This window comes from Thalia democratica, unplaced genomic scaffold (assembly GCF_965202585.1).
Source record: "Thalia democratica unplaced genomic scaffold, ktThaDemo2.hap1.1 HAP1_SCAFFOLD_204, whole genome shotgun sequence".
Classification (NCBI taxonomy): Eukaryota; Metazoa; Chordata; class Thaliacea; order Salpida; family Salpidae; genus Thalia; species Thalia democratica.
In genome coordinates, this window is record NW_028139327.1 from 6,068 (window position 1) to 78,156 (window position 72,089).

General features: G+C 25.2%; 2 protein-coding genes and 1 pseudogene across 3 annotated transcripts in view; 1 reads left to right on the top strand and 2 right to left on the bottom strand.

Annotated features, from left to right (window-relative positions):
- Nucleotides 1–3,006: 3,006 nt before the first annotated feature.
- LOC145845938 (lamin-B3-like) lies at nucleotides 3,007–16,137 on the top strand (annotated as a pseudogene).
- A 10,591-nt stretch (nucleotides 16,138–26,728) lies between these two features.
- LOC145845937 (uncharacterized) lies at nucleotides 26,729–38,043 on the bottom strand. The gene is made up of 8 exons (XM_082952912.1): nucleotides 37,982–38,043; nucleotides 33,879–33,999; nucleotides 32,644–32,761; nucleotides 31,156–31,233; nucleotides 30,727–30,835; nucleotides 30,509–30,569; nucleotides 29,756–29,839; nucleotides 26,729–27,605 (listed from the first exon to the last, which is right to left on the bottom strand). The coding sequence occupies exons 2-6, from the start codon at nucleotides 33,984–33,986 to the stop codon at nucleotides 30,512–30,514; spliced, it is 471 nt and encodes a 156-aa protein (XP_082809038.1). The 5' UTR covers nucleotides 33,987–33,999; nucleotides 37,982–38,043; the 3' UTR covers nucleotides 26,729–27,605; nucleotides 29,756–29,839; nucleotides 30,509–30,511.
- Nucleotides 38,044–64,338: 26,295 nt separating this feature from the next.
- The window catches only part of LOC145845936 (cysteine-rich motor neuron 1 protein-like), an 18,080-nt gene continuing 10,329 nt past the window's right edge, over nucleotides 64,339–72,089 (bottom strand). Inside the window, exons 9-15 of one of the 2 annotated variants that reach the window (XM_082952911.1) lie at nucleotides 71,815–72,001; nucleotides 70,667–70,788; nucleotides 69,061–69,276; nucleotides 67,969–68,181; nucleotides 67,530–67,695; nucleotides 66,430–67,099; nucleotides 64,339–65,680 (exon numbers count right to left, since the gene is read on the bottom strand). In XM_082952911.1, coding sequence (XP_082809037.1) covers nucleotides 65,609–65,680; nucleotides 66,430–67,099; nucleotides 67,530–67,695; nucleotides 67,969–68,181; nucleotides 69,061–69,276; nucleotides 70,667–70,788; nucleotides 71,815–72,001 — 1,646 coding nt within the window. In that variant the 3' untranslated portion in view covers nucleotides 64,339–65,608. Of the gene's footprint in view, nucleotides 65,681–66,429; nucleotides 67,100–67,529; nucleotides 67,696–67,968; nucleotides 68,182–69,060; nucleotides 69,280–70,666; nucleotides 70,789–71,814; nucleotides 72,002–72,089 lie in introns of both variants that reach the window. The other variant, XM_082952910.1, reaches the window with a different exon arrangement.

The following is a 72,089-nucleotide window of genomic DNA, read 5'->3' on the forward strand; positions in this document are numbered from 1 at the left end:
ACAAAAATCTTTAGTTTTAAAATTTTTACTGTATCTCAGACTGGTTTTTATGGTTGAAATTCTTTTAATTTTTTGATAAGTAATTATTCTAATTCTAGCTAGATCTATAAGTCATTTTAGTATTGTATTTTTGATATTCAAGCCTAATTAAGAGATTTTTTTTGTCATAAACTTAAGCTAGTTTTTGTTTACTTTAGCTTTTTTGCTTCAAAAAAAAGGCAACTCTTTAAAGTATTTTTTGTCATTAGATTTCTATTCTTGTATTTTATATCTCAGATAAGCTAAGCAATTTAGGCAATGAGTACTATTCACTAAAGGTAATTTTTAGTTTTGTACAAAAATGCTTATGTTTAGTTTCTATTGTGTCAACATTTGTGAAATAAAATCATAATTATTTTGTTAATTTTTTTCAGAATCATTTTGCATGTGTGTGGGTTTGTTATAACCATAACTAGTGTTAAATTATTCATAAATTTCTGAAAATAAATTACTATACTTGAAATATTTTTTATTGAAATTTTCTTCAAAGACTTTTCTTTTCACTCAGTAATTTTTTTAAAAAACCAATACTTATTTTCTTAATCATGTATTCAAATTTTTAATTTTAAAATCTAAAATTTAGTCCTTTAGCAACCAGTAAAACTTTAAAACTATATTTTAGCCTTATATAAAAAAAATTTCAATTAATTTCTATTTAATAAACTTAAAGTTTTGTTTATTTTTCTGAAATATGTTAAATTTTTTTGTTCAAGTTTTGGTTTTAAGCCAATTTGTTTTTTGAATTTTTTAACTCTTGTTCAATGTTTTTTTTTGAAAAATGAGTTTTCATAAAATCATAATTGAAAGAAAAAATAAAGTTATAAAGTAAAAAAAAATCAAAAACTTTTGAATACTTTTGATAAATCAATGCATTTAATACTTAAATATTTTTAAAAATATGCTGTTTTAATTAGTTGCTAACGGTTTAGATTTTAAATGTTTTTGGAAAAGTTTCAACTGCAATTTTAAAGGTTGACTTTTTAAACAAATAGACTTACAAAAATAACTGAGTTAAAAGAAGAGAAGTCTTCAAATAATTTTATACAAAATAAAAGTTGAGTAATTTGCTTCAGAAGTTTAATGGGTTTTTTCAACCCTACTGTATTGCACATTTTAAACAAAAAAAAATCTAAACTAAATTTTAAAATTAGTTACATTTTGCAAAGTTGCAACACACTCATGATATTTTGAAATTCTAGAAAATCTCAAGGAGACTCAAGATATAGTTTTTGATCATTCAAGGCAGAAGTTTTTGATTTGAAGAGAGGCAACTCTAAGAAATTTATATATTTTAATTGATTACAAATGTTATATGATTATACCAAACTCTAACAGTAAAAAGCAACTGCTAGCCAAGTTAAATATCATTGTAACAAAATCATCATTTTAAAACTCCCCTATGGCTTTAACATTAGTTATATATTTTTTAAGCTCAACTTATATATTCCTCATAAACCGCTATAATTTCATTTGTAGCACCTTATTTTAGTGACAGTGTTGAATTTAATATAGGGTTGCCACTTTACCTTGAATCCTGGAAAAACCTGGAATTTGACAATTTAGGTAAAAAAAATCCTGGAAAAACCTGGAATTTTTAACATGTTCAGTAGTAAGATTTTGATTTGATTAAAAAGTCTATCATATAAACCAAAAAGTTTTTATAATCATGAAATTTTTTTATCAAAAACAAATTTTAAAGTAGCTTTGCAGAATCTTTCAATGTTTTTATAATATTTAACACAGTTTTCTTACCTTAAACTTAAGTTAACTAAAAATTGACCCACAAATTTGTACTTTTTAAAACCTGGAAAAATTTGGAAAAAAACCAGTGGCAACCTTGTTTATATCAAACAGTTTATTTAATGTGTAATTAATGTATGAAATTTAACTATTGATTAAGTTGGGTAAAAAATTTCTTTGAAGCTTTTTGAATATTAAAGTTTTGATTTTTTTTCAGGTTTTTCTAGATTTTTTTAAAAAATTATTATGGAGACACCAGTTCAACGAAAAAAGTAAGTGTATCATCTAGTATTAAAATTTATTGAAATTCAAGTGTTATTTGAAATATTTATGTACACATAGTCTTTGTATATAAAAATCAAAAAAAAGTTTAAAGTTAAAATCACATTACTATTAGTTATAGTTAAATGATGAGAATTAAAAATAAAAAAAAACTTAATTGTTTTTATTAAAAACCTTGATCAAAGTAGTAGATTATTCTATTTAAAAAAAAATACTTATTTTGTTTTGCCTTAAAAGAAAAAATAAGCAGTTTAGTAATGAAAATTGTTCACTTGAATTTGTTAGTTTGTTGCAACAATATTAATTATTGGTATTGCAGCATTTTAGAGTATGCCTAAAGACAATCCCAGTTCTAAAGACTTATACTAGTCTTTAAATTTAAGTAAATTTAGTTTATTTTACATCAAATAGTTATAAATTTTAGTATCATATTTATATGTGAAAAAAAATTCCTTAAATTTTTTTAAATAAAAGTTGTTTTTTAAATTTATACAACTTGAGAATTTGAGTATTTTAAAGTTATATAAATTAAAAATAGTTAATAAAATTAGTCTTTTTCTAGTTGTTTAGTATTCTTACTTTGTAATATTAAAAATAGTAGAACATCCTAATTATTTTAAATCCTAGTGATTAATTTACAACTTAATTACTTTTAACTTATATAAATACAGTCTAAATGTTTCATAATGTTAAAATATGTATATTAATCAATTTGTAATTGTTGAACATAATTTTTTATAAAAGTAACTTCAGAATTTTTAAACATTTGTGTTGTTAAAAAAATTACAACTGAAAATTGTAACATTTTACAATTAACATGTAAAGTTAATTGTAAACCACATTTAAGTACTAATCAACGACCATTTATATTTTGAGTTGAAGTTAAACTGAAAAAAAACAGTTATTCTAAATAATGTTTTATTTTTTGCAAGGACTAGAAAGTCAATGAGGGGTGGGTTCCCCACCTTTCTGTCACCATCAGTTTCCTCCAACAAGGAACAGAAAGATCAGATGGCTCATCTCAACAATCGCATGGCAGCTTATGTGGAAAAGGTGTTTAATGAAATACTTAGCTGTTGTAATATAAATAGTTTTTTATTGAAAAGGATGATGATTAATGAAATACGCTTGTTGTTATAGTAACAAGTCTGAAGTTTAAAGTTATTTATATGATCAATCACTACCGTTTGAAATATATTTTTTAAATATATCAAAATGCAACACTATGTTATATTATAAGTATAATCTATTATAATAAGCATAATATTGTATTTCGATTGTTATAATCTTCAAGTATAATTTATTTTTTTTTCTAAAGTATTTATAATTACAGGTCAGATCTCTTGGAAGCAGAAAACAGCACTTTGAAAGTCCAAGTTGAACAATATGAAGAAGTTTCAACAAGCAAGGTTTGCATTTTTTTAAAAAGTAGTTCCTTAACAAAATATTTAGAGTAAAAAATGAATAACTTATTAAGTTACTTTTATTAAAGAATCTGACTGAAAAAAAGTTAAGTGTGTAATAAGTTGTGAAAATTTAAAAGTTATAACATAAAAATAGATAGTTTTTTTGAATGTTTTAAGGTAAAATCTTTCTAAAGTTTGATCCTATATTTGTTCTGAAAAATAAAAATTAATTTAAATTTAAAGCATTTTTTTATCAGTTAAACTTTAAAATGTTATTAAAGTTTTTACAATAATTAGTATACAAATCTTATTTTACAGTAAAATCCATTAAACAATATTTACTACTTTTATATTCAACTTTAAAGTTGAAGGATGAAAAATAACTTAGATAAAAATTTTAGAATTTTAAAATATTTATCTAAGTCTTTAAGTTTATTGGTTGGTATTAATTATTTGTACTTGAAACAAACAAAAAATGTTGTTATGTTTTCTAGAAAAAGGGAATTTTTTTTTATATAATTAATCAAAGTTTGTATTATGTATTATGTTTAAGTATTATTTAATAAATCATAATGTTTATAAATATACATCATATTAGAGTTATATATTAGACTACAAAGCTAAAGAGCATTATGAAGCTGAGTTGTCTGAAGCTAGGCGACTTCTTGATGAAACTTCCAAAGAAAAAGCTCACATGCTCTTGATAGAGCAAATTTTGCTGACAAATTGAATGATGCAACAAAAGAGTTAGTATTTATTTAAATTGCTTGAAATATCATTATTATCTTTAATAAGTTTTAAAAACATATAAAAAAGGTAATTTCTATTGGTTCTTGATTTTTTAGATGTGATTTCATTAAAAGTTGTATTTCTAAGCCCTAACTTAAAAATGATAAGGTAAATTTTGTCTTATAAACTCACATAACAAAATATTCAGCAATTTTTATTACTACAAAAAAAAAACAAACTAAATACTTCAATTTTTAGTCTATGTAATTATATAAACAGCTTAGTAAAAAAGTGTAGCAAAATATTGTACAGAAATCAAGCTGTAACAAGACAGTTTGACATACTCAAGTACGAAGTTAACTTAGAAACTTTGAATAATCTTATTTACTTTTTAGACTGCTTTATAAAGCTATGGAACTTTTTAAGTTGTTTGGTTATAAGGGTTACTAGCAGAAGGGCTAGTATCACATTGCTCCTTAGTACTACTTAATCATGCATAAAATTCTGAAAATTCGTATGTGTTTTGTAACCTGTTGCATAATCTGTGGTACATATAGAATTTTAAACTTTAATATAGGAAAATTCCTTTATTTTTACTTTCTTTTACTCTAGATTATTTAGAAAACTGTTGCTGTTTTTTTGTTTCACTGCTATAAAACAGTTGATATTTTAATTATTTGTGTTATATAGTAAGCAATTAAAGAAGTTACTTAAATTTATTTTAAAATAAATATAAACAATTTATATCAAGCATATCAGATATTGAAAGTTTATTGAATGTTCAGTTTTAGTTTTTTATTTGTTTTCTCTTCTTAACTAATAATGAAGTTAAAATTAGTTAAATGAAAATTAAACTCGAGTGAGAATTTAGCTTACTTACTACATCGTAGTAAATCAACATTATGTTATTAGTTTTTCACAAGGTTCCTACAGTTTCTAATTTTTTATTTCTTAATATGGTACTTTGTTACTTGAATAGAAAGTTCTGATTACACATACAATTAATTGATTTTGATAGTTGTTAAAGAAGAATACTATTTGAAAAATTTATCAACTACTGATTTTGTTAGTTTAAACTGAGTAAAAATAAATTAATTTGCACACATCTTTTTATTTATATTTTATTTTGATGTTTGTCGTAAAAAGTCTAATGTCCTAAACTTTTATTAAGAATTTAATAAGTTATTTGTTGAAGTTTTCATTATTACTATAAGTATTATTAGATATCATTGTAAGACTAGAAAAAACTTTGTTATTATTACTTTTAAATTAAAACTTATGTTTATTGTTTAATTATTTGAGTATATATTTAAATTATATTTTATATTTGTGATAATTTAACTTTTATAGCTGTAGTTTAAGTAAGTCTTAAAATAATAATGGTAACTGCAAGGGTTGCTTAGAATATCATATAAGTAATTACTTCTAAAGTTACCGTATAGCTACTAAAACAGCGCAAACACAATATTTTGTGAAAATAGTTGAGGTAGAATTACCGAACCCCGCCCTAGATTGGCATAACGCATGAAGTATCTTAAATGTTTGCTGTTTCTATTGTTATAAAATATATTCTGAACTATTTAGCTTTCAATTTGAATATTTGTTTTTAATATTTTATTTTACTGTTATAAAAAATCTAGAATTTGTATCATACATTGTTTATTGAAAAATTGTTTTTTATTTTTAAAGTGGTTTTAAAATTTTCATTGAATATTTAAGTGTACGTCCAAATAAATTTATTTTATAAAAATAATGAGCAAACTACGCTGTTCTGTGAGATATGTTTGTTATGGTATGTGATATTTAGGAGAAACCAAATAATAAATTTCCACACCGCCTTTCTTAAACAAACAACAACATACGGCGAGTTTGCATTCGACCTTTTAGAATTCTTTCTTTATTGTAGTCCTCTTTCACATAGCGCTGTCGTAAAAGTTATTACTAGAGAGAATTCTTACATTCGTCACTACTATTTAAGTTTTGAGAATTGTTGTTCAATCACAAACATTATGAAACTTTAAAAAGTAAATTTTAATTTATTTAAAAATTAAACCTAAATTACATTTATTGCAAAATTTACCGACAATCTAAGGCATTATACGTGTGTACAGTTAACTAATCGATAACGATTTTGCGTTGCTGTGTGTAGAATATCTAACACCTGTTGTGTAGCCGCTAGCTTAGCTATTATCCACTTAGCAGTATTTTATAGTGATTAATTACAATTTTTGAAACTGAAATGTAAAATCAAATTAAACAAACTACATAATTGATTTTTGATATTTTTGTATCGTTTCCTACATATAAGTTCACTGATAAGTTGTTGCACTAATTGAGTTAAATTTGGGTTAAAATTAATTTTTTTGTAGTTATTAAATATGATTAATTTAATGGTTTTTAATAAAAAAAAGTTCATTGTGACTCAACTATAAGTACGTCAGTTTAATAAATAGAGTCTGATTCATATTCTATAACAATGGAATTTAATTCGTGGTAGTGTTTATTATAGATAAAAATATTATAATGAATGGTTTACATCATCAGCAAACACAAGAACAAAATTTTATACAACAGCAGCATTACTACTTAGCAACGCAGTATGTTAGCTTCATTTTATCAATAATAAATTGAAATTACTGCATACTTGTATAAGAAATACTTAACATTTTTAATTTTTAAAAAATAATGTAGTTTTATATCAACTTACAAAGCCATTATTAAATGAAAACTTATTTTAAAACTTAGCCTATCTCTGCTTTTTACAAAAAAAAAGTTGGAACTTCTGCTTTTAACTTTTTAGATAACCATTACTAATAAAAAATAAATTTTTCATTTTAACAAGGAACCTTTTTTTAGGATTTGCCAGGGTTAAACAAATTTTCAGTCTTTTTTCAAAGCAAACGTTTATTCTTTTTTTTGTTTATGTTTGAAAATAAGTTGATTAGCTCTTTAACGAAGTTAGTTAAAGTTAATATTTAAAACTAAGCTTACTTTTATAAACTAGCACACTTTTTAGTGTTTATATTTTATGACAATTATGTCGTGGTTATTAAACAAAATATATTCTATTCTAATATTTTATTGAAACTGAGCTTGTTTGCTTGATTGTGGTCAGTTTTTCAATAGTTTAAACTTATCAAAATGCGTGCGCAAAAGTATCTACAAAAATTTTAAGAATTTTAATGCTATATAAGTTTATATTCGATTATATATTTCGCACTAGTAATATTAGATTTTTTTTTGTTATTAGTTTCAAGTAATTTTATAACTTCGTCAAAGAATGAATTAATACATTGAATAAGGGTTTATTTTGCGAAGTTTTATAGATAAGCAATAATTATTAGAGCGTTAATTTCCTCTTTTGTTTTTATTATTTTAGCTTTAGAGGCTGATAAATTCCTTTAATGCACTCTATTTTTGTTTTCTTTTTCCTATCTCTATCTAACTTTTTAAAGCTTTTTGAGCTTAACTAGATGTTTTAAATTAAGTTATGTTTACTAATTACGTATCAGTTAACACTTTTCATTATACTTATTCAGGTTTTCTTTTAAGAAATTAACATTATTTGACAACATTGTTTTTTTTTTCGTAGTAGGTTATATTTGTTAATAGTTTAGTATCTTTAATCTTTTAAGTAATAATGGCGGAAGTTAGAATTGTTAAACAGAAACCAAAAAGACCTTCACATAGTCAGTATCAGCAGCAATTACAAAATCAGCAAAGAATTAATTTTGAGTTTCAACAACGGTACATAAACTGACTTTGAAAACTGCTGTTTTTTTAAGAATTTTTTTTATATTAGTTTAAGGGAAAAGGCGAAATTAACATTTAAAGCATACTTTTTCCAATAAATTTTACTTGAATTTTTTGACTTGAACTTATCTTTTCTTTGGACGTACTTAATTTATTATCATTATAGTAAAAGTAATAAAAGTTTTGAATTTTTTTTGAGTTGTATGTAAAACGTTTATAAAATAAAACAGAAACGAAGAACTTTTAAGTTCTAACAACAAACTTCAAGCTGAGTTGAAAAGTGTTCACAGCAGTCTTCAGTTGAAAGAAAACTTCATTGCTACCCAGTCAAAAGACTTTGACGAACTTAAAAAATCTCATGGTATTTGTTTTTTTTCTTTTTTTAGTAGTTTTTAGTAATTGATTTTTTTGAAACTATTGACGTAAACTGTTAAATATTGTTAAACATTATAAATGCAGAAAATTAGCATTTTTTTCAAAAGTTTTAAAACTCTGTATAGTTTATTATTTTTTAATATATATTTATAGTTTTATAAAAGTAGGTTAGTACTTTTAACTTTATTTAAGTTTAATCTTTTAACGCTATAGCTTAATAAAGCAAATGTAAACCAAAATTTAAATATAGCTTTAAAAAACGTAATATAAGTTTGTTTTATAAATTTAAGGTACAAAATGGAAGGATGCATTATGTAAATAAAGGCAGCAGTTAATATTATTTTGAATAAAACATATTTATAATTTAGTTTCGCTTTGATTAGTCTAAATGTTTTTATATGTAAAATATTAATTTAAATTTAGTAATAAGTTCAAATAGGTAGAAAATAAAACTTTCAAATAAACGTCTGCTTTTTTTGGTGATTGTAATACTTTTTTTTTACAGAGAAGTTATCTAGCAAGCTAGCAGCATTGCAACAAGAATACGAAAGTTGTCAACAAGTTCTTGAAAAAGAAACTCTGCAAAGAGTTGATCTTGAAAACAAAATTCAATCTGTCAGAGAAGACCTTCAGTTTAAGGAAAGAATCCATGCTGAGGTAAAAAACAAGTTTCACTTTATTCTATATAGAGAAGGGTTTCCCAAACTCATTTTCATAATTGCCCCCTTGGTAAAAATTAAAAAATAACGCCCCTTTTGTTGTATACCAGCCATTACTGTTCAGTTACCTATTTATTTATTCAGCTCCTTACTGATTATTGTCCCCTGATAGCCAAAATCGCCCCTAAAGGCAATTTTTTATTATTGTTGCAATAAAATATTATTGTATTCCCAACCCTGATCTAAAGTTTATTTTTACAAAACAAAATACAAACGACTTATATCATTTAAAAATGGTCTCCAAGTTTTATTTTTTAAGTTTTATATTAAAAAGGTTGAAGGTTATTTTACTAAAAATTAAGGAAAAAAAATAAAGTTATATATGTTCATTATTCATTTTAGTTTAATTAAGTTTTTCTAATATTATTTAAAATACATATTAAATATCTTATCCAAATTATGCACTATCTTACAACCGACAGTATTGCACATCGAGGTTATGAATTTTGAAGTATGTTTGATTGAAATTAGCTGTATAACAATTCTATCAACATTTCTAACAAACATGACAGGAGCTTACAGAGGCACGTAAAGTGTCAACAGTTACAATCAATGAAGAAACATTCAAAGCTGAGTATGAAAACAAATTGGAAGCTACTATTAACGACCTGCGAGAACAACATGAAGTTGATATGGAACAGTACAAGGATGATGTTGAATCTGCTTTCCAATCTAAAGTTTGTTATTTACAAAATACTTAGACTGCATTCAACTGTTTAAAATAAAAATAAAAATTATGTGTAATGAAAAAAATAAACTGAATTAAGTAAATTATTTTCATTTTCTTTCTATGATTTTAACTGTTTAAAGTAAAGTTACAATAAAAAATATGTTAAAAAAGGAAAAAATTGAATCTTTGTTAAGTAAAGTATCTACACTTGCTTTAAATTGTGTAATTTTAAAGGTTTCTGAGCTACAGTCGAGTCTAGAAGTTTCAAGATCTGCAATCACGACTTCTAGTGAACAATTCACTGCTACAAAAGTTGAGATTGATCACCTTAAAATCAGCATGAACAAACTTCAGAAAGAAGTATGTTTTATTTTAATATAGTAAGATCTAATTATTTGTTCCTATAATAAGTTATATTACCACTTAAGTAAGAAAACCTATTTAATAGTTTAGTAGGTTTTAAAAAACATGACATATAAATTTTAAACTTTTACAATAAAAATCAATATTATTTAGTATAATAGTGATCATTAATTAGATAAACTACAAACGGGTCGGTAGACTGCAACCTAATTTAAGGGAGGTCAATAAAAAACACGCAAGGTATTTTAATTTTAAAATAACTTGTAAAAACAAATAAAATTGAGTGTTTTTAGCATAAAATTTTTACATAATTGATTTCCAGTACACATTTGATTAATAAGTGATTAGTTCAATAAAATTAGGATAAAATATTTTATTCCTGAAATTTTTTAAACACCGGGGCTAGTGAAAAACTTTCATAGTGAATCTAACTTGCCGGCTAGAAAAGCTGCTACCCCTAACCATACCCTGCACTTAGAATTTGTCTTAGACATTATTGTACTAGAGAAACTATTATAGTTTTTTATTTTTGTTCATTCGAAATCTATATCGGGTTACAATTCTCTAAAGGTAATATTCTAGAAAATTTAGGTTAGTTATAATAAAATTCAAGTTAGATGTCCATTTTATCCTTAAAATTTTATATAAGGAAGCGTTCATTTATTGGTTTTAAAGAGTTTAACATTTTTCATTATAACTTAGTAGAACTTAATTGATGATGTTTTTGCAGCTAGAATTAATAATAGTAAATTTACTTTAAATCAATCTGTTTGTTTAATCATTAGTTTTTTTGTAAAAGTCAAATTAGCATACTGTGCTGCGAAAATAGATATTAAAAATTTTAAATTAAATTTTTCTAAAAAGAAATGTTTCTTATAAAATTTAATGATAAAATTATATTTATCATTTATTATTTCCGACTCTGAATTAATAGTAATTTATAGAAAATTTATTATTATAATGTACATTTTACCATGTTTATGTAAATTACAGCATGCTGAAGTGAAAAGCTCAAACGCAGAACTGCAGCGTAAAGTGGAAACTCAACAAGAAATTCACACAGCAGCTATTCGCCAGATGGAGCAAGAGAGAGACGAGACGAAGGAAACGTTGAGTTTGCTGGAGAAGGAGTATCAGGAGCTGGCCGACATCAAGGTGAAACTCGACGGAGAAATTTCCGTCTATAGAAAGCTTCTGGAAGAAGAAGAAACTAGGTTTGCTTTAAAATTTTATTTAGTGCAAAAATTTCCAGAAAGAAATGGTTACCAGCTAATAAAAACATTTATTGAAACTTATAACTAGATTAAATAAGTTTACGTTGGATAAGTATAAAATAAATATTAATTCTACTAAATTAAAGATTGCATATGACGCCCTCTCCAATGCAAACTCGCTCCAAAGCGAAACCTCGTCGCAAGCGGAAACGAGTTGCAGTGCAAGATGACGTCATGTTTTCTGCCAGCTCATCTGATGCACAAGTACGTTCTTAAAAGTCTACGTAATGCAGATTATTATTTTATATTAAATATTTACCTGTATATTCTGTTTTTTTACCATCTAAATTATGTTAATTTATTAAAGATTTAAGATGGCTTGAAATTTTATAAATGTTTCTTTAATTTTTGTTTACTCAATGAAAAGTTTTAATGTTAATTAATAATTAAGTATTTATATATATTTCAGGAACAGCAATCTGCCCCTGTAAAGAGATCTAGACTTGAGGTTGGTTTCTTTATTATGCTGAATTGCGTTATAATTAATACAAGATTAAAAACTAGGATTTTTATACTTATAACAGGGTTGCCACTCGGTCAGGAAAAGTCAGGAAATCAGGAAAAGTCAGGAAAAATTTAAAAAAATGACAAAAGTCAGGAAAAGTCAGGAAAAAATGGGGAGTTTTGAAAAAAAGTCAGGAAAAGTCAGGAAATTTGATAAAATTAAAAAAAAAGTCAAATTTTGTCTGTTTAAATTTCCAGAATTCCTTGTTTCCAAAGCCTTCAAATGGTAAAAATTAATTAAAAGTCCTTTGAAGTCAGAAAAATATTCCAAAATTTTCCCAAAAATTTACAAAAATATTTAACTTTATTTCCAATGCCTTCATCTGGTATAAGTTAGTAAAATATCCTTTATAAAACTGCAGTCTATTGTTTGAATAAATTATATGAAAATTTGATTGAAAGCTAAATATAGTTTCTAGTTTTAGATTATATATTATAGAATAAGTTTAATTTAAGAGTTTGATTTAGAAAAGTCAGGAAAATTTTGGTAAAAAGTCAGGAAAAGTCAGGAAATTTTTCTCAGCTTGATCAGTGGCAACCATGTTATAACATTTTAATAGTTATAGCCTCTTTAAATATAAAATGCTTGAACCTCTTTAAATAAAAAACTTTACCAAAATAATTTGATTTTCTTTGTCAGTCGATCTTACAAAATTTATAAAAACCACTGAGTAATGTTAGGTAACAACTTTTTATATAACTAACCGATTGTTTTTTTCGCTTGAATGCAAAATAGTCCACATAGTTGCGGTCAAATCGTAGAAGTAAACCGCTTAACGTGACCCTTAAACGTCGAGAAGTTTGGTTTGAAAATAAACTTTTCGACACAATTTTCCTTTAAATAGTGTTTTTAAATTAAGCTAGTAGTACTTAGTTAAAAGTAATTGTTTTGATTTGGGTAAAAGCTGTGTTTTATTTACTATGCAATACTTAAATATTGATAAAAGTCAATTAAAAGTTGACCACATCAAATCTAAGGTTCAAGTCGAACAACGAAGGACAACAAAGTACCAGCGTTATACTAACAAGACGCTCAATAATGAGGTTCTTGTTGCAAAAAAAATAATTTGAAAAATCCATAAATGTATAGTTAAACGAAAAGATCTTAATTGTTCAGAAAAATTAATTTCTGCACTGTACATAGAACATTTTAGATACAATTACTTTAATATTAGACTTTTTTTGCAGTCGTAATTTTAATTTAAAATGAACTAACTTTAAAAACTTAAGTTAGTTTTAGTATCTGAAACGAAGCTTTCTAATCATTTAAATATTTAGCACTTATTGTAATTAAATTAATTTATCAATTAAATTATTGCATGAAACCATTAGTAAAACTAGCACTTTTTAATCAACTGAGTTTTTTATTGACTAAATAAAACTAAAATTGTTTGATTTATACCAATGGTTCTCAAAATAATGGAATATTGTGCACATTTTTGAGCTAAATAAAGCTTTTTTTCATTCTATATCAGGGGTCGGCAGCCTTTTGTAATTCGCGGGCCGAATTTACTAGAACGGATTGCTCGCGTGCCGCACTATTTCGAAAAAGTTCTTAGGGGCCGCAGTTGTTTAAAAATAAAAGTAGTAATCTGTATAAAAATACTGTATTAAATCAAAGTTTGATATACTAAGCAATAATAAAGCACTAGTTAAGAGTTTTTATTAAAATAAGAACCCTGTTCTATTTTTTAAAATAATTTTTTTGTGGTTTAAAAAAGTATGTTTTTAGCTAAAAAAAGCCTCTTGGGCTGCATATTTTGGCTTTAAGAGCCGCATTCGGCCCACGGACCGCAGTTTACCGACCCCTGTTCTAGGTAATCAAAAATACATTCTCCTAAACTTAATTTGTAATGATTATTTAATTTAGTATCAAAAAATTCAAGGATTCAGAAAAAAGATGCATACTAGATTTATATCGTACTTATATTAAATTTTCTAACAAACAAGTTTTTACAACTTGCTAAAATTATGTACACCATTGTACACAGGTTAAACTTTTGAGTAAAACTATTCTACACAGCCTTTAGTAATTTTTAGAAGTTTAAAAGTTTCAGTACTAGCTAAAAGAAAACTTAAGAATCAGCAGTAATTAAGTGATAATCATAACTAGTAAAATTAGTAGTTGGTCAAGAATTAAAAAAAAATCCGTATAAGTCAATATTTTTTTTTTTTTATACTGTTTTAAAACTGTTTGTTTGACGCAAGAATTGCAAAACAAACTTTTTTTTAAGTTATTCTCATTGAAATTAGCTCATACTTCTATCTTGAACCTAAAATTAAAGTTGTTATGAGCATTGTAAGTTCTAAAAGTGAATATCAATACAGGGTTGCCAAAAAACCTGGAATCCTTGAAAAACCTGGAATTTGACAATTTAGGCTAAAAAAACCTGGAATTTGAGATACTAAAAAAAAACTTGAAATTTTGTACAAAAATCACTAAAAAACCTGGGATTAAACAACTTTTACATGTAAGTAGTAAAATTTTGATTTGACACTTAATATCTATTGTATAGGTAAATTTTTGTTGTTATCATCAAAAATTTTTTATCAAAAAACATGTTTAAAGAAGCTTTAAGATATCTTTTCAATGTCAACACACTGTTCAAAACAGTTTTTTACCTTAAACTTAAATTAAAACTGAAAATAGATCCTAAAACGTGTAATCTTAAAAATCTGGAAGAAATTTTTAAAATCTGGAGAAAATTTGCCAAAAACATTTGGCCAACCTGTCAATAGCACATCTCTAAAAAACTTGCAGTTTTAACAAGATTTTCCTGCTTTTCACATCCAAGGCTTTTGGATTCAGTAAAATGTAGCCGATGATGTAAGCTATAGAGGATTTATATATATTGTTTAAAAAGATAGTAAACTACCATTTGCATGCTGACAGAGCAAACATATTGTAAGGTTTGAGATCCATTCTATACGACTACATCTGTAATTTATGTAACTGTAAAACATGTCCATAATAAATCAAAGTAGTGAAATCGTAAAATTAAACAAGTTCTCCTTTGAAATTTAAAATAAAAAATATATACAGGGTTGCCACTTTACCTGGAAAACCTGGAATTTGACAATTTAGGAAAAAATAACTGGAAAAACCTGGAATTTATAACAAAAATCACTTAAAATCCTGAAATTTTAAACAATTTTTACATGTTAAGTAGAAAATTTTTGATTTGACTCAAAAAATCTACCTTATAGATAAAGTAAAAATAAAATAGTAAAAGAAAAAGGTAGCGTTCAATAATTATGAAGTAGACTAGTACTTGTTTTTTTTTTAAGTATGTCGCAAAGCAATGTTTAATTTTTTTGTCACAATTAAGCTTAACGAAATATTTTAGTTAATGCAACTAATTGCATGTTGTAAATATATTGTAAAATTTAAATAAAAATTTAAAAGCAGTTTCTGAGCTGTAAATTGTTCTACATACTAATTATTCAATTCATTTAAAAAAGTTTGTTTATTGTATAGTAGTTTTTAGGTATTTTGCATTTGTAATAAATTGCACTAGTTACTTCATAATTAGCCTTGCTGTTGTATGTTTCATAAAAACTTGGTCTGTATAAGTTAATAAATGTGAATTAGCTTAAGTTCTCGTATTTTTTAAAGTACAGTTGAAATGATCAAATAAGTTTTTGTTTAAATTATTTAAAAAAAAAATTGTTTCCAAACTTAGATTAGAATTTTTAGTTTATCTTTAAAAACCAGCATACCTCTATGACTTTTATTTAAAATCAAAATTTTTTATTATTTCTAACCTTTTTTAGAAATCTTATATTTTTTTAATAATCGGTTTTTCATTTATAGCTGGTTGTTGTAGTACTTATACTATGACTACTACAGAATGTTTACAATAAGTAAAATATTTACGAAACCTTATCAACAGTTTTTTTTTCACAGAACCCAGAAGAACAAAACAGTTGTGCGATAATGTAAGAACTTGAGAATGTGTAAATTCACCTGATTTGAGTCAATAATTGTTTTTCATTCCCAAAACAAAAGTTACATTTTAAATAAATGCTTATTACTAAAATTTTAACATAACCGAATTAAAGTTAAATTTTTCTGTTTTTGTAAATGTGCCTTGTCTTTTGTCCTTTATTACCATCATGAAGGTGTTTAATTAGATTTTATATATATTGTACAAAGTTTGAATTTTAGTTTTTGTAAATAAGGTTAATTACTATGATTATAAGTTAAAATTGACTTCCCTGTACAGTTTGAGCGTATTGTTTGCTGTTTTATTGAAGTTTGATGATAATAAAGTCCTTACACGTTGAAATTGTAAACTTTTGTTATAACATTTTCTAACCTATATAGAAAATAATTAGAATAATTTTTGACATAACTGTATTAACTTATTTGTAACTATAGTGTTTTACAATAAGAAGCAAAAATAAAAAACACTTCAAGATTTTATCGTATAAAGCATCGTAGCAGGAGTCTTAAAACAATGCAGATCAATAAAAAGTCATATAAATAATGTTATTAACTATTAAGCTTTATGGTTCCGATAATCTGCTAACATTTTAATAGAAATTAAGCTTTAAACCTTTGCACGTATACACGCTATCAGATATATCATTATACTCAACTCCAGTTATATATGCCAGATAGTTTTAATTGAATTTTAATTTCCAGTAATTACTTTACTAAAATACTCATGTAGTTTAAAAACTACATCTATGATTATTTTAGATAGAAAACGAAATTTTCTTTATATCATGTCCTTAATTTTATCATAATCTAGTTGTAATGATATCAATTATCAATATTAATTTTGAAAGTCTGATTTGAAAAATTAAAATAAGTGGGCGTTTAAAATATCATTTGTTTAGCTTTGAATAAAGTAAGCGGTATAAGGATTTTCAAATTTTACACAAATTTAGTTGGAAGATGCACACTTGTACATTTTTGAATTTGATATATGCAATTTACCCTATAAACACTTTTATTTTATATTTTTTCATAGTTTTCTGATTAAATAAAATAAATACCATACGTTTAGCTATGAAACAGCAATGTATTTGCTTAAGTCTAATATTATATGACTAAAAATTTATAGTTTTACAGTCAAACTGATACTTGTAAAACCTCGACGCTAAAAACTTTTTAGAGATTAAACTACCGAAATCGTTTGTTTTTTCATGTTTATCATCAGTTTGATTAAGTAATAAAAATTTGTAAGTAGTTTAAGTATAAGAGTTTTATTAGAATAAGATTACATATATACTACGCTAAACAATTTAAAAACGTTTTCCTAGTTCACATTTCTCATCGGGCTAAAAAGAAAGATCGAGCGGCAACTGACTACTGGAAGATAATTTAAGAGAACAAAATAAATTTGCTGTTATACATAATTGGACGATAGAACTTTCTTGTCTCTAAAACTGTTTTTAATTTGATTGAACTATTAAAGAAGTTATGTAATTTCAAATGAAAAAAAAAATTGCTCTTTCTAGGTAAAAGTTACTAGAGTTTTTTCAAAATATCACTTACAAAAGCTACAAAATATTACCTGAAGTAATTACTTTATATAATCTTTTAACCATTTTTTTTTAGTACAGTTATTGTTTATTGAAAAATAAGATTAGTTGTTTGAAAATTTAATTTTTTAAGTTTTATAAACCATTTTTTTTTCAAAAAATAAACATATAAACATTTTTCAAAATGTGCTTATAAAGTCCTTAAAGTATAGTTTTATGTCTGTGAACTAAAATTTCTGAAGCTTTTTTTTGTAGCTTTTCTAACATATTAGCTCTAGACTAAAAAAGAGGTTTCTTTCAGGCAAAAAAGTTTTAAAACCCTACTTCTACTCTATAAAACTTCCCTAAGATTATAATGCAATAAAAAAACATCAAATATTTTGAGTTTTCAAAAAGCTTATTTTTTTAATGGGAAACATACCATACTGAATAAAAAAGGTAAACAAGCAGTTATATATAATTATTTTAAGTATGTTCGTGTTTTAATTTAAGTTAATTTTTTGAATAGTAAAAAGTAAGTTTTGAATAGAAAACTAGCAAAAGCTGGCTGCACTCAAAATTACAGAACTTCTGAAATAATTGAAGTAGAAAACAAACAAAACCAGTCTTACCTGTACTTAAAACTTTCTTTAAAACTCTTACCAAAAAGTCGTATTTTGAGCTTCGTAGGCCATCTAACTCTGTATCCAGTGTTTTTCCGGCATCTCCTGCGACAATGATGAATCTCAGCTGTATCAGCTTTGCTGTTCCGCTGAGCCTCTCCTAATCGTGGATAATAATATCCTGATGCACGGACAACAGTTAGAATCTCATTTTTATGATCTGGCTTTGTACTTGCAGAGGTCACTCCAGCTTCGTAGGTTTTTTTTTGCTGGAAAGTTTGAGCTTTGAAAATGAGTCACCTGACGAACAAAAACGGAAAAAGGGGCATGCTCTTAAACTGGATAGCCGTAACTTTTTTGTATCACGACTACTAGTATGGACCTTTAAAATGTAAGTGGTGCGAAAAAAACTGCAATTATAACCGACGATCTTCTTTGTATTAAGGTTGGTATTGCAGCTCTTCAGGAAACATGCATTCACGGTAAAAGCTCTATTAGAGAAAAAGACTATACACTCTTTTCATATGGTAAGTTTGTTGATGAAAGAAGGGAACATTGTTTATGGTTTGCTGTCAAGAGTACTTTTTAGAATTTGTTTAACAAGGTATTACGGTAACGAACGTATTGCCATACCAAGATAGGAACTGCAGCTTTCATTAGCATATATGTGCACACATCAGACTCTGACGACCAAATAAAAAATAATCTTAATGAGAAGCTAAACATCTTAAAAAGAAAATTACACCAAAATAACTAGCTTGTCATTTTGTGTTACCTTAATGCAAGGGTTTAATCTAATCACGACTCTTGGGCTCACTGTCTAGGACATTTTGGTTTTGGAAAAAGTAATATGTCTCTTCATCATCGGACACATCTGATTCTAAGTCTTGTTCTAGGATCCAAAAAAGTATACATCAGAATGCATTGGAATTTTTTGTAAATAAAAAACAGGCTTATGTGGATAATCAGTAAGATCAAAGTAAAACGATCCTTCAAAGACTACGTCAATAATAAGTTTATTAGACACAATCAAAAAAAAAAAAAGATCAAAAAATTTGGTATAAAGGTTTGGTGTACAAAGAAACTTTTCGGTCATCTGCTTTAATTAAAAGTTATAATGAACAAAAACAAACAGTTAAAATTCAAACTTTGAATAAAGAAAAACTCACAACAAAGACTTGTAAAAATAAGACAATACAAAACATACATTAAATTTAATAATTAATTTATCAAAAAATTTACATGAATATAAAAAGTTCTAACTAAATCGAAAAATAAAAACTCAGTTATGTTTACTTTAAATATTTTCTTAAAAAAAGAGCTATAACATAGATTGCAACAGATGAAAACAATGCGCTCAAGAAACACAAATGTTAAAAATAGATAAACAAAAAAATTAAAGGTTTTTTTCAAACTATAAATTTTACAAATATAATTTAATATTAGATTATAATATTATTAAAATCTAACTCATAGCAAAAAAAAAACATTATGTCTGAATTAATATGTCGGAAATTAAACAGTAACTTAAAAAAAATCCATCTGAATTTATGTCTGAATTAAATTCAGATGAATTTTTTAAAATAAGGATCAAAAAAAACTTCATGTTTTATTTTTGATGTCATAAGGACGGAAAACATCTAAAACTGAAATTAAAATTAAGTTTAAAACCCCCTCAATTCCCACCCGAGTAAATTCAAACCCGAAGCCATTCCCACACGATCAGTTCTCACCCAACCAATTCCTACCCGAATCAATTGTCAACCAATCAATTTTGATTGTCACTTTTACACATTATCCTTTTTGCACAGTGTCAGTTTTGCATAAATGTCACTTTTCAACTAATCATCATTTTTTATGACTGCACTTTTGCACAAAGAGTTGTGTAAATCTGACCCGCCGACTGAAAAATTATTCACTCCTACGTTATAACATAGTTGCAAAATTACTATGAACAAATCGTCAAAAACCTAATTTTATGAAAAAAAAACCTTTGTTCAGTATTTAGAATTTCTTTTATCTGATATAAAGTAATTAAAGTTGTTAAACCAACTTAAATTTACAATTTTGTACTAATTTTTTACGAGATAAAATACTACTTAAATGAGTATTTTGTTTATCCAATAAAAAAAACTTAACTATCCTACTTAAAACTTACACGTTAAATTTTATAATTAAAGTAAACTCATTATAAAATTATTACTTTTTATACTTAAATATGATAAAATTGTGGTGTTGTGATTATTTTTATTTTGCAGAATACAAAACACAGTTCTTTTCTAACAAACATAATATAGAAAGTAAATTGTTAGCCTACCTTTAACACGTTTTATTTTATTTTAATTATTTTTTTAAAGATTAAAAATTGTTTACAATGATGGGTGAAAATTGCAAAAACAAGTAGCAAAAATCAAGTTATTAAATTTCGAACTATTTTCTAAACATAAATGTATCAGCCGTGGTAACATAATAGTGGTGTACGACTCGATAACCGAAAGGTTCCTTTGTACACCAGGTCCTTAGACCAAACTTTTTGAGCGCTTTTTTCATCGTTTGATAAACAATACAGCATAAAAAACTTAAAATTAACACTGAAAAGTACTCCAGTGAAAGTGAACGTTATTAACAATTAAAAGTGCGGACCTCAAACTAAATCTGACCAAGGTTTGAGTATTTAATTGTTGAGTTTTGCAATTTTTATAGAACTTTTTTATAAGTGGCTAATAGTTTTATCATTAAAAAAAAAATAATAAATACAGACTGTTTCCAATACAGGTAGGGTATGCCAGGATTTTGAAGGTAAAAATATAAAATTCTATTATAAAAACTGACGAAATTCAGTCTATTTCAAACATTTTATTTATATTAAAACAAAGTTTAGCTAAGGTTAGTTAAAAGATTTTTTTTAATTTTGGCTATTTAACCTATTTCTTAAATCTTAGGCTAAGTGCTTATTTATTCTTTATATTGTATTATATCTTGTTTAATAAATTACAATACGTTTTTTATTTACTTAGATAAGCTCTATCACTTGCTTTTAATTAAACTTAAATTTTACTTAATAGTATCTAATAAATTAAACTTTTTTTTATTTTCTAATAATTTTATATAAACAGAAGTTTATTATTTATTTTAAACAGAACTTTAGTATAATTTGTAAAACAATGTTTGCCTTTTTTAGATTGTAGCGTAAAAAACTTAAGTTTTTCAGGTCAAAAAAAAGTTTTTTTATTTTGTTAGAACAATTAAGTACCTTATTTTTAAATTATTATCTATGTTGTTTATGCTTTGTTGCTAGTATTTACATATTAACTCTTTAGTCAATAAGTAAGTCTTGATTTTAAGATTTTATCTGAACAAAGTTTATTAAAAAAATATAGCTAAAAAACATAAGTTTTGTTACTTTGTATATTTTATCGACTTTGTTTTATGCTATTTGTTATAACTATTACACTGGAGATTATTTCCGTGATTATATTAGAACCATATCATCTTAAAAAATATTTAAATTTGTTTAAATTATAATCTTTTACTGACCCATTTACTAGTTAGTAATGATACTATTACAAAAATAAAAGGTTTACTTTTTTTTTGAATTTAAATTCTTAAAATTTTTAATTGTTTCTTTGATAAACAAAGTTAGGTTATTTAACTTAGGTTAGACTAGGTCAGTGAAAAGTGTAAAAAAGACAGTTTTTTAGAACTTTTCATACAGTAACATAGCATGATATCATCAGCTGAGCTATATATATTTTTTCTGTTTTATAATTTTACTTGTTTACTGTTAATGCTAATTAAAAAAATTAAATATAGTTATACTTTTTTTTTATGAAAAGTTTATGGTTTTGACTGATACTACGTTTATAAATTTAAAATAACTTTGAATCCAACAACAAAAGTTTTTTTAAAAGTATACTTAAACTTATTTATGCATTTAAAGATATACTAGTGTTTTATAATAGTCATACAAGTATAAAATTAAAATAGATCTAGTTTAAAAAAAGACATATATGTAGGTTAGAAAGTTCAAATATAGTTTAAAAATAAGTTTATAGCAAAAAAACATGCGTTAATTTTTTTATATCATAAATTCTCTTTAAGATGCATAATAAATATAAAAAAATTAATCATTTATTAAGAAAAAAAAGAACTGCTAAGTTCTTATAAGTAAACTTTTAAACATTATACCAAAAAATCAAATAAAAATTTCCAAATAGTAATAAACACTTTTAATTATCTATCTTTAATTTTTTAATAGTTTATTCATACTTAATTGTAATTGACTTTTTTTATTTCTAATTATGTTCTTAACCACTTAGTACTTTAAATTATATAAACAAAACTGGAAAAAATAAATGCCACTTGTATCTTTTTATTTTTAAGGTAGAAGAAAACTAAATAACAAAACTTTTCCTAAATACATATACAATTTTACAGACAAAAATAGCAAAATCTATAAAATGTCGGAAAAATATATAATGTTTTAAAGGAATTAGCTACTTATTTTAAAAAAGACTATTTTATCTTGTAGCTTTTGTTATTAAAATTTGTTTTAGAATGCAAAAATTCTAAAAGCTATGCCTTATTTAAAAAAATTTAAGACCGAAGAATTTTGTTAGTTTTAAAGTAGATTAGTGAAAAAAGCTTTTTTTGATTTACTTAAAAAAAATTAACTAATTGGTTGTTTCTAATTCGATTTTCAGTACACATTGGTGCTTATTAAACAATTATTTTTATACAATTCGCTTTTAATTGGTCTTTTTTTTGTTTTATAAAACAATTTTTTTGAAAACAACTGTTTTTTAGGCCAGCAAAATTCTTTTTCTGGTAAATCTAGCACCCAGACTTGAAAATACCCTAACCCAAAATTTAAACAGTAATGATTTTAAAATTTTACTTACAAAGTTGGTTTTAATAACTTTGAAAATTCTCGTTAAATTATAAATGTAAACTTTACTTTTTACAATTTTAATAATGATCTAATTCTCTAAAACGACAATTTAAGTACGGACAATTCCAACAATTAACACTCTTAAAAAAAATTAAAGGGCTACAACTAAAAATAGTATATGTTTGTAAAAAAATATATGTAGGTCTTATAAATATTTACAAGCTATTTCACCTTTTTCTAACTGTTTTTTATTTTTTGAGATATTAAACAGTAGTAAAAATAAGTACATTTTAAAAGTTGTTTTAGCCATACCTAATAATTATAATTTTGAAAAAAAAAATGAAATGGCTTTTTAGTTGTAGCACTTTAAGTCTTTTTAAGAATTTGAATTGTCGTGCACCCAATTTCAATTAGTTTTTAAGTGCTTGTATGATTTTTTTCTATGTAAAAGAGTGATTTTTAAAGTCTGTGTACCAAAAGTGTGCAACATGCATCTATGCAAAGTAGATTTAGGAAATATTTTGTTAAGCGACACTGCTGTTTTGTATAATTTGACAGAATCTTACAAAATTTTAACTAGCTATGTAGTTATCCTCAGTCTCACCTCAACTAGTTATTTTGAAAAAATTAATGTTTTAAAACTTGCTTGTAAGTCCTTTAACTTGACATAAAAATTTAGTCTTATAATGTAGTATTAAATACTTGATTTTATTTAAAATTCTAAAAAGAATAAAAGTTAACACTTGAACAATACTTTAAACAAAAATTTTTAAATTTTCATACTAACACTTTAGACTAAAATTTACAAAAACCATCTTCATAATCGTTCTCTTGACAGAAATTTAAAGAGTAATCGCCCCTCACCCTATTAGATATCGCCTCTCTACTATTTAGTTACACAATTAATCTTATGCTATCTTATACTAGTTAATGCTACCTTATAGCGAAAATTGCTTCAAGGGTAAAACTGCCCATTTTAGGGAAGCTTTTCTCTGAACTCTTATTTTTTTTATTAAGCAAAACGGGTCTTTTTTAAACTCACTTCAGGGCCAAATATTAAACAGCAAGCTAATATGTCAGTATTATTTTTCTACCTTAACTTTCAAACTGTCCCCCGTTTCACCTTCTAATTAGTTATTGCCCCCGACTTACTTAAATTAAGTAAAAGGGGCGGTTTTACCACTTTTGATGAATTTGCTCTAGAAGTTGATACCTTTTGAAGTTTTAATTAATGTACTATATTAAGTTTGCATTATCAAAGTAAAAAAAATAACAAAATAAAGTAAAAAAATAACAAAATAAAGTAAATTACGCATCAAGTTTTCACATAAAATTTTACTTTATATCCAAAACATCTGTACTATATTGTTAAGCATCTTAAAGTAACAATACTATTTTGAATACTACAAGAAACAAGGCAAGCAAAAGCAATCCTATTGAGAAACTCATGACACCGGAAGCGAAAGAAAGCATCAGAAAAAAATGCTGGAGCTTGCAGAGACATCTTTCTGGTCCGCGACTCCAAAAACCCCTTGAAAAAAATTCAACCTTCCCACGTGGACTACAGGCCAATGAAGAAGTGCACCAAAGAAACTTCGACGTTTCCAAATCAACCCGAGCTGGCTTGCGTCATGAACAAAATTTACCGCGTTTCAAAGTGCAGCGATGTAATGATGAAAAAAGCGACACCTGCTGTTATACCGAACCTAGCAAACGCGGAACCGATAACCAGGGTTGGTTTTAACTCGTCTGTTATTGAGTTTCGCGGGCCGTGAGTTTGTATGACTGAGTCGGAAAAGTTATAAGTAGTAGTAGATAGAGGACCTGTTGTTAAAACTGACATACTGGACGCAAACAAATTTGAAAAAAAGTCAAGCCAGTATGTGAGGAGAGAATATATTTATGACGTAGACGGCATGGGGAACAGGATTAGAAGCTGTCCGGCAGACGAGTCATCATGTTTGTAGTGAAGGTTTGGTCGTCTCGAGGTATTTTATATTGATGCATTACAAGATAATTGTCTAAACTTACAACAGTCATCATAGATATGTACTTTTTACGTACAATATAACTTTTTTGGCAAGTATAGTCATTGAAAAGTTTGTTTAGAGTTTAGGAAGTAAAAATTGTTTGAACCAGTCTCAATTATTGTTCTTCGAGATCTAATACAACCATATATTTTTGAACTGGAAGATATTTTGTATGCTGCGCTTTCACATTAAATTAGCATCTTTCACAACAGTTTAAGTCAACATAAACTTCGGCAAAGTCTGCAGAGCAGAAGCCTGGACTTTTGTTTGCCGTGAGACAAGCTCAAGTTTTACAAAAGGTTTGATCATTCCAATCCGATCATCAGGCCACAAGCTTCGATAGACTGAGGCCTTATTAGGACTCATCACTCTGTCACAACCAAAAATTTAACAGTCTGCAATATACAAACGATATATAATGATTTCACATGAAGCAACCATTTGTTAATATTGATCAGTGACGTCAGCATTGTCTTTTGCCATGCAACGTTAATTTTAATACATTGTCCACTAGGCAAGACATCTGGTACGCTCAACAATTAAGGAAAGCTTTTCTTATGTAATAAAATTTTAAATCTGTCATATTTTTGACTAATTATATTATAATCATTATACTAATGGTTGTGAGAATTTCGATCGTGATTGCGAAGTTGAAAGTCAATAATCATCTATGTTTAGTGAAAACTTTAATTGTGCTACTTTGTTATAGTTTAGGTAAAACTTTTTGAAAAAATTACTGGAATATTTGGTTTAAAAAGAATCATTTATAAAGAACAGACAAAAACAACTTAGACAAAATTGACTTAGGTGCACAACTATTCAAACTTTGTTAATAATGTATTAAAATCTGAAACAAAATATTTTACCACCATAATCTTTTTGGGTAGCTGTCTAAATTGCAGGAAAATACTTTTGCACGAGGGGATAAAAGTGCACGAAGATACTTTTGCACGGGTTAACTGCTTTATTAATTTTATTTTTCGTTAATCTTATTCAAATTTTAATTTAAATTTTTTTCAATATCGCTGTTACCTCTAACCCTTACCCTCGGTCAGTAACTTTTTTTTTCTTTTTTTTTATTTAAATTATATTTTAGTTTCTTTTTTTACTCGCGTGCAAAAATATAACTCGTGCTAAATTGACCCTTGGTGCAAAATCGTCTTCGTGCAATTTAGACCCGTTCCCAATCTTTTTGGTTAGGACTACATAAGCAATTCTTGTATTTTAAAGTTTAAATCATTTTAAAAATATTTTTTTCATATTTTTTTACCTTTATAAACTTTTTATTTAGACCTGTACATGAGAAACTTTATTTTTTTAAATATACATACTATTTTAGATGTTATTCTATAATATTTTTAACGAGTTTGAGTTGTCATTCAGCCAAATGTGTTTAAACCATAAAGATTTTATGAAACATTTATTTTTTTTCAATAAATAAAAACTAACTCAGACAAAATTTACTAATAATTAATAACTATTAATTGTATAAAACAAAAGGTCTTTAAATTAGGTAAACTAGCAGTTAACTTCTGTTTGAAATATTTAGCTAACCACATATTTTTCAGATTATTTAACAACAACCATACTGATTAGCTTTACCTTTAAATTTTTATTTAATTTCAAAATTCAATAGAAAAAACTTAAAAAATACTTTTCCAAAAACAAAGACCTAGTCTTAAAAATAAATACAAACTTTCTGAAACAAAATGTTGGTTGTTTACAGTTTATTTAGAACTTATACAGTTTAGTATTATATTTCTTTAAAAAAATCTTATTTTTTAAGTTTTAATTGAAACTAAACAACTGAAACGATTTCACAAACAAAACGATAAATAAAAGTTAAAAATAGCTTTTCGATACAAAGGTAGTAAACTTTAGAATAGATTATTCTTAGTCTTAAAATATATTTCTAGACAATAAAAAAGTAAAAATCATAAAATAAATCCACATATTTAAAAAAATATTTTGAAATTTTTCAACAAAATCTTTTTTAAAATATGTTAAACAACTTTTGCATAACTTTCAACTAAGCCTATACAATAACTTTTGTAAAATTCAAATTAAAAAAAAAAATTTAAACAAAAATCTTTGAAATATATTTGGAAAGTAGTAATCTAAATTGTACTTCGTTTTAAGATATCAATTTAAAGATAATATTTTCAAATACAATAAATAAACAGTTATATTCAACATGTAATTTGTTCAAAAATAAAATATACAAGAGTTTGTGCACGTTGTGGATAATTAATTTATCTACCAATAAGATTAAGCATTCACTTTCATGCATATGTATCAAACTCGAAAAAAGTATACTTCACAAACAAGTTAGTTATAACTGAATGATAAATTTATAGGGTTACGAAAACTAGTTGTTGATATCATAAAAAAATATACTCATATTTATAACAAACAATTTAAACAACAGCTTTAATAGTAAAGGAAGACAATTTATACTATTAAAAAAATACTTGAATGCGAATATCTTAAGAGTTTATTACACTTCGAAAAGAAGTAACAAATATCGTGCTCGTTTTAGTGTTGTGATAAAATAGTACAGTCAACTAAAACAAAAAAGACACTTATGATACTGTAACCTGTCCAATCTTTAGATGATTTAATATAGTAGTCTACTTGATTATCTCAATTTTTCTTTCGTTTTGGAGAAATGTGTCCGGGAAAGTTACTTTGTACACTTCGTTTTCGAACTTGGAACTTTCTTGCTAATTCAGGATCTTATATTTATTTTTACTATTTAATAAAATATAACTCAAATATTAATTTATAATTTAATTCTGCAAAAAACTTATTTTTTTATTGCAATGAAGGGTATATATTTAAAATGTTAAAAGAAAGATCTTTTACTTTGTAAATTTAAATTTTTGTATCTATACTAGCTTACAAACAAAAACTGAATTAGAGGACCTACTACACTTTCATATATGCTTCTCTTAAATAAAAAGTTTGTAAAAAGTTATAGAAAATTGGCAATTTACAAAAAAAAAGCGAAAGTTGAATGTAACTAATTCTGAAGTTATTTTTTTTAACTTTTCGAATCAATTTACAAACTTAATTTTTTACTACTATTCAATTTTTAATATTAAATTATAGCAATCAATAACAAAAACAGAAAACAGCTAGAATGATTTTTTTCTTACTCAATTAAAACCGCTATAACCAGACAAGCATTGCAAATGTTCTAAAAATAACTTTTTTAACTAGTACATAATAAGTACTATACTACATTTTAAACATTTATTTATATTTTAAACTTAGTATGCTTAAATATTTTTTTGATTAATATAAAGTATTTTTACTAGAAATAAAAATACTACAACCATCTAAATTCAAATAATTTTTTGCAGCTTAAATTTACAGGTAATCACATAAAATAAGTATAAAATTTTATGAACTTAAAATCTACACATTAATCTCAAAAAATTAATCATCATATAAATATATGTAGCAATTTGCAAATTTTCACATTTTACAAAGCTATGCTAAAAAGACAATTGTTTAAAATATGATGATGTCATTCTGGCAACAACATTGATAACATAAAAACAAATATCTAAACAGATATTTGAATAATTAAGTATTAGTTTGTTTTTTAGTTTTATGTCTTATTTTATATCATTATTTTTTAGTTTGCAACTAATTTGGGTTTGTAGTATACAGCTTTTCAAATAAAAAAAAAGATGAACATTTTCTAGGTATAACAAAATTATTGTAAAGAGTACAAAGATGAACATTTTCTATCGAGAACCTTCTAAATATTTTTTCTAACATAGTAATATATATATATTTTTACTTGAAGTTACAAATTATGTTAATCTTCACAGACTAATACAATCTTTTATCACTCATTTGTTCAATAAGTATACTGAGTAATAAACAGTTTTATTTATAATTACTTGTGAATTTCTTCTACTAAATTGTCTTCTACTAAAAATAAAATACCTTGAATATTTCATGACTGACGTTAAAATTTTTTATTTCTGTAAATCTCCAGAAACAAATTTTTTGTAGTTATTCAAATGTAGTTAAATATAATACTTGTTTAATATTTTAGAGCTTAAACATTAAAAATAATTTCTTTTTTTTTTAAAGTCAAGTCATTGACAAAGAAGCTATTTTTGAAGAAAAACCTAAGTTTATTTTACATTTAACTTATTAAAAACTTTAAAATTACATAATATGATTGATGTCACATTAACAGGTTATAAAACTTAAATATTGACAACTTTTAAATATTTTACAAAAAGTTCTTTAGTAAACTTTCACAAAACTTGCTAGCATTATTCAAAATAAACTTTTGTACATAATATTTTGATTTCAAAGAATTATGATTAACAAAATTAGTTATTCATTTTGATTATGATTAACATCAAAAGAAAAATAATTATAATTATAAATGTAATAAAACCAAAAACCATAACTTGTTTATTAGTTTATAAAAACTTGAGTGAAAAAAATTATAAACATAGTTTTTAAACCGTAGAAGAAAACATACTTTTATTAAAACAATCAATTTTTATTGTTTAGTTTATGATTTCCATAAAGAGCTAACTCTCCAAACTTGATCCGTTATATACCAAGTTATATATTAAAAAAAAATGTAAAAAGCAATTTGTAGCTTGGTAAAGAATCTATTAATAAAGTTCTTAAAAAAAACAGTTTTACTCCCCAATAACTTTAAAAATTACTATAAAACAATTATAATTAATTAGTGTTAATAAGCAATTTTGTAAATTCATTACAAAAATAATAAAACATAAATTGTATGAATCATAAAATGTCTTTCTACAATCAATTGTTAGCAATTAAAAAGATATCATAAAATAACTACTTTAATTTTGTCTGTATGTAAAACTAAAAAACTAACCAATTGGTATTTGATACTGGGCCGAAGTTGACCATTGAGTTACATCAGGAGTAACTTGGCAGCTAGACATATTTTTGCTTAAAACTGTTAGGTTAAAAATACTTCGTTTACTTAATATGTAGAAAATTAACACATAAATTTAATGGGTATGTGTTAAATATGCACGAAAAAACTTTTGCACGAAGGATCACTTTCACACGGGTTGAACAAATTTATTATTTCTATCTTTTTTTTTAAATTTTTCTATCAATGTTACCCCTAACCCTTACTCTCGGTCAGTACTTTTTTTTTCTTCTTTTTTATTTATGTTTTATTAATAATTTTATTATATTGTTTTTACGGTCACTGTTACCCCTTACCCTCAGTCGGTAACTTCTTTTTAGTTTTTTTTATTGATTAACTTTGTTTTAGTTTTTTTGTTTATTAGTAATTACTATTATATATTTTTTATTATTTCTGTTTTATTTTTACTATCACTGTTACCCCTAACCCTTACCCTCGATAGGTAGCTTATTTTTTCTTATTTTTTGTCTTTTTATTAATTTATCATTTTTTTCCGTTTTATATATATATTTTTTGTTTTTACTTTCGTGCAAAAATAACCCTCCGTGCAAAAATGTCTTTAAGCATATTTGACCTGCTCCCAAATTTAATATACAAACTATTTCCACAAACGCCAAACAATGATAATAAAAATAACAAACACAAAGTCAATATTACTTCGAAAATATTAGAGACATATTTTTAACTAACCACTTATATTTCTGTTGTATGGCGGAGGACTACCAGCCAAAACTTCATTAATTCATCCTTTCTGTAAGAACAATTATCTCAAGTTTCATTGTGTCAAACTTATCAGATAATTGATACTATAAAACATTTATCAGAAGAAAAAAAACAACAAAAAACTTATGTAAAAAACTAAAAGCTACTCTATATCTAAAATTTTTACATGCACTATTTGTACAAACCTGACAAATTTTTTCTTTCTCTTCAGCCAAAAGTATATTTCTTTTCTTGCTTTTGAAACTGCATATCTATCTGCAGCTTCACAGTAACCTTTTAACCCGTCAGTGAAATCTGTTTAGTAATTATTTTAAGTTTTACGTTTATTGTAATAAAAAAATTGTTTGAGTTATTTTATAAAAATATTTAATATTTTTTGCCTTTAAGTTGTTAAACTTTGAATTCTGAATAATATCAAATTATTAGTTTTTAATCAACTTACAGATGTAATAAAGAGTGTATATTCACAAAATCTAAGTAACTTAACGTTTTATGATACAAGTATTTCGATATGAATTGAATTTATACACAAAACACAATAGATACTTTTAATTTTTGAAAACTTAACAATCAGTCTTAACTAAACATTCTGGTTTAAAATAATTATGCCTTGCCTTTATACATCACAGTTGTGTGTTCTGCAGCGTTTTGAAATGAAATCCAATGGTCTTCACGTCTTCCAGAACACCCATCTGTAAAAAATATAAACATAATAAATAAATTTATTTTGCTTAAAAAAAATAATAGTAAATGTCAATAGAACATTCTTAAAAATTTTCTGACTTTTCTAAATCAAACTCTTAATTTAAACTTATTATAAAATATATAATCAAACACTTAAAGCTATCTAAAGTTTTCAATCTTATTTTTATAGAGGTTAAAACAATTTTTTTTAGCTAAATTCAATCATCTTACTTCCATTACATCACTTGAACCATCTGTTTATGATTGATGTACTTTTAATAAACACCTCTATCAACAAAATAGACTCACACTTAGCATAATGTTGTAAAAAAAATAGAAGGTTATAATATTTAATGATAAAAAATTTTATCTAAAACATGTAATACCTTTATAATTTTTCACTTAATTTGATAAATACTACCAAAACCAATTAATTAAAAATCCGTTAATTAAAAATCAATTAGAAAAGAATATACTTAAGCAACTGTAAAAAAATACATAAAAAAGTAATCTATATCTGTCATATAAAATATTTCTTCTTATCATTTAGTATAAAATCTGTTACAAATAAATCAACACTTATTTATTTAAAAAGTTTAAGTTATTCTTAAAAAAATTACAAATAAGTAAACTTAACAATGGCATATACCTCTCTTATAACAACTTATTTTTCAAATTTAAACAATTTTGAAATATAATTAAGAGCTAAAGTATAAACATAAACTTGTTACATAAAATACTAAACTTAGTGCTTAATTATAAAGAACTTAATTATTTACTTAAACAAAAAACTTTTTGATTATAAAGCTCAGCACGATAAAATTTTGTGTATATATCACAGTTTCATTATGGAAGTGTCCTTGCCACAGATCATCAATACTAAAAAACATACAAAAACTGCTTGTTCAAGTAGGGTATTTATTCAATATGTTAATAGAAAAATTTTGCAGTTTTATAAAGAATATTTTATTAATTTATACCAGATGAAGGCATTGGAAATTAAGTAACTTTGTAAATTTCTAGGAGAATTTTGCAATTTTAGTCTGAAAAAGGATTTTTAATTGATTTTTTACCATTTGAAGGCTTTGGAAAATTAGGAGTTTTGTAAATTTGAACTGACAATATCTGGCGTTTTTTTTAATTTTGTCAAATTTCCTGAGCGTTTTTCAAAAACCCCCATTTTTTTCTGACTTTTGTCATTTTTTTTTAGTTATTCCTGACTTTTCCTGACCTTGTGGGATCCCTGTACATACCTAAGTTATTAAATAATTATCAATGTAACACTTTGTTGTATCAAAATTCAAATTAGTTATATCTTATATTAGATACCATTTTTAGTTAAAAAAACTATGGTATAGATTAAATTTTATTTTACTGCCAAATCAACCATAAGACATCAAATAGGATTATAAAAAAACCTTTGTACAGTTGAGCTACAGCAGACGCTGTATTTGAAAAATTGCTTTTTGCTTTCTGTTCAAGCTCTTTTTTCTTTTCCAAACATTGAAATTCTTTTTTTGATTCACAATCTAAATGCTGATAAAATTCTTAAGTTAGTTTTTTTTAACAAAAAAATTATCATCGTTTCACTTAATTTAAACAAATCAACTTATAAAAAAAGTACAATTTAATTACACAACTCTTAACTACAAAAATTGGCCTGAGTCACTACAAGCTTGCTTGAGTTTGCTAAAAATAAAAATTCTGGTAGAGACAATTTACATTCTTTTTAGGCTTCTATATGTATTGTATTTTAAAAAGTATGACATTGAATATATGCTCTCATCTTATCTTTACAAAATATTTTTAGTAAAACCATAAGTACTCAAAATAATTGACAATTAAAATAAATCATATAATAATTCAGAGTGAACATGTTCATTTTTTATTTTTCTACAACATTATTCAGTTTTAAAGTATTTTTAGAAAGATTACTTCTTTTAAAATAAGAAAATATAGCTACAAAGATAAATATTTTACTAAACAAATGAATCATAGTTTTTTAAATTCAATCCAGTTTAAACTAAACAAACCTAACCTGAGTGTATTATGAACATATTTAAACTAGGTTTAGTTTAAAAAATTCAAATTGTTTGTCGAATACTACACTAAGTTCAAACTAGCCTGAGTTTTGTAAAATTTTCAATCTGGCCTGAATGTATGGAAACCCTGCATAAAATTTTCTTGTTGTACCACAATTTACATTAAGAGACTTTAACCCAAAAAACTACTTCTAATAAGCTTAAAAGTTTAAAAAATCATAACAATAACATAAGGGTTAATATCAAGAAAAAAATCCAGATTTATAACTGAGTAAATTTAAACATAATAAACTACAGCCTTAGGTTTAGGGGAAAATAAAAACTTATAACTAAGTATATTTTAAGTCATTAAAACTAGCCTAAGATAAAGGAAAAAATCAATAAGTATATTTAAAAAATAAAAACCTTAAAACAAGCTTGAGTCAATCTGAGTTCTTAAAAAAGCCAAAAAAATTTCAAACATGAGTGTGGCTACCATGCTATCATTTTGTGAACATATTTTGATATTTTAAACAGATTAAAGTTACACAAAATCTTCTTTTTAAACTTTTTTTTTGTTTTAAATTACAAAACAATACATTTTATAATTAAAAAAAAACTTAATTACCAACCTTATTTATTAAATGCTCATTGTATTCACAATGATTATCATAATATTTGTCTTCACCATTATTGTACATCTTATTTCTACGAGTTCCACAAAAATTTATTATTAACATAAAAACATGTGTTCTAAAAATTAGAAATTAATTAGTAAAACTAAATTAGATTCTTTATTATAGAATCAAAAATAAAAATACCAGCTTAAACTTTAATCATTTAATTAAATTATAAAGTTTAAAAATTATAAAGTTATCAACATTAAAATATATTTGTGTAATAAAACAATGTTTACTGTTAAAAAATTAAGCATATCCACGGTTCCCAATGTACTTTCAAAACTAATTTTGTAATGTTAGAGTTAAGTATAGTAATAATTTAATAGCTATCTGGTAGAAGGCGCTGTCAGCTGCTATCCAAAAAGGTAAATAAGGTTGCTCAGACAATTTTTGTTATACACTAGTGTTTCTTATTTGATGAAATAAGATAAAAAGTTGTGAACCCTTAACAAGTAATAAAAACATTTTTTAAATCCTTTTTTCTATATGAATTTAATTCATGAAACAGCAGTTTGTAATTTTAAAGAGTTGTACTTAACTACTTAACACAAACAAACCAGGAAACTAAATACTTTTTTTACTAGGTTACAGGTTTCCCAATAGAATGCTTAAAAACACAGGAAATTTTAAAAATAAGTTTTATCTCTTAGAAGACCCAGACTCTATTACAACATATTTGTTATCTCTTTTGTTATAATTATTTTTGTTAAAAGTTGAAAAAAATTCAATTTTGTAGAGTTATTATCAAAAATAATATTTTGTTAACAAATGTATTACTTAACAATCTAAGCTGTACAGGAATTTTCCTTTAATTATAAATTTTGAACACATTACTTAAGCTGATTAAGGGCATAGGGAGGGTCAACCTTGATTTTTACAAGTTAATCTTATTTTATAGAGTTTTATTTGAGCTAAAAGAAATTTTTAACCGCTTGAAAAAACTAAAAATATTTTTTTAGATATGAACAATCAAAGTCGGTGATCTCAAAAGGTTCTTAATGGAAGATATTAAAAAACGTGAAAAAAGACCATTTCACTAAAAATCTATATCCTCCTTCATTTTTTAAGCAATCTTCTTCAATTTTTCACAGAAAGTGTATTATTAAATATTAAATAGATTAAATACAGGAAAATTTTTAATTTTAAAAAGTAATTTTTTTAACAAAAAAAAACCAACTATTTTATGTTTTTTTTTATTTAAAATCTATATTTTTTAATATTTTTGAAATTCCAACACTCAAAGTATTTTAAACTATAAAAGAAACGTTTCCTGAAAGTTTGAGGTCTCTAGCATAAAAATGAAGAAGATAGATTTTTAGTGATTTTTTAAATTTCCAAGAAAATTGACCCTAAAAATTGCAATCCATACGTTTGTATCGAATTTTTTTAATAAAAATTACAATATCTCAAAAGTTAAAAAAAATGTTTTTTTCTATAAAAACTGGTTTGTAGTTTGCACTTTTAGCTTTTATATAAGATTCAATGTTATTTTTAGTTAAAAAAATGTCAGACCCCCCTCTACCCTTAAATATTGTTTACAAAGCAAAGCCATTATAGAGAAAAAGTCCTTTGATCTTGCAGTTCAAAAATTTATTTTTCTAAAAAAATACTTCATTAATATTAAACCCATGCCAATTTAGTACAGAAAACCATAGAATTTACAACCTCTAAATCTAACAACTCTCTAAATAACTTTCTTTAAAATATGGCAACTTATACATGAGCAGCATTCAAGTAGATCAATAGAATAAAATAAAAAGATATAATAAAATATTATAGGCCTATTAACTGCTTTTAAGAGGATTAATTTTATTTCATTCAAAAATATAGAAAGAATTATTACAAATGACGGCATATATATAACTAAAAATTAATCCAGCACTAATAAAAAAAGGAAAATTTAGGAATATCCGGTATTATTATGATGTTTTCAATTTTATTTAGACCAGTGTATTTTTGTAATATTCCAATTATCCAAAGGAAGTGAAAGCTTCAGGGTTGCCACTCTTTGAGTCAAAAAACCTTCCCTGAGTGACCAGAAACTTCCCTGAGTAAGCTTAAACTTCCCTAAGTTCTTTTCAAATCATCAACTCTTTTTTTATTTGTTAAAAAATTACTATGTTAATTCTAAGAATATTGAATAACTTGCCACAAGGCTAAAATTTTTCTAAATAAGCACTTAAAAATAATTAAAACTAACTTTTTTGAACAACATATTGAAACTGGATTAACTTAATCTCATTCTAGATCTAGAAATAGTTTTCCCTGAGATTTTTTTTAAATATATAAATTTCCCAAAAATTTTCAGAAAAAAACAAAACTGCCCTGAGTTTCCCTGATTTGAAAAAAAATCCATATTCCAGTTTTCCTGAGATTTTCTATAAATTGAAAATTCCCTGAGTTTCCCTGAGTGTGTGGCAACCCTGAAGCATTGTAGAAACTTTCTTTCACAAAACCTTAGTTAAAGCACATTTTTTATCTTTAATAATAAAAAGTATTTAAATACTATTCTAGTCTAAAGAACTATATACTAACTAAATCTTTGCATGTAAGAAAGTAAAGTAAAAAATTATATAAGTTATTAAAAATAAAAAATTAAGTATATAAGGGTTGCTTGTTTACATGTAAACTCAGTTAAAATATCTTATCACATACTGCAAATCTATATTTTACAAAAATAATCCACTAGTAGAAATTAAACTTTGATTCTCTTGTGATTTTCAAATTTCACCCAAACTTTTCTTGAATGCTTTGTAAATTTAAATTTTCCCAGTGTAGTGAGAACCCTGTATCTTTTTAAATCTTAAGGTCATACTCCAACCATTTTTTTGATTGTAGTAAGCAAGCTATGGTTGTTATATGAAAGCTGTAAGTACGGAATTTTTAGTAACTTGATTTTACATAAAAATTTGTTCTTAACTTTAATAATAGTCAGGTCTGAGAAACATAATTCTACAATGCATAGAAAAGACTCAAATCAACAGGATTTTCTCAATATTTATATTTACACAAAATCCATTTTATAGTATGTTTTTAAAGCTATATTGCCAAATTTTTAACAATTATTGATTAAAATTGTTTATATATTGAATAAAAAGCTATATTGAAATTTTACAACTAAATAGAATTTTAGACTAGAAAAACAAAAGTCAAGTGTCTAATTAAGTAAGAGTCAAAAACTAAAAATATAACTATAAACGTACTTGAATAATTTTAAAATAAAATATTAACAAAATAATTTTGGACATAGGGGGTAAATCACTTTTTTCACAACTTGATCTTATTTTAAAGACAGGGTTGCCACTTGTTTATTAAAAATTTTTTCCAGGTTTTTAAAATTTCTTTTAGGTTTTTTAAAAGTACACATTTTCGGGTCTTCTAATTTAAATTTAAAGATAAGTTTAAAAGTAAGAAACTATATTAAATTGTATAAAAACATTGAAAACATACTGTAAAGCCACTTTAAATATTTTTTTAAATAAAAAAAAAATTATGAGGACAAAATTTTTCTATTTGTATGATAGATTTTTTGAGTCAAATTTAAATTTTACTACTGAAAATGTGAAAATTGTTAAAATTCCAGGATTTAAGGTAAAGTGGCAACCCTGTATAGAGTTTAAACAGTTTTTTTTCTTGTGTCACAAAATTTTTATTTTAAATTTTCTTAAATTTTGTTCTGACAGAATTTTCTCTAAATATTTCCTGATAGTTTGAGGTAGTTATCTCAAAAAACATAGGAGATAGATTTTTAGTTATTTGCCGTTTTAGTTTGCGCCTCCCATAAGGAACCTATTGTAATCTTTGACTTCAACCGGCAATATCTCAAAAAATATTTTGAAGTTTCAAAATCTGTAAAAAGCAACTTGTAGCGTAGTTAAAACTCAATAAAATGAGACTAAATTGTGAAAGAGATGATTTACTACGCCCTTAAAAAAATGAAAAAACAAAATTTACCAGAAAAAAAGTGGAGTTAAAAGATCTTTAGGCTGAGTTTTACAAATCAAAATCAAACTTTCCCAAGTTAGTCAGAGTTTTATCTAAAGTTTTAAACTTACACTAATTTATTGTTTAACTTTTATTGCATTACGCCATTTCCCTGCAGAAAGCACTTCATCAGACGCAAACAAAAGCTGAAAAACAAAAATACTGAACAATGGATTGGAAAATGAAAACAATTAAAAATTAAATTAAAAATATAACTTACCATTAACATATTGTTGATAAAAATTAAATAAAAATATAGGTTAGACTTGAGTATATTAGTCTTATTGTATTGAGTTTTAACTAAACTACAAGTTGCTCTGTTAATTATACATTATCTAATTCCATTAAATAAAGAAAAATAAAATTGGTTTTGTACAAGACTAAAACAATATTTTCTATATTAAGCTTTGAAAAAATGTAAATTTTAGGAGTTATAGGAGATCTTTAATAACAAAATGGTCTTTTTATGAAAAGGTTGTAACTCTTAACAAAAATATATACACAATACAAACATAAGTATAACAAAACAATAAATAAAATTTAAAAAATATTCCCTAGCGTAATGAGGACATTGTGTAACCAGTTCTTTTATATTTTTTAAGTTTTTTTTTATGTTAGCATTTGCTATGTATAGTCTTTCTAGGTTACATAATGAGCACATGAAGTTTGGTTTGAATCTGCTGTTGATCTGTCTAAGTATTTTCCATTCAATTGTGTATTTTTTGACTTATTCATAAATTTCCATATGTAGTTGGCGAGTTGTATGCAGTTCGTGGGTTTATTGTAAATTTTAAACTTGCCCAAGAGTGTTATTAACAGTATGGCTGTAAGTATTTGCAAACTCTATATTTACAAAATGCTGGAAACAGGTTTTTTAATTAATTATAAAAATTTTTACTTAAGCATAAATACGTAATAGAAACTAAATGACTTAATATCTATAAAAAAGAACAAGTAAACTTTTAATAACTTTGAATTCATAAGTTTTCAAAATACTATGGTAAACAACTCATCTAGCAAATAAATTAAGCATATATAATTATGGCAACATAAATAAGTGGTATGATCAAATTACTATTAAACTGATTGTGTATCATGGAATACATAAGTACAGGCTTAGGTTCTGTTAGACCAGGGTTGCTATTTTGAGTCAAAAAACTGTCCTGAGTCATGCTGAGTTTTTTCAAATCTTAAAAAAATTAAAACTTTTCAAAACTAATGAAAATCAAGTTCTTAAACAAAATAGGCTATAAAATAACAAATATAGGGTTGCCACTCTTAGAGTGAAAAAATCTTTTCTGAGTGACCAGAAACTTCCCTAAGTAACCTTAAGTTTCCCTGAGTCTTTTTAAAATCCTTAAAAATTGTGTTATTTATTAAAAAATAACAATGTTAATTCTAAAAACATTGAAGAACTAGCCACAGGGCTAAAAATTTATAAAAAAGCACCTAAATATAATTAAAATTAACTTTTTTGAACAAAAATATTGAAACTGTATTAACTAAATCTCATTCTAGATCTGTAAAATATTTTTCCTGAGATTTCCAAAAAATCTTAAAATTTTCCTGAAATTTTTAGATAAAACTAAAACTGCAAGTTTCCCTAAGTTAAAAAAAAGAATCAAAATTTCCTTAGTTTCCCTGAGATTTTCTATAACTTGAAAATTCCCTGAGTTTCCCTGAGTGTGTGGCAACCCTGCAAATATTAAAATTAAACCAACAAAATCTCATTCAAAAAAAAAATCTGTCTGGAGTTTTTTAAATAAAACAAAACTATCCTTAGTCAGTTTGGGTTAAAAAATAAAAATATCTTAAGTGTCAAGCAACCCTGAGACTTTCACTGATAATTTCTTTGATAATGATGTAAATGACTAATTATATCCTTACCCCTGATTTGAAATTGTTTTATTTATAACAGGTGGGAAAGTTTACAATAGTGTAATAAAACAAGAAATCAACATTGTAACACTAAGTACATTAAATAAAATATAGAAACTAAAAGTTTGAGTATTGTTACATTTTAACATATTTAAATACACAATACATTATTTTTTAAAACCATCAGAACACTTATTTAGAAACTAAACTTGATTTATTACAATTTTATTTCATCCTAATTCAGTTTCACGTCCTAAAATCTACTCCAAGATTTCTTAGCAGCAACTTATTGTATTTAATACCTTTTGCTAATATACAGTTTTATTACCAGAATATTGCTGATCAAAGTTTAAGAATAACAGTATAATTTAATGATAAGAAGTTGCTTAGGTATAAGTTATTAAAGTGTAACAGTTGAAAATTAAGTGACAAAACGTAAAAAAGTATAAGCAATAAGAAACCAAATATTGATAAGTATGAAAATTTATTAAGCAAATTTTTAGTTTTATAAAAGTTACAATACTTTAAACAGGGTTACCACACAAAGTATTGTAAATTTAGCCTGACTTATCAAAACTTTGACCTATTTAGCCTGATTTCTATCTGCCTCTTAAGTATGCAATTTAAGTACACATATTTTGACAAGTACGCACTTCTAATTCAGTACACATTTTTCAATAAAAAAACAAAAACTTTCTGAAACAAAAAGGTTTCTTTTTTATTTAAACTATTAATTTTAAGCTACAAACTTTCTATTGAGTAGCTATTGTGTTCATAATGTGTACTTCAACAAAAGATAACTGTAATAATAAGCTATTGGAATGTAAAAACAAATAACATAAACTTAAATATAAAAACCTTTGCACTGAACTAAGTAAACATTTTTTTTCATTGTTTACATCTTTTTAAATAATATTTTAGTGTTACAAATGTGAAGTAAACTACTAGCAAAGAATTTTTAATTTAAATAATCAAACAATCATAATAAATTCTGTAAAACAAAAAATGGTAGCTAAACCAAAAAATTGTAATTCATTTGTTATAATTAAAAACTTATATATATTATGATATATACTAAAAAAATTAGTCATAATCTTAAACAAAATATTTAAATAAACCTTACAAAAACAAACGAAAATAAAGAAAACAACGCATGTAATGAAATAGTAACTATTATCAATAAACAAGCGTTAGAATCTTTTTTACAATCTAAACTTTAAAGTAATGTACTATTTATGAAATGATGATGCATAAAAAATTAAACTCTTATTAAGAAACAGTTTAGAGTTTAAATGACCTAAAAAACAATTTAAATAGTATAAACTATAAGCTAATAACTAATGCTTACAAAAAAAAAATCAAGCTTGAAAGAAAAAATATAGCTAAATATTGGTTGAAAAACAAGAAAAAACCTCAATTATTTTAATACCTTTTCAGAGTTATGAAACTGTAAAATGATAAAAGGTAAAGTATATATCTGTTTTATAAAACATTTCCTCTTATCATTTTTATAAACCCTTTAATTTTGAAAATTTGTAACAAAGACTACTTTTTTTTTTTTAAAGTTAAGTAATTCTATTAAATATTACAAATAAGTAAACTTAAACATTATTTAAACTAAACATTTTTTATTTCATTTAAATTAAACCCGTTAAATAAAAATAATTAATAAATGATTTTCTACTCTTACTTACTTTACAAACTTAATAATAATTGTTATAAAGTAAACCATAAATTTGTTTTATAAAATACTTCCTCCTACTAATTGTTATAAATCTTTAAAATAAATAACATAATCTGCTTTTACTTATTTTTAAAACTTAAATAACTCTGAAAAAAATTAATTAAAAGATAAACCATACACATAAACTTGTTACATAAAACACTAAAATATGTTCTTAATCATTAATATCTTAATAATTAACTAAAATAAAAACAGTTTGATTCTAAAGTTTTGCAAAAAAGACTTTTGTGTCAAAGTATCACTATATATCAAAGCTTCACTATGGAAGTGTTCTTGCCACAGATCATCAATACTAAAAAAATTAAATACAATAATTACTTGTTCAAATAGGGTAATAGTTCAACATGTTTCTAGGAAAGTTTTGCAACCTTAGTCTGGCTTTGAAGGTTTTTTGTTAATCTTTTACCATTTTAAGGCTTAGAAAAATAAGGTAACACATTTTTGTAAAAAAAAAATTTTATATACAAAAAAATGTATTTTTCAACTTTAGTTATAATAAGTTTTATTTTAAAATATGCTTCTTACAAGTTATTTGTAATATCAAAAAAACATTTCCTAAAAAATTTCAGGCATATTGCTTTAAAAATGAAGGTAGAGATAGATTTTTATTTAGTTTATTTAAATTCTATGAAAATTGGGCCTTGAAAAGTTTTAAATCAATAAAGTATTGGATTTTTTTTACAAAATTAGTTATATCTCAAAAGTTATTTGAATTTTTTGGTTCTATAAAAATTATATTACTGTATATACTCTTAGCTTTGATATGAGAGTCAATGTTAATATATTTTATTTGTTAGCTGTATATGTTAAATTGCTACTGCATAACTATAAGTTTTTTTTTTCTTCTTACTTATATTAGATTTTTTTTTAATAATTTTTTTCTGAGTAACATTTCAGTAAAATAGTTAGTTATCAAGCTTTAAGATAGCTAATGTGTTCATTATAATACTAGTTTAATGCATTTTCACAACAACTGATTGTGGGTTCACTATGGTGGCTGTGATCACATGATTGGATTGTTGGTGTGATTTTTTGTTGCAGCGCCGAGGATTTGAGTTTCATGATTTTCCCACACTTTGTGGTTTTTAGTGTTGAGATTTTAGCCTTGTGAGTATTCTCCAAATGGCATGTCAAAAAGCTTTTTTTTTATTAATTTTATTTTGGTATAGTTAAAGTTAAATATTAATGGGGCAAGTAAAATTACATATGATGTAACACACTCACTTTTCCCCTGAAAACTTTATTGTTACAAGGTGTAGAGTTTGAAACTGATTTTTTTTACCATAAGAAAAAAAAGTTAATTTTTGAAAACAAAATGTTGAATTCGCTCCTATGCACTTACAACTGTCAATTAACTTTACTCTTACAGTTATAAAACATTATTTTATTTTAAAATTTCAGAAACTAAAAGAAATAATAATTAAATATAGTTTATGTTATGGTAGAAAAACATCAGACTTACTCTTTCCTCTACAACAATAAGCGTTTAGTAATGGACAAAATAGAACTATTTAAGTTTTCTAAAAGATAAGTTTTTTTTTTTGAATTTTACACCAACTAAAATAAACATAAATAACAACTTATATTAGTATTTAAGATGATGAAATATTTGTCTAGTGTAAAATTACCACTTTGAATTTTTAAATATATCACTTATAACTTTACTTCCTTCACACAAAATAAAAACTATCAAAAATATAAGTTTAGTTTCAAAACTATATTTTTTAATGTTAAATCTCTGAAAAATATTAAACTCAATTAAACTAAACAAGTTTTCATATCTTAGTTTTTATTTCATCACTATAAAAAAAAGAAATCACAAGATTTTTATTATTTTTTTAATTTTATTCAAGGTAAACAAAGTGATTTTTTAGAAAATAGCAAAAATACAGGGAAGACTAGGGAAATTCAGGGAAGTAAGATCCTTGTAATCGTCTTTTACAGAAACTTTAAGATTTATATTCTTGATTACTAATGTAACTTGGTTTACCAACAAGCTCTGCTTGTTTGGACCTCTAGGACTTGCTGTGTCTTACCTTTAAATAAAAATTATTATTCTTTTCTAAAATTACAAAGCCTGAAGTAATTAATTTACATTTGTGATGTAAAGTAAGTTCTCTTCCCACATCAGGTTCATTGATAGTAGTTATGAACTTTTTTTTTTCTTGTATTACAAAAAAAGAAAGTTTGTTTTGGCTGTTCAGTAGCTGAGATTTTAAAAAGACTTTAAATTAATCCATTGAGTTTGATTTTTTCTGGTTCTGAAAAGATCAAACTATCAAACTATGGAGTTTTTCTGAAACTGAAAATTATCCTAAATTATGCCAGATTGGTATGAGTGGTAATTCTGTTATTTATTTGATGTTTTTAAATATTATTTGTAAAAGTATATGTTATAAATTTTCTTAGCAATTGCTGTATATGAGATAAACTTTTTAACAAAGCAAACATATATTTTTTTAGTTAGTGAGATTCTAAAAATTACAGTAAAAAACTTTTTAGAAAAACCTTTGAAAGATACGAAACACAAAATTCAAAATTTTGTCTTTTTTTTATTTAAAATACTATTTTACAAATTATATTGCATTTATTTATTTTAGCAAAATCAAAACAAATGTAGAAAATGTCTTATGCCTAAATATTAAGGTTATAACATATTTTTATCATGTGTTACATGTTTGCTGCACACTTCTAAATACGATGAATATAATTTTACTACTATATTAAAAATATATAAATTTTGTAGTTTAATTTTATAAAATATTTGGCATAACTAACCTAAACCTATAGTTCCTTACCTTTTTTTTCTTAAGTATGCTAAAAATAAATACTAGTTTTTCACTTTATAATTTTTGTTATAATCGATAAACTTTAATTTCAAAACACGCAACTTAAGCTTTTTAAACTATTCATCTTTTATTTTAAGATTTAAACTAACTTAACTTACTTTTTAATAAAGAAATGATTTTGTACATATAAATATTAAACTTTTGAGTTGTTACAGCTTTTAAAAGTTTTTATATAACCTTTTAACGAGATATAGTTGCTAAAATTAAAGTACAGAGTAAATTTAGCAGTTGTTACTGCTATAGTTCCTTATTGATCCTTAGCATCATTTTTTTATTAAAATGAGGACAAAGCTCAAAATTTACTGTTCTAGTAAATGAATAACGATTTTCTCATAAAAATCTAGGGACTAAAGAATAAACAAAAATAGTTTAGAATTTATTAAACTAAACACGATATGCTAATTACAGGTTGTACTTAAAAAATCTAGTGAAGATAATTAATACAGTTTTAAATTAAAGTTAAATTTTGTTTGCAATTTGCATGCTGTAAAATAACATGTGAATACGGCTTAGCTTAATTTTTTTTGTTAATGTCTATGTACTTCTAAGATATAAAAGCATTGATTTTATTTAAAACAGATTTTATTTTTGTTTGAAAAAATTGTTATTTATTTGTTGAGTTTTTTTTAATAAAAAGTAGCTCTATAAAAAGTTATTACATAAACTTGTGTCAATTAGGAGCGGCGTTGCCAATTTTTTTTTAATTCACACATGTATTTACATTAACAAAGTTTTCGTATAACTAAAATCTTGAAACTACAGAAGGTTGAGCTAGTTAAATGACTGTTTGAAAAAAATTGATTGAAAAACTCAAATTATTATAATAAATTTTGAGCAACTAAATTAAAAAAATTAAATTAAAAAAATTGTTAAGGTCAAGTCTTAACTAAGTTATATTGATGTAAAAACATTTTATTTAAAGAGAAAACGAATAATTAAATAAACAGTCAATTCTAGAAAGTTTGAAAATTTCTTCTTGTCATATTTCAAGTAGATTTAAATTTGAAAAAATAAAGCTACCTATAGCAGGTCTGTTTAATAATATTCTGTTTTTAAAGCTTACATAAGAACCGAAAGGGTTTTTGTACTCAAAGTCCTTAGACCAAAATTCTTGAGCTCATTTTTGCGGTTTAAAAAACAATACTACATTTACTCATAATTAAAATATTTTGAATGCCAGAATTTGAATCGTCGTGCACCGGTCTAGCTAAGCTTATTTTTGTTGGATAGCACATACTTTTTTTGTTAAATAATACAGTACTTTCTACTTTACCTCTAAAAAACTTACTTAAATAAAGTAACTATCCACATATAAAGTAAATAATAATTTCTTACAATGTAAATAAAATTAAGTGTTCAAAAAGCATTTTATAAAATAATGCTTATTTTATTTTTTTATATATAACAAAAAGATTTGATTTTCTCAAGAACTTATTTCTTTAACTGTGTTTTGCTCAATGAACTTAACAGTATAAATATTTACTAAAAAAAACTTAGAAGAAAGTAATAGTAAATATAATAACTTTTGGCTAAAACTTGAAAACAAAACTAATAAAAGAAATTGAACAAAAACTAGAAAATGTTTAATTAACTAGCAGGGGCGTGCTTTGACTGGCGACCTGTTTCCTGTGCAATCCCTTAAATAAAAATTTAATAAATGTGATAAAAAAGCGATAGAATATGATATTCTTTTAAAATAAGTTATTAGAATTTATATCTCTCCAAAAACACCTTGCTATAAAGTAAAAATTAGTTTTGTTTGCAAAAATTACGTAGTTTTATAAGTTTTCTTGTAGAAAAACAGTATATACAGTCTTGTAGAAATTACGTACTCGTTTGGTTACGCACTCTCGTTTAGTTACGCATATTTAAATTTTTCTAGTTTTTTTTTTAGTCTTCAGTTTTCTAAATTTGTTGTATGTATTGACTTAACAATATATTTAATTTTAATGCTAACTCACTTCTGTATTTGTTTGGACTTTGTAAAACTATTTTCCTCGGAGACTAGATAAACATTTAACAGTGCCTCTGTGTAATATAATTTTACTAGTTAACAACATTTTTAATTAGAGTTCTGAAATAAACTTCATTGACTAACAATCTGACTATGATAATGAAAGTTCAGAACAAAATGAATAATTATCTAATGAAACAGCTCAAAAGAAATTTCTCAGCAAAATGTGGCAATGATATTTAAAAAAAAGATGTTTCTCCAATAACGTCCAAGACAAGTTTAATCTTAGGTGGACAGGGAAAAAGTTAGAAAAAATACCTTCTAAAAACTCAAACAATTTAAAAAAACATTTCACATAATGTACAACTTGAATAAAAAATATTTTTATAATCAAAAAAGTAGGAAAGTCACCAAACTGTGTTTAATTACCTGCATTATAAAACAAAAAATAGCCAATATAGTACGTATATTTACTACCATTCGTTTAGTTACGTTCTCTCGTTTTCTTACGCACTTTTGATGTGGACACAATGTGCATTTGGGATAAGGACTGTATTATATAGTCTCCAACTCGCATGTGGCTTTTGTTTTTACAACATTATAAAATCCGTAGTGTTACAATTTTGTTTTTGTAAAGTTGTAAAATAATTGTTCACGTCTTCTTCGTAATTATTTACAAAAATGTAATTGATTAAAATTTTATTTTAGCTTAACTATTTTAACCGGAACTATTTTACTAAGCAACTTATTTACACATTATTGAATATTTTTTTCATCAGCACCTCCTCAACAACCCTGTTTATGCCGAGAACTACCTGGATAGTAGGTTCGAAATTCTATCCCGAGCTAGAAACACCTACCATCTCTCAGTTCTAGAATCATTGTTTATTAGAACTCGCGAGCCAAACAATTGCAAACAACGAGATTTTTACAATTTAAAACTTTATAAATAGCATGTTTTTAGTAGTATTATTGTTGTCGTTTTTGTCGTATTTTGTAATGTGCTTTTTATTTAGTTTCAGGTAAAAAAAATTCTACTAATTGAATGTTTTTGCAATTTTTCTTATAAATTACTTCAAAGTTCAAATTAGCTTAGTACAACTCAATTCTATTTTAAACTTTTTAAACAGACTTTTATACTTTATGACGTAACTATTTTTAGCTAGACTTTTCAAATTCATTGTATATAACTAAAATTACACTATAACATTAATAGTTTTTAGCAAAATTATTCTGAGGATGTGCTAAACAAAATTAATTAATAAACTTTTTTGAAAATCAGTGACTTAAATTTTTTAGTTAAAACCAGTACCAAAACCAAACTATTCAAAATATTTGTTTACTATTATAAAGACAATTTAATTAAAAACAAATTATACGGTAATCTTCCTTTATTGTACCAACATATGTTTCTGTGTGTTAACGAATCATGACACTTCAACTGGGTTTTTAATGGGAAGATTAAACTAATTAATAGGATAATTTAATTACTAATTTTGATTAGTACTTTATTTTTTTATGTTTAAAAGTTTTCGTTATGCATGTCAGTTTCATAATATAAGGCAAAATTTTCTCATTGTTAATAATAACACGACTTATGTTTATATTATAATTACTTTACTGAAAAACAAAGAACTAGAAAATATATACCAAGATTTTGAATTCTGTTTTTTTTTTGTTTCAAGACTATTCAAATTTTAAGCACTTTTATTTACCTGACAAATTTAAGACAGTTATGTTGTAAACAGTTCTGTAATTTTCTATAGTGCATTATTAAAATGTACTATAAAAATACTCTTTTTTAAAATACTTTTTTTCTTAATGAACAAAAAATTGTGCGACTACCATGAAAAAAGTCTATACATGCTCCTCTTAACTAGTATTTGTAAAATTTTCTGTCAAAGTTAGTATATTGATATTTTACGAACTATTGATAAAACTTAAACACAAAAAATGTTTAAGTTAGAGACAAGAAAAAAAAAACTAAATAAACTGAACAAATAATGGCTGTAAAATTTTTAGATAGTCTACTTTGTAGATATTTTTTATTATTATTGAATATTTTGTGTATGATATTTTAAACACTTTTTAAAAACTTTTTAGATTAAATCATGATAAATAATCAAATTATCTTATAATAACAATAGTATTTTAAGTAAATAAATGGGTACATCGGTTGCATGACAACTCAAGTTCGTACAATTAAAATTCCGACTATTCAAATTAAAAAAAAATATTGAAGATATCAAAAAAGTAGTATATATATATAAATTGAAAGTAAGTGTTTAAGTCTTATTAATATCTACAATCTATTTTTTCTATTCATTATATTTTTTAATTAATTAAAAATTAATTAAAATTAATTTATTTAAAACTTATTTTAGCTAATATTCATTTTTTTTTAGTTTTTAAACAATAAAAATTAGCTTGTAGATATTAACAACATCTACTTTTTTTGAAAACTTTTTTAAAATACAGATTACTTTTTAAGTTGTGGCCCATATAAATTAAAAAAAAAAGAATTGTCTGAATTTGAATAATCGTGCGCTCGGGTATATGTCTAGTTAAGCTAGAGGTGTAAGTTTATTTTTTGTTTTAGAATTTATAGATAGCTATTCAGTTAAACAATTAATTTTAACCTTCATCTTTAAAAATAGTTATTAACCAGTAATAATAATTTGTTTTTCAGCGCACTGAATTGTATTTCTAACTGATTTCATTAAAATTTGTTGTTAGCACAATTTTTAAAATTGTAATTAAAGAAAACTCCTTTATTACTAAGTTGTACTTACAATTTTTTAATAAACATAACTAACAATATTTTTGGATTTTTTAATAGTATAATTATTGTATATTGTAATAGTATAAGTATTGCAATTGCTCTACCTTAAATACTTTTATTTAGTTATTATAAATCTTTATTACAACAAAAGTTTGAAAACGAAATGGTTTTTATTTTTTAACAAGTTTAGAAGTTTAGTAATAATATGAAATAATGTGTGGGAGTATGCTTTAATATAACTTAATATTTATTTGCTTTATATTTGTAAAAAATAAAAGTTTACTCTAATAAAGTTCTTTCTATTAGTAGGAGTTTTAATTTGATAACTAACATTTAACATTTTTTTAATTAAATTGCAGTATCTAATTAAAAAAGTTAATTTTTATAGTTTAGTTATGTATACAAGAATTTTCAAATGAAATCTTTAAACAGTTTAGTATAAACTTTCCATTAACCAACAGGTTCTCATAATTTCAGTAATAATATATGACATCAAAATTTAAAATTTATTACAGCTGGCAGATTACAAAATATTTTTAATAGCAAAAAGCGATACTAATGCTTACTAATATCTAGTGATCTACCGGACCCAAGATCCGGAACCGGAACCGCCCAAAACTGGCCATTTTTTGCTTGGAACCGTATCCGGCCGAATTCTTATTTTAAAAATAGATCAGGAACCGGACCCGGCAGGATCTTAATTAAAAAAAAGTCCCGTACCCGGAACCGGCCGGATCTTAGTTGAAATTTGGCCGGGTCCGGGTCCAGTTAGTCTGAAAAGACTTTGTTTTCCGCGATCAGCTTCTTTCAGTTTTATATACTTAGATTATTGGTGTTTGAATATTTAGTATATATAAAGTGATTCAAGCGAAACAGACTAATTAATTTGTAGTAAATCAATTATTTGTTGTAAAAATGCAGGCACATACAGTAGTTTATCAAAAATTTATCAAGTTCTCATCTTAATTATGATTATTATTTAATCTATTATTGATTGATGTTTGGAAAACCTTTTGGAGTAGAAAATATTCTTTTAGTTCCTTTATAATAAATTTAGGGAGATAAGATGTGGTTCTTCTTTTAAATTAGTAATTAAAAATAGGGTTTACACACGGTCAGGATACTCAGGATAATTCAGGATAGTTTTGTTAATTTAAGAAACTTTGAAATTTTAGAAAATATATATTCTAAATTTTTATTAAAGTAAGATTTAATGAAACTCAACTTCTTGTAATTAATTTTTTATAGCCATATTTTTTGATAAAAACTTGAATTTAAATAATTTTAAAAGGTTAAAAAACCATTTTAAAGCATTTGATAAAACTCAGAATGACTCAGTACAGTTTCATTGGCAAAAAGAGTGGCAACCCTGTAGAAATAAAAGACTAATCATACTGTTTTTAATATAATTAATTTATTACAGTTACATAGCTTGTTTCTCCTTAATTAAGAATGTCAATTGCATAGAGATTTTTCAACGTAAGTGAGGAAGACCCTTGTTATGCAATTTGCAATCTTTGCAATAAACTCATTAAAAGAGGTAATGCTAATTCGTACAGCACTTCTTCTTTACATTTAAGTTCTAAACATCATAGAGAAATTTCAGAGGCTAGAAATTCATCATCCAATAAAGCAGTCAGCGATAATTCATCCCTTTCTCTAAAACAAAATAATCTAACAGCAATGAACCAAGCTAGTATTGAGAGTTATTGCTCTTTTAAACAATTGAAAATAAACGATCAAAAATCAATCAAGTTCATTAAAAAATTCTGAACATGATTGCTATGGACAATCAACCATTTTCAATTCCTAGCAATCAAGGTTCCATAGACCTGTTGGCTGCTTTAGAGCAAGGTTACTTGATTCCAAGCACTAAATACTTCACTGATACAATGTTTCCTGCGACTTATGAAAGTTTGAATATAAAAATACAAACTGAATTATTAGAAGCTTCGTTTTTGTCATTTACAAATGACATATGGGCAAATTTGAAGACAAAGACATCATATCTTTCTTTAACAGCGCATTGGTTAAATGAAAGCTTTGAGTACAAACACCGAGCTTTGCACTGTAAGAAAATAGGAGGTTCTCACACTGGCTTTAATATTTGTGAAAATATAAAGAAGATGCTTGAAATTTGAGGTATTGATATGAATCGCATTCGCGTTTTTCTGCGCGACAATGCATTTAACATGAAGGCTGGTATGTTGATGTTAGAATCCTCTTCAGCACCCTGTTTCATTCACACGCTTTAAGTGATAATTAAAGATTCACTGTTTTCAGAAAATAACGTAAGTGTGTTAATAACCAAGGCTCGTCAAGCTATTAGTCACTTTAACCATTCTTCTTAATTCTTCTTAAAATCATAATTAATTTTAAATATACTTTAATTTTATTAGATGATCTGTTTTTGTAGTGAAAGATTATTTTAAAAACATAATCTTAAAATAATTGAAACTATATAATTCTATTTAGCAATAACTGGAGATCTTTAATTGTTATTTATCATTAAATCATATATTTCTTTAACCGTGCATTGGTTGAATGAAAATTTTAAGTGCAAACATCGTGTTTGGCATTGCCGGGAAATGGAAGGAGAGCACACTTGCCAAAACATTTGTAATTACATTAAGGATATGCTTAGTAATTGGAATAAAACCTTGGATCATGTTCACGTTTTTTCGCGAGACAATGCAAGAAACATTAAAAAGCACAAACAAAACAAAAAGCCTTGCTTTTTGTTCAAGATGTGTATACAAGGTTAAACTCAACATATCTTATGCTAGAGAGACTGAAAAGGTTAATCAGGTGTCCGGTACTATGTGGCTAACTATAAAAACGATCAAGGTTCGATTATTACAGCTAAAGATTGGCAACTAGTTAATCACAATATTCTACTGCTCGAACCTTTTTTATAACAAATGAGTGTAGTAAAAACAATGCATTGCTCTCAAGCGTGATGCCACATGCAAGATCACTGACAAAATTTGTTAACACTAATGAAAATTCAGAAGAACTATCAAATGTTTGTAAAACTTTAGTCAAATATATAGGAGAGGCTTGCGAAAGAAGGTTTTATACTAGTAGTGGGCAACGTGTTTAATCGGACCGGATCCGGAAAATGTTGTCTTTTGGAGGCCGGAGCATTTCAAATTAGTGATTCACCAGATCCAGTATCCAGATAACGCTATTTTAAATTTGGATTCGGCCGGATCCTAGTTTGAAAATACTATCCAGATCTGATCGGATACTAATTTTAAATCGAGATCCGGATCCGGTTGGATTCTAAACTAAATAAAAATTTTGGCTTCGGCTGGAATCTAATTTGATAAATTCAGTTGATCACTTTTCTGAGTCCTTCCAATTCTCAAAAGTTTCTCAAACGTGACAACTTAAGATGTAGATTGAGACATGTAAACCGTTTATGTAATGTCTACAAATAGAATTGGCATGGTAATTAACAAAGGTTGGTATGCAAATTATCAGATTTAAACAAACAATTTGCTTTGGGTCATTTGACAAAAATATATTCCAACTATGTTAGAACAACATAAGATATTAGGAAAAAATGTTTTTTACCAGTAGACATTAATTTGAAAAGTCATTTTTAAACATGCTTTTTATGTCAAAATCTTACAGTTTTGTTTTGTAAAAATAAGATATAAGGTTTTATAAAAATTTTGTAATATTAAACTTTGCGGGCCGGTAATTTTCATCTGCGGGCCAGATTCCAGTGTAATTCAAAAGACAGTCGGGGCCGGTCATTTTAACTCCGCGGGCCGTTTATTCCCACCCTTATTCTATACCAATAATAACAACTTAAACATGAATGACAACAAACTACTACTAGTCACAACAGCTGTTGACCCACGATATCAACTTTCCGCTTACCTCAAAAATAATGTCAAAGGGAAGCTAAAATTTAATATTAAAAAGCATATCTTTTTTGAGGCTTATCAAATAGGTGATTCTCCTATATTGCCGCCAGAGAAACCAAAACCATAACCCTCTGTAACTTTTAATCCCAAAAAGTTTTCAACTTACTATTCTTTGTTTAAAACAGAATCAAACACAGTTACACAGGAAGGACGAGCAACAGGATTATATTGATGAAGAAATTGAAGCAGAAATAAAGGGCTTTTTTGCTACAGGGAATTTACATGCAGAAACTGAAGAGGATAAGTTTTTAAACTGGTGGAACTTTAACAAAACAAAATACCCACATCTTGCCAGCCTTGCAAGAAAATATCTTGCCAGCCTTGCAAGAAAATATCTTGCTGCACTATCATCTTCTGTGTGTTCTAAAAGATTATTTTTTGAAGATGGTAGTTTGTACAAGGAAAAGCGTGTTTGATTGCTTCCAAATACCGGCGAAAAACTTTATTTCTCCACCACAACTTGAAAATACAGGAATAGTCTTTTGTAGTATAAAAAAGGCATCTTTTGCAATTGTATTTCCTTTTATATTTTCAAACAGTTGCTAAGGTTAATTTATACTTCTTTTTTGTAATGGTAAAAAAGTAATCTTAAGTGGAATTTAAAAACTTTTTATTACAATTTTAATTCCTATTCCTTCTTAGGCCTTTACTATAGTTGGTAATACATTTCAATTAATTACGGCTCAACGTTATTTTTAATTGAACTTTGTTTTATTAATATGAACACTTACAAAAAGTTATGTTCTAATTCGTTTATGGTCACAATAAAAACTAACTTTTAAGTTAAACGTAAAATGTTTTAACTTTGTTTGTGATTTGTTTTCTGCTTTAAGTATTTAATAAAGTCGATGATTTATTTATTTTACATAACAAAAGTACAAGTAAATTATTAATGTTGCTATCATGGATATCAAAATGTTGAAGCTAAGTTCTTGTGTATGTAGCTTGATTTTTTTTTTCAGCAATACATTTGTTTTTTTTGTTCGCTTTTTAAATGAATTATTCTTAAATAAAATTGTATTTATTTATTAACACGTTAGAAATGTTATTCAAACTTAATTTACTAAATAAGTAATGATATAGTAAGTATTTATTATTTATAAACTTATATTGTATTAACATAACAAGCAGCTTAAACTTTTAGGATTCAAATTATTAAATTACTCGGAATCGAACTCGGATTCGCATCCGGATTTGGGTTCGGCCAAATCAAAATTTCAAAATTGAAATTCGGATCCGGATTCGGCCTAATCCTAATTTGAAAATAAGGCTCGGATTCGGATCTGGCCGAATCCAAAAATTTTTTTAATTCGGTAGCTCAATACAGGAAACGTGTTGGTATGAATTTTCATTATTAACATTTCAGAAGGATAGAAAGAAACGAAAGACGTGAGAGGATAATAAGGATAAAGAGTGCTATGACTTATCTATGGAGAGCAGTTGCGAATGTTTTCCGGAGAAAAAAAAAATATAGAACAGCGTTTGAGGATAACATCTGAAGATTGGTATTTATAAAAGGCAATAGTGGTAGTTCCATTTAAAGTTTGGTTGATTTTTATACTTTTTAGTACTTAAGTCTTTTTAAACTACAGGTATTGTTTTAGAAAAGACGTATTTAAAAGTTTCACAAAAATTATTAACTTTTTAGTTTTTATTATCAATCTTTAAAAAATAAGTAAATACTTTAAAATATCATTTAAAATTTTTATACACTTACCTACTTAACAATAATATATAGGAATTTATACCACTACATCTTAAGTTGAATTTCATATAATAATATACTTAGTTAACTGTGCAGAAGGATATGCCTACGCGGGAAGCGACTGCACTTTAAAACTAAATGCTAATGCGCCTTTTTAAGTACCTCTTGGGTTGTGTGAAAATCTTGAAACACTTTTGTATGATTAAAATTTTTATAAATTAATTAGTCAAATCTGTTGCAAAAGTTATAAAAACTACTATTGGTTATCTTTTTAAACGACACTAGCTATTCATTAAAACGGTATGTGTTTTAGTAATTTTAGAAACTTTGATAAATAAGTTAGTTTTTTTTTTGAATACGTCAAATCTTTTTTTAATTTGAAATCTGAAACAGTAATTAAGTCTAATTTTGGTTAAGAAAAGTATTTGAATATAAAGTTTCGCATATTCTTTTAAGGTAATAATAATTTAATACACGAGGTATAAATTCGTATAAAGATTTTTTAGAATCTTATGAACTAGAAAATATATTAATTGTTTTATTTTCATGGTTAAAAAGCAAGTTATGCGTTTATCATAGTAAAAACGACAACAACTTTTGATATGTTGGTTTAAAATAGTAATCTAACGCATTCACAAATTAGAATCTGGCCGGATATTTTCATATTTAGAATCTTGCGGGATGCAGAACTTTTTTTCTAAATTAGGATCCGACAGGAACCGGTTCCAAGCAAAAAAAATGGTTGGATCCAACTGGATCCAGATCTTGGATCCGATGGGTAGCTGCTTAAAATTTTTATACTTAAAACTTATTTAGTTAAGTATAAAATAAAATAAGTGATGAAATAGACAGACTTCTTTTTGAATATAAATATAATTAAATTATTAAATTTTAGAGACTAAAAATTTTGTCACAGAGATGTTTTTTATTGAACTATGTAAACTGATTGATACTATTTTATATGGCTTTAATATCAAACTGGGTGCACGACAATTCAAGTTCAGACAAATCAAATTCCGACAAATCGAATTCTTAAAAACTTTTTTAAAGAGCCACAACTCAAAAAGTAGTATACTTTTGAAAAAGAAAAAAAAATTGTTGGTCTAGTTCAGCGGTTCTTAATATTTTTAAAATGTTTTATCCCTTTTTGGAAAGTTATTACAAAACTTACCCCTTTTTTTGATGGTAATTAAAAATCTACCCCAAAATACAAAATAGTGCTTATTTTTGAGAACAAAAAAACTAGATTTTTAGAACTTTAGGCTTATTGAATATAAAAATTTTTACAATTAAATACTAATTTATAGGTTAAAAAGAAAACTAATATAAATTAAATTACCTGATTTCTAATAAAGAAATTTTACCTTCTAAAACAAGGGAATTTACCCCAGGTTAAGAATCGCTGGTTTAATTGATACCTACAAAATATTTTCTTTAAAAAATATTAAGTATTATTGGAGATATAGTTAAAAAATAACTAGAATGTAGTAATTTTAGTAATTGTTAAAATTATTTTTTAATAAATAACTTTTTTGCAAAAAAAAAAGGTTTATAGGTATTTATTAGACGTACAATTGTTTTCGTTTGTCTAAATTTTGTATGAACTTTTAAATATTTTTTTGTTCTCTTATTTTAATCACGGAGTATGCAATTATAAATTGCACTGTTTTTGTTTTCATTAAAAAAAAAAAACTGTAATATGTTTATGTTTAATACTGGATTTTATTTACAATTTAAAGTTCATAACTTTTTTCTGTTTCATTTAGTTTTAGTTTATTTAAATTTGATACAGTAAAAATTTTCTTAAAATATAATACTTTTGTACTACTACTTTTAGGTTTGTCTTTTTAATTTATAAGTCTAAAAATAATTTTTATCACATTGTTTTTCTTTTAAAAAGTGCGTACCTAAGCCACAGGTTACTGTACTTTATAACGAAGAAATTGAAGAGCTTTATTAATAAGTAACTTTACCTCATTGATTCTAGTTTTTTTTTGACCCGACACAGTAAACCGTATCTTTTTGGAATCTAACGAGTAATTTACAGATTAAATACAGAAATTTTTTATTATTATGTTTTATATAAAACGCTAATTGTTTTTAAATTTATATTAACACTCATGTTTTTCCGAAAAAAAATCGAGAATGCTCTTTACATTAAGCCATTCTGAACTTATTTAAAATTCCAAATAAAGGTTAGCGATATCTTCTATTTATGAGTTTTATATATTATTGTGTAATCTGCAAAACTTCAAACCTTTAATTATTATTTTTTCTGCAAATTTCTTATACGTATTAAGAAGTAAAGGTTCAACAACTGAACTTTGTGAAACATTTACATCAGTGTTTTCATATGTTTAAACTTCGTATACAAGTAAAATTAAAAGAGATATAAAACTTTTAACACGAGCAAATAAACAAAGTTTGAAATGCCATATCTACTTTAAAATCGTTAAAACTTTAATTTTTTGACCTGATAAATAAAGTACAATGTTTTCTAGCTAAATACGATGTTTTACAAAGTTCTTACTTTTTTTATAACAGCATAAAAGGTACTGTACTTTCATAACGATATTTCATATTTTTTAAACACAAAGTATAGCTTATTTAAATTACAATTTAATTAAATTTTTGTCCAATGCTTGCTTGATAAAGTATGTTTATTTACTTTTTGAAAACAAAATACTCAAAAAAATAATATTATCTTAAAATAGTATATATAATATTTCATGCAGCTAGAGTACTGTAAATTTTCATTACAAGCTTTGATCTATGTTATAAAAATATTAACAACTAAATTTTTACATACGTTCTCTGAATGTTGCAAAAATATTACTTACACCGCTTTAAAGGAATTAGCTTCAGGAGCTAATAAAATAACTTATTTTTACATGCAAGTTTTTTGTTGGATGACTGCTTTCGTATCTTGCATATCATAATAGAATTTGATGATTTTGTATGCAATGGTAGCAGTAATTAAGAATAGCATGTCTTGATCCGATCAAATATATTTTAGTTAGAATTTTTCAAACTTGCTATAACAATCTGAAAAAAAAAAATATTTTATAAAATAATCGCGCTCTGTAAATGCAATATACACATTACTAAACAAGCAAAAAAATTTAAAGTATATTTAGTTAGTTTTAAAAAACATGAAAAGTGTTTAAAAATAAGATTACAGAAAAAAAAAAGTTGTCGAAAACTTAGTACTATGCAATGTAGATTGAAATGAATTATATTAAAACAGTTTATTAAATAAACGATGCTTTAAGTACAAATTGTATTTTATAGTAATGATATTATGTTTTTGTGGAGCTTTTATTTTTGGTTGTTATTCGTGACATTAGTATTGTGACTCGGAAGGGGAAACCGATGCCTTGGTCATCTAAGGTAAAATATTTTAACCTGAAATTTTTAAATTTATACCAAGAAAATTCTCACATGTTTTGCCATCTTATTCATAAATATTTTTATAGCAGACAAATGTTTAAACTCATTAAGATATTGAAATAAAACAACTATGAACTAAGAAAAAAAATAATAGAAAAGAAAAGCATTAAATAATTAAATTTACATAAAAACTGAAAAGCAAGTTGTGGCAAAAAAAAAAGTTTTTTTATTTTAAGAGTCTGCGCTGACGACTCTCGTCACATTTAATTCCATTTCACAAATTAAGGCTAGTTTTCCTAGAAAAAGTTTGATCAGCAATTAAAAGAAAAATCTTTCGCGGGCCGCAACTATCAATTTTTTTTTGTAATCAAAAAAAAAATTAAGTTTTAAACTAAATTGTGATAAAATAAATAAAATGTATTAGTAATTACTAATTATAAAATCAACAGCCTGTTTGCCAGTTTGCCAAAAAATTTTTTTGTTTATTCTGTTAAAAAATATGTTTTTAGCTGTAAACTAGATAGCGGGCCGCAATTTTCCGACCCACTTGTTAAACATGGCACAAGAGTTTAACAAAACTCGATATCACTGATTATATATCCGTAAAAAGTGTAATTAAGCTAGCTGCTTATTAAAATGTTTTGATAAAAACAAAACCCTGATCTCAGTCTGACAAACTTTGTAGTTTCGACAATTTAGAATCTAGATAGATCAAAATCGATTATCGTTAAAATTTTAAATGCTTTTTATGTTTAAATAACTTACACTATATTCAAATGACTAGATTAGCCAAATTTTAAATATACATATGCCTATGTCTATATATACAATATACATATTTTTAAATTAAAAAACAAAACAAAGGAATATTTATGATTAACTCTCATGTTGTTGCAGATGTAGATAACTTTATTATTTTCGAAAAACAGTTTAAATTCTAAGTTGAGCACTATACTACACATCAGAACCTTCAACAGCAGTTATAAATGGGTAGTAATCAAATATGCACGAAGACGCTTTTGCACGAAGGGTCGCTTATGCACGAAGGGAAATTTTTGCACGGCGTCAATTTTGCACGAAGTGTCAATTTTCCACAAAGACACTTTTTTACGAAGGGTCACTTTTGCACGAAGACACTTTTGTACGGGTTGAATTTTTTTTTAATTTATTTTATTTTTTTATTGATTCTAGTTTTTTATTGATTCTATTTTTTGGTTAATTTTATTTATTAGATATTTTTTATTATTCTTTTTTACTACCACTGTTATCCATAACCCTTACCCTCGGTCGGTAACTTTATTTTTGTTTTTTTATTAATTTTCTTTTTAATTTTGTTTTTAATTTTATTGTTTTTTATACTTTATTAAGAATTTTTATTAGTTATTATTTGTTTTTTATGTTAAATTTTTACTATTACTGTTATACCTTAACCTCACCCTCGGTCGGTAACTAATTATTATTATATTTTTTTTAATTTATTTTAAGTTTTTTTTTGTCATTTTTTTATTGTTTTTCTAATTTTTTACTTTTATTTACTCTCATGCAAAAAGAACCTTTCGTGCAAAAGTGTTATCGTGCATATTTGACCCGTTCCCGTCATAAATATTATGACCACAGTTTCATTTAATTTATAATTTGTCTCGTAAACACGAGGAAGCAATCAAACTTAACAGTATTCGATGCTATAGTCCTGTAGTTACGAACCAACGCATCCAAATAATCACGATTCAACATCTCAGACATCAGCAGTTTTAAGTGAGATACAGATAATCGCTTGTACTTTGAGTTCCGCTGTTTACACTTTTTACTGTTGTTGTGACTGAAAACACCTTAAGAAAACCTCTATGATTTTTAAGAACAAAACTAAAGGGTCATATCCAGAAACGCATTAAGAATAACGTTATAAATAAGTGACAAATAACTAGAGTTAAGTAACACCATCATAAAAAATATTACCAGAGTATGCTTTCCAAAAATTTAAGCGTGCAAAGAGTTAAATTACTTGTATCTGTTACACATAGAAAATATACATGATTTTTTATTTTTTCAAAAGTGGAAGAAATTTTGATTCAACTTACCAATATAGATTTAGGTAAACATTTTGAAACTTAATTACAATAATTAACAACTACATTTTAATTGAACGTACTTTGGTAGGTTTCGTTTACTTTGTTTAAACAATTACTACTTTTGATTTTTGTGTTGTAAGATTTCTTATCTATGAAGGTTATTACAAGTGTATTCAAATAAGAAAAAATGCTGAAAAAGCATAGAAACATATTTATGATTTTTAATAAATACAACTTAAATAACAGATTTATTGTTTTATATGTTTTTCTTTACTTGTATACATTTGTAAATAGGCTTTATGGAAAAAAATATTTCAAAAAACATCTACAAAGTAGTTTTTCATAAGTCCTTTGTAATGTAAATACAGTTATATGCAAATTAGTTAATTTTAAAAAAATAATATGACAATTTTTGTAATTTTTTTATGTAATAATATTATCATTATTTTTAAAAGATAAAGTTTATTCATTTATTTTATTATAATACCATATAATGAATTGAAACTATAGTTTGTGCTAATTTTGTAGCCAGCAGCTAAACATGCTTGTTTACTACCATAAATTTATTAAAAACGGTCGTAACTGTATCTTCCTATAGCAAAACAAATACTTTTAGTATAAATTATAACTGAAGATTTAAAAAGAATGAGAAAAGATCAGTATATAAAAAAGTTTAGAACTTATCTATGAATATGTTAATCTCATTAAAAAAAGTTAATCTCATTATAATGTAAAGATTTTTTATTACGAAAATTATCACATATATTACTTTTTATTTACAAATAGCTTTTCGATAATCTATGATTTTTTTCTAACTTTAAAGAAAAGTATTTATAGAATAATTTTATAATGTTGAATCTCATAACGTTTTTTATGTAGTACAGTCATTAAGGTGCTTATGTAATACTTTTTTGTTTAAAAAATAAATAACATGTTTTCGAAAAAAGTAATTAATAATTAAAGTTAGGTGTTTTTCTTTACCTTCTACTTTTTTTTATAAACCTTTCGTCTCAAAGTGTAATATGCTTTAGATAACACAATAAAGTTGTTTTTTTTTAATAGTTTTTACGCTCACCTTTTTGTTTTTACTTTATGTTAGTTTTTGCCTTTCACCGAAAACATTTTTGCTATACTGCTTCATAGTTTACATTACATCATAAAATTGTTTTTATCATAAGTTTTAAACTTGTCAAAACTTTTTTATTAAAGCACAATTTACAAGACAGGTATTTTTAGTATGTAAGCTTAAGAAAAATTAAACGCAAATTAGTTAACTTAAATTTCAAACAACTGATTAAAAGTAATTGATTATATATAAAGCTTTTTAGCTAATAAAATCTAAGTAATTTTTTTTTTGAATTAATCTCGTTATTTAACTACATTGAAATTTTTATAATTCAAAACTTTAAATTTTATTTTAAATTTACAAAAAAATTCTAACATAGATTTTTCACTTAAAAAGTGAGTTAGCTTTATAAATAATTAATCAAAACTCTATGATAAACACATTTTGAGTAATTTTATTTTTAACTTACGAGTACAGCTAAGAAAGTTCCAACAACAAAAAATAGTTTTTTGTTATTAAATTAAAGCTAAAAAATATAGTTTTGAAAAGTTATCAAAAAAAATACTTTAAATTTTTTTCAGATAAATAGTTTACATTGAACACGTTTAAACATACGTTTTGTAAAGCTTAAACATTTTAAATGCAAAACAATAGAAAAAAAGTTAAAACATATATACTTTCGTAATAATAATGTTAGTTGAAGTTTTATAGGTAACATTGTAATAAAAATAATGACTTACTTAACCGGTTAATAATTATTGAGAAAAAAGTTCAATAACTTTTCCTAACAATAGTCACTGTTATTTAGAAAAAAAATCTTTTGTAGCAATAAACTTGTGAACACTTTTTAAACGTTTACGAAAACTTCTAAAAATAGATTAAAGCGGCATGACAATTACTCAAACATATTTTTACTATCTTCTCATAATATTTACAATGCAAACTTATCTATCATATTAGTTGAATAACTTTCTTCAGATATTTCTTGCTTGAAACTTTTATTTAAGATAATAAGTTCTTAGATTTAAATCAGAACAAAGAATCTTGTTAAAATGAGGTGAGCGATTACTAATTAATTAACAGATTCCATCTGTAAATCCTTCTGATGGTAATTGAGTCATCAGGTAAAGCTTCCTAATTTTACGCGATAAAACAACATTACTTTCCGTGCTTGAAATAGAAAGAGATACAAAACTACCTGTGCTGTTGAGTCATGAATTAAGAAATGAAAACAGGAAACAAGGTGCAATAACAAAGTTTGGATTTAACTTACGTTCGTAATTTTTTTGTCGAAACTCATACTGCTGCAAAACACGATGTATATCATAAGTAATTTTTATAAAATAAACGGTTTGTTATTACTTTTTTACTATTTTTAAACAAAGTAAAACGTTACAAGACATTCATATACAGTTTAAATTATTAAAACTTTCTTTTTTACGTTTTTATTCATTTAAACTAACAATTTAAATTTAGCTTTGTAAAAAAACAACCCTTCAACAAATGAATAATTTCACTTAAAATATTTGCTTTTTAGTTATAAAACATATATTAGTATTCACCAAATTAAAAAATAAAATTATAATACTAATGATAAAAAATTTTGAGTGTGCAGGTATAAAACATATATTTTTTTTACTTTAAAGTCAGAAAACTATTTTTCTAACAGCAACAGCTGTGTTTTCATGGTTTCAACAAAATAATTGTCTTCATTCTTGAAATTCCACATCATTTTTCACAGTACACAACAAATTTTTTACGAAGAAGTAGTTTACCGCTAGCATGTTTTAATTCAAGTAAAGAAAGCCCAGCCTAACTTATTATTTTTTTGAAATTTTTAAATTAACGAATCTGGGTATATACTTTTTATGAAAATACTATTCTTCGAATGAAAGCACACGTAAAAATTAATTGTCAAACAAATCTATTTCAAAATACTTAAATTTGCACATGACGGTTTGTAAAGAACTTCCTTATACTTGTTGTACTTATTGTTAGTGGTATTTGATTTTTGTATACAGCTTTTTAACATTAGAAACAGTTTGGTAATGTACATTAGAAAAAAAGTTTTGTTTTTTGATAACACTGAAGTCAACCGACATTTTAAAAACAGACATATGTATATCGTCATCAGATAAAAAAAATGAATGGAAAAAACGTTCTTTACAAGGAAAAATGTTTTAGTAACATAGAATTTATTGATTAAACAACTGTAAAAAGAAACAAAAATTAAAAACAATTTTTTGCTTTTAAATTTATATTGTTATACTAATAATTTTAAGATTAGCAAGTAAAGTTAAAGCAAACTTTTAAATACAATGTGATACACAAAACAAATATAGAACACCCTTTACGTCAGCTGGTGTAAGTAACTCTACAATTGCAAAAAAAAACTATAGTTACAAATTTTCAAAAGACGATAAAATGGTTAATCATGCGTAAAGCCAGACATACTATTTGTTAAATATCGTCTTTTTTGTGAAATATATTAAAAAGATAAAAAATAATCAGACATGAATTTCGTGAATAAATTTTGCTTAACTTCAGCAGATAAATTGAAATGGTTGGAGGTAGCCTTGCAAAATATTTCCAATCGGTATGCACCAGTCAGTAGCCGACTTCGTAATCAGTCTCGTGTAAAATGTGAATGCCTTTATCTTCGCTATTTACGTGACGTCATTATGGCAAGAAAGAGCCTTATTGCTATATACTTATATCCAATGCCTTTGTTAGCTAGCTTTGTTACGGATATATTTTTGAAAGAAATGAGAAAAGTTTCAACGTACGACTTACAGTGGTATAATTGTCGAAAACATTTAAGCGGTGTGTTCACTATAAGTTATCTTTACTTCGTTTTAACCAGGTTTGGGTTTAAATGTTTATTAAGTTATCGATGTGAAGTTATAAATTAAATTAGTTTTTATAAAAAAAATCTTCTTAAATAATTGTAAACAATATTATTAAGCTTTTAAAGAATATGCATTACTTTTCAATTACTTAGCAACCTTCCTCTTTTTTCGTACAAAAAAAATAAATATAAAGACTAAGTATAGTAAATAAACAAATGTTTATTTTTAGAACGAACAAAAAACACGAGTGTAAAGTAAAAATAATGTTTTGGCCTCTCTCCCCCTTAAAGTAAAATAACGTTTTAATAGATTAAAAAATGCAAAAATAAAGCAAGTAACTTCTTTAATAAGTGATTAATCAAAATTTTAGCGAATAAGCAATCAAAAAAAATTAACAAGTAAAATATACTCACTTCCCCTAGAATCTAGATCAACAAAGATTACTATGAAACTTTTACGCACATTCTTTTTATGTTATAAAACATTTGAAATATTATTTAGAATAAAACAATCTAAACCGTTCCCGCGGCGTTGACTGTTTATTATAAGACTTTGTTTTTGTAATTTTTTTGTTTAAATAAGAATCTCTTAAGATAAATATCCAAAATGATCTAGCGTGATGGAAAATAAAATAAACAAAAAGCGGTGCAAAGCACATTTAAAAAGCGTGGTTTTAATTGACGTTTGTAAACAAAAACACTATAGAAAAAGTATAATCTCTTAAAAACGTGACATTATAAAAGTACTGATTTAACCGTAGTGTAGAAAAATATTCTAGACTGTCACAACTTCTTTTACGTAAATTAAAACAAAGACTACTACTAACTATGTTATAAGGTTTCAATAAAGTTTTTATAAAACTTTGTCTTAAATTTAAAAATCTATCATTCTAAATATGCAATATTAATATAAAAGTTTAAACATTGCAAGTTCTGAAATATTAAGCAGTCTAGTTATCTAATCATTTAACCTACTTTAAAAAGCACATTATTTCAAAGCAAACAGTGTGTAATTTGTTCCAATAGAAAAACGTTAATACTGGTAAAGTTCGAACTAAATGCGAACAAAAAAAAGTTAAAAACTAAAAAGCATAATCTTTTTACACCGAGCACAAATGAGTTTTTACTTAAGTTTTTAATCAAAAAAGTTCTATTGTTAAAGGGGAAAGAGACCACGTACTACAACAACAAAATCAGCAGACTAAGTAAAAAGATAAACACAAACAATTCTTGTTCAGTAGCGACGTTAAAACGAGTTTTGTCATAATGACGTCATACTTCTACGTCGTCAGTCGAAAAAATAAAACAAAAAAAAGCACTAAAAATAAAAAGAAATGATGATTTTTATTAATTCTAGTCGTTTTGGCGGTCTGCTTCCTCGTTTTTTCAGCGATTAGCAGGACACAAATTGTGATTGGAAGTGATTTTTGAAAATTTTGCCTATTCTTGCATCTTACTTATGATGATTTTATTTGTTATAAACACGACACTGGCTCACTGGTGCCAACCATGTGCGCGCGTATGTCGGGATAGGGGTTAGGAGCTTCCTGCAAAGGTGTTTTATTAAAATAAAATATTCATTAATTTGAACAGAAAATTTTATTTCATTATTGAATTTAAGCACGATTTGTGTTAAACTCAAAACAAAAAAAAGAAAATTGTTATTGTAAAACAAACTACATTTAAAATAAGAACAAAGTAGCTGTTTTTTTATGTGTATTTTACAAAAACCAAAACTAAATTAACAAGCTAAAACTATAATTAAGGTAGTTTGTTTTAACTTAAGAGAAATAGCTATTCTATAGCAGACGTTAGTTCTATAACTATACTGTAATTTACTAAAACTAGTCTAAAGATTAGAACTTGACTTCAAAATTTATAGTTAATTTTTTATCTGAGCCTAAACCTTTTATAAGTTTTTTATTTAACTAATTTTAAAATTATATTGATTAAAAAAAAATAAAAAAATCTATTCTTTTAATATTAATAATTTTTTATCCAAAAAGTAAAACAACAGAAATTTACATCTTCTCTAAACGACAGTAAAAAGTTTTAAACTAAATCATTTAAAATCTCTTAGACTGTTGCAGTACTGTATAATTCATACTTTAGTATTTTATATTAAAACTGAATCAATTCACTTTAAAAAAACCTCTGCTTCTCATATGTCCTTAAAGAACCATAAAAGTAATGTAAGCTTGAATAAGGTTGTAAACTATTCGCTTTAATATGTTAATTACTTTTTCAATAACAAATGATAATGAAAACATTAAACACATATGAATTTAAATCTTACTTTTTTTTGTTTAGGCTTGAGATGATTTCTCTTTAACCAAACACTAAACATTGTTGTCAGTATACCAACAACTACTACTAGGGAAAGGATGACGACAACGACAGTTAACTTGGGGTCATTCTTCTTACTTTCTTCTTCTTCTTGTTCTTTTTGAAGTGTAACTTTGACAAAATCTAGTTTGTTACTGTCAAATGTGTCTAATGGTGCAGGTTTCACCTTTTGAGATGTCATAACAGCTCCGTCAGTAATTACATTTAAATTTTTTGTGATAGACTGTTGCGTGTCTTCAATAAACACTACTGTGTTATTTGTCACAGGTGTGACAGGAACAAATTCACAAATGGGACAACAAGACTCCTCGTCCTCAACGATTCTACCTCCTTCTTCCGGCTTACAAACTTCTGTTAAATCTGGGCATGTTGGTTTTCCACAAAACGGCTTTCCAGCGACACAGGTACAATTTTTGCAATCCAGGTCAACTTGATTTGGAATTTTCAGCGTCACCACCCCAGAATCATCAGATTTTTTGCGCCTTGTTGTTGTAGCTACTTTGTTGGAGATTTTACAAGTACTTTTCTGCTTCTCTGATAAGCAACGAGGGCAACATTCACCTTCAAGAACGACAGGTTCATCACAATCGAGGTCTACGGCACACTTTTCCGTAAAACATCTGAATAGTAGAGTTGTGATTAAATCATATAAAGTGAAAACAGAATAAATTTAAAAATAAAATAATTATTGTATTAAAAATTTATATAGCTTTATTAGTATATAAAAATGATTTCTCGCAATCTATGTCGAACGCCGAAGTTTTATTTTAATGTAATAGACTAATGCAGTGGTCTTCACGGTAATTGAAATCTGTGCACACTAAATTTGAACATAAAAAATAATGTGCACCCAAAACTGAAAACCTCCAAAAAAATATGCCGAGGACTTTTTTTGCTCTTCATCGTAAAATAATCAGAATTTCTAGAGTAAGTTTAAGAATGATTATTTTTACAACCCAAAACAAACTTCATGCATACCGTGATGACCACTTGTCCAATGGAATATAAAATATCTCTATAATCTCATTGGTAATATAAGCACATTAATACCTTCTGTATCCGTATACACAAACACATGACATGCACTCATCTTCCTTCCATAGCTCGTTAAATTCTTTTCTACGCTTCGCGTTATCATGACAATACATATTGCTACGTGGTCTAGAGCTTTTTCCCAACCGTAAAAGGTCTTTGGAATTTATTGCTGGCGTTAAGTCTGTAAGAAGTCGTTTAAATTATCTTATATAAAAAAAAAATTGTTCTTTACAATTTTAGGTTTAGTATTTTTGTTTAAAAACATATAAATTACAATAAACATTTTTATTTTTTTAATTTTGCATTGCTAAAGCTAACTTAGTTTTTAATTTATTTTAGTTTTATAAATTTCAATTGAATTTAAATATCATCTATTAAATTTTCAATGATAAAGTATTTCTATATTAACAAACAGAAGAAAAAGATAAAGTTCTACGCATAAGTGTGTTTTTACCAGAGCACGTTCTGCAACAATCTCCTCTTTTAATTTCGGTTATTTTACATGGAAGAGGAGGACACTCACGGTAGGTGCACATCACTTTTCCTCTGAAACATAAACATGATGTACATCCTTCATCAATACTCCAAGTAGAACCTTCTTGTTTTACACCTCCTTCATTTGTCAAACAACTTAATGGTTCTGAAATTAATGATATTGCACCTGCTTCTGCAAAAAAAAAAAAACAAATCTTTGATAAATCTTATTTAACAAAATATTAGTCACTGTTCTACAATTAAAGACTTGTTCAATCACCATATGTAGTCATAAATCTAGTTGAGTATTTTAATAACAAAGAACATAATCACATAAACAAAAAATCAACTTAGTAAATACTAAACATAATTATTTAGAATGAAAATAAGAAAATTGAAAAGAAAAAAAGGAAATGACTATTTAAATTTGAGGATGCCTTATTGTTTATAAATACATATGAACAAAAAAGTTTGACAAACCAAACTTTTTTTTTAATAAAAATAGTATATAACTTTTTTTGGCTACTTTACATATTTAGCAACTGAATGATTCTTTTAAAGTTATTAGATTTCGTATTTTTTTACTTTATGTATTTATTATTTTTTAAGAGATGTATTTTCTTTCGAAATAATTCAGTTAACAAACAAAAATCTTTGTTTATTTAGTTATGCATTGTGTAACATATTTAGTTGTAAATTTAAACTGTATACTGATTAAAAATGTGTGAATACCTTGAATATTTTGATTTTAATTCAAACTTCGGTGTTTAACAGTGTAATCTAAACCATTTTACTCAAGACTAACTTAAAAATAACTATTGCTTATAATGCGTTTTTTATATTATTACTCAAAAGTGTACAACGAACTTTTATGGCGCTTAGACTTTTAGTTAAAAGGTTTTTATGTAAATAAAAGAAAGCTCCTATGAAAACAATTAAAGTACAAGTAAACGTCGTCTACTGTCATTGAATCATCATTTATGAAATAGACTTATACTATGAGATTATAAACTTTTACTGTTTAAATCTTTCAAGCTGATACTTTAGTTGTTACTGCATTTAAAATTCAAACCTGGGCAGTATGGGCAACATTTTTCATTCGACGAAACGGGATTATCGCATTCAGGAACAGGGCATTTCAGTGCTTCACAGTAAATTTTATTTCCTCCACATAAGCAATTTCTACAACCCTCTGTCCATTTTTCTCCACCCTGCCTTTTATTTTCTTTTTTATCTACGCAAGATCCAGCTTGAACTTGATTGTCATATAAAGGAACTTCGTTTCTGTCTGCTAAATACAATAAAGCTTCCTTAGAAAGAATTAAAAATTGTTCACCGAATAATAGAAATATATTCAATTGTAATTTATACAATTTGTAGAAACTATACTTAAAAATAAATTTCGCTAAAATTTCATTTTAATTTTCATTATTAATATAATTTTTGAGTTATATATAACCGAGAGTTTATAACTTTAAAAAAATTTTTACTAAAAAGCTTCCTCAGCTTTGCTTTTATAAATTTTTTTAATTTATCTGTTTTTTTTAAAGCACTCAAGAAAACTCTTCTATAGTTTTTTAAACAAAAGTGTTTTTCTTGTCACAATGTCAACAAAGTTTAAAGTAGAATCAACGTGAACTTAAAATAGTAAAGGACTAGTTTATAGAAATTAAAAAATAACTTTGTACATTAAACGTATTTTATTTAAAATATACAATATTTAGTTTAGTGATACTCTGTCTATAATGCAATAAAAGTTGGCATTGGTCTAATTTAGTTTAAAGAACATTAAAGAAATCGACACTTTTAACTAGTCCTTCAAAAAAAAGAACTTTCGGTCATCAAACTACACACCACATATATACTTAAGCTGTTTTGAGCTGTAAAAAAGGTTTTTTACTGATAAAATCTTAATTTCTAAGAAAGAAAAACTAATCAATTAAAAAGCAACACACAAAATTTTTTGCTAAGTAAAAGCTTTACTTGATAAAAACTTTAGTTTTAATAGTTAATAGAAATGAGCTTTAAACATTAACATTGGGAAAAAATAATTAAACAAAATTACTGTATTAATAGTTGCTGAATTTAGTATTTTATTAACAGTCTAACATACAATTAAAATATAATGGATAAACAAAATTGCTACAATCGAGACAGGACTAATGTCTTCTAAATCTAATTAATGTAATCAATATCAACTGTTTTCAAACATTAGTTAATTTTAAACATTAAATAAAACATATGAAAGTTACATCCCTATGCTACCTTTATTTTCGATTGATTTTTTAGTTAATTGTTCGTCAGTTTAACATTTAAAATCATTTTTAATATTTTTAGGTCTCATATACTTTAATATATTTTTAGTATAAAACCTTTATGTGCTTTACTAATAAGCATATTGTTTTTTTTTTTTTTTGTGAGTTATGAAAATTGAATTAAACATTAAATATATATATTTCCCGCTTGAAAAGTACCTACTTTTAAACTAAACTTTAAATTTAAGTAAAAACTAGATTTGTAACTTTTGCTTGTAAGATTTTAATTGATTTCTTTACTTCTAAATTTCAACGTATAAAAATTTAAATTTATTTTTACTGTCTAGTTGAAACCTGCTTTTATTAAAGGTGCTTATTGTAAAGACAGCTTGACTATTATTTATCAATCAGGCTAAAACTAACTTTCACATTCACAAGTCAGACAGTCAAAATCGTTTCTTTTATTTCCAAACTTGCAGTTTTTAGGGCAGTTTCTTATTCCTGGACATTCGAGGCATTTACATTTTTGACAACTCTTTACTTTTCTGTGAACATAGGTTTGTAACAAAAAAATATTATCTTGTAGAAAAAGTCTAAACATTAAAAACTAATAACTATCAAAATTACCTTTATTAAATTTAAAAAATCACCATTTGCTTTTAAAAATAAATTTTGTTGATGTAAAACAGAAAGTTAATAAAATTGTATTTTTTTTGTTTAGAACTGTTGTTTTTTTTAATATATGCTTAATTTTGATGTTTTTCGTTCATGTTGTAATTTTTTAGTACTTCTCAATAAATTTTGCAACTTAAGAAAAAATACCTAAAAAAGATAAAGCATTTAAAAGTTATATACATAAAAAAACTAATACAAACAGAACTTTAAAAAAATTTCTCTTTGAATGTATAAAAATAAAAGACTTCCATATGTTCATTAAAAGTATTTATCATACGCAGTTTAAATTAAGACATATTACGTTTTTTATCAATAGAAATTTAAAGATAACTATATAAAAAAAATTGCATAAAAACAATTATTCTACAATTATTCTAATTTAACAAAAAAACAATTAAGTGTAGAAGTACTTTTTACAAGTCTGTCTATTAAAAACAATCTAGGATTTCTACTTTATAAAAAAAGTTTTTTTTTTATCTGGTAAAATACAAACCTTATCTTCGAATAACGTAAAATAGTACGTTTAATAAGTATGCTGATAATACATATCCGCTTATTATTTGATAAAAAAATTATAAATAAAATGCAATAAAAACTGAAAAAAATACGATAACTAGTTAATTTTTTTTTTCTAAATCAATGTTATGTTTTAAAGTTTCTTACTAAAGTTTTATAAAGTTTTACACACGTTTTTTGCAAAGATAATAATAATGAAAACTTTTTAATTTAAATACATACAGTTTTTATAACAGTTTTGGTAAAAACTTAGTTAAAAGATTATAGGTAAGTTTAAAAACAGCTTTTGGATAGTTCCTTATAAGAGTATAAACTTAGTTTTTAATAAAATTGGTCGTAATTTCAATAGTTCTTATTTTATTAAAATTCGTAAAACTAACTTAAATCCAAATGCACATTGTTTATCGCAAGTTCTTTCTTTACACTTTTTGCCCCTAAGTCGGATGCATTTGCATTTACGACAACCCATTTGATCGTATTCAAATCCTCGCGGACATTTTAGGTTGCATTTTTTTAGAGCTGGGCATGCATTTTCAATGATTTCAAGTCCGTTTGGTTTCCGTTCACCTATTTAAAACAGTTATAGTAATGTTAAGTGACTAAGTAAATTTAAGATACTGAAAATGAAACATAAGTTAAAAAGTGTTGACATAAA

What these genes read in the sequence shown, in the direction of transcription:
- LOC145845937 (XM_082952912.1), bottom strand. Translation starts at nt 33,986, where the DNA reads ATGTTAATAATAAATTTTTGTGGAACTCGTAGAAATAAGATGTACAAT. An exon ending in ATGAGCATTTAATAAATAAG is followed by an intron (nt 32,762 to 33,878) that starts GTTGGTAATTAA and finishes GAATTTTATCAG; the next exon opens with CATTTAGATTGTGAATCAAA. An exon ending in AGAAAGAAAAAATTTGTCAG is followed by an intron (nt 30,570 to 30,726) that starts GTTTGTACAAAT and finishes TTGTTCTTACAG; the next exon opens with AAAGGATGAATTAATGAAGT.